Source organism: Ammospiza caudacuta, chromosome 5, assembly GCF_027887145.1.
Source record: "Ammospiza caudacuta isolate bAmmCau1 chromosome 5, bAmmCau1.pri, whole genome shotgun sequence".
Classification (NCBI taxonomy): Eukaryota; Metazoa; Chordata; class Aves; order Passeriformes; family Passerellidae; genus Ammospiza; species Ammospiza caudacuta.
Genome location: NC_080597.1, coordinates 34,366,387 through 34,438,475, shown reverse-complemented (window position 1 = coordinate 34,438,475; position 72,089 = coordinate 34,366,387). Strand labels below are relative to the sequence as shown.

At 39.0% G+C, this 72,089-nt stretch overlaps 2 protein-coding genes across 3 annotated transcripts in view; one reads left to right on the top strand and one right to left on the bottom strand.

The window, feature by feature from the left end:
- The first annotated feature begins 36,012 nt into the window (after positions 1-36,012).
- Positions 36,013-62,837, top strand: NUDT4 (nudix hydrolase 4). 2 transcript variants are annotated; one of them, XM_058804751.1, is made up of 5 exons: positions 36,013-36,366; positions 49,796-49,906; positions 55,765-55,809; positions 58,222-58,306; positions 59,345-62,837. In XM_058804751.1, exons 1-5 carry the CDS (start codon positions 36,268-36,270, stop codon positions 59,545-59,547), a joined length of 543 nt encoding a protein of 180 aa, XP_058660734.1. In that variant the 5' UTR covers positions 36,013-36,267; the 3' UTR covers positions 59,548-62,837. The 2 variants fall into 2 exon arrangements, with proteins under 2 accessions (XP_058660734.1, XP_058660733.1); XM_058804750.1 differs by having other exon boundaries at positions 58,219-58,306.
- A 5,259-nt stretch (positions 62,838-68,096) lies between these two features.
- The window catches only part of UBE2N (ubiquitin conjugating enzyme E2 N), a 19,212-nt gene continuing 15,219 nt past the window's right edge, over positions 68,097-72,089 (bottom strand). Inside the window, exons 2-4 of the mRNA XM_058804673.1 lie at positions 69,736-69,982; positions 69,412-69,552; positions 68,097-68,781 (exon numbers count right to left, since the gene is read on the bottom strand). Coding sequence (XP_058660656.1) covers positions 68,741-68,781; positions 69,412-69,552; positions 69,736-69,982 — 429 coding nt within the window. The 3' untranslated portion in view covers positions 68,097-68,740. The remainder of the gene's footprint in view (positions 68,782-69,411; positions 69,553-69,735; positions 69,983-72,089) is intronic.

Sequence of the window (72,089 nt, the reverse complement as noted above, 5' to 3'; positions counted from 1 at the left end):
TTAAGGCCCTTATCAAAATGCTCATTCTGAATATCCCACTGGTAACATACAGCCCATGCACATTAGATGCACCTTATAAAAAGGTATTTTTGGAAGCCCAACTAAATTTGACAAACCAGCTCTTAGTATTATTTTGACTGTCTGCTAACACTGAGGTTTGCGCAAAATTATGATCTTCAGTACCTTTGGTAAGGAACAGTGCAAACAACACATTTGCAGCCAAACCCTGTTTATTAGCATGGGAATTCAGTAGGTTGAGCTGGCAAACTGCTGCAAACTTGGCTAACACAGCTGGGGCACTGTATGAAATCTCTGTGCTGTTGAGTAGCATTGTATGAATCAGCAAACACAGACAAATGATCACATTGGTATGACATGTATAGGAGTCACTGTTGGTCATTTTATATCAAGCACTATATCTTTGCTCTCTTTTGTGGATTGAGTTAGAGTAATTCACGTGTCCAGATTAAAACAGATAACAAAACACTGTTCCTCTGGTTAGGTAGTTTTGACTACTTTCCTCTCATCAAGGGAAAAGCAGGACAGAATCAGAGATCAGATCTTCTTCATTTGATTCTACACAAGAAAGGAGACAAAAGAACAAGTGAAAAGAGGCTATAAACTCTCCTGTTGGGATTTTGCCAGGGATTTCTCCCACATGAACAATTATTGAAAGACCAATGCCCTGAAATTTCATAGCCTGGCTTCCACTTTTTCCACTCCTGCTTATAAAACCTTTCTATTACCACCACAGGTTGTCTGTGACTGACCCTATGCTTTTAGCATGGGAGAGGACTTCTTTTTCTCCAGCTTTCTTTTCCAGGCTGCTTCTGACAAATTCTGAGTACTTGGTCTCCTTGACACTGGTAATTATCCCACCAATCCCAGTTACAATATGTCAGCTGGAGGCTAGAATAAAAGCAATAACTAACTGTAGAAAAGCCCTATAAAAATGTTATATGCTACTGGTCTCAGATTATCTCAGCTTTTACATGTTCTAGAAGGTGGAAGTCTTCATCTCTGCCATGCCCTACTGCCCTTTTTTCACTCTTTAGGCTTTCTAAAGCCTAGACTCATGTTCACATTTTTAAAGATTTCATGCTTGTGAAGTTGCTTGTGAAAGCTGCCATATTATCACCTACTTCCCTGGCAAAGCTGCAAAAGCCAGCAAAGCTGTTATTATTATCACTCCTCGCATAGTTAAGATGCAATAGCAGTGCAAATAGCAAAGTAAGAGAATGTTTTAAAGAAAAATATTGCCCATTTAAATTTTATTACAGCAAGCCAGGCTTTATATTATTACAGAAAGAACTGCTGAGAACTGGAGTGCCTCCATGCTCACCAGTAAAGTTACATATCCATTGAGTGGGTGAGGAAGGAACAGGAAAGGATGATGAAGATAGGGGAGTGCAGGGAGATAGAGAAGCTGAATAGCACTCTAGTCCCCAGTTTGTGCAAACACTTTTTCTCCTTTGGAAATCCAAACAGAACATGAGCTATTCCTGCTTCCTGCTCTAGAACTTCTGCTCCTTAGCTGAGTGGCATAGCTCTTGCTTTTTGCACTGGCAAGAGGTCAGTCATCACATAAGCTCTGCCAAGTGTTATAATTACTGTGTCCACGTGGTCACTGTGTCTTATTGCCCAGTTATTTCATAACTGAGTGCTAAGTACTGCACCAGCTCCAAGCACACGCCTCTCACTGACTTCTAGGGCTCCCTTTACACATAGGCCTGCTGGAATCAACGTTTTTCATGACTTTATTTACTTGACCTGTCAATATTTTGGAGAACATAATGGTGCTTTGGAACGATTGCGTATTTGCCTTGTCTACGCATTGAAGCTGTACTTACACATGTATCTCTTGCAGAATTCATTCATGAGGAAAACCTTACAAGTTTACAAGTTAATAATCTCCCTGAATGTCAAAATCCAGGGCAGATCCGGATGTGCATTGTGTTGGCAGTGCTGCAAACTGGGCTGTTTTAGTATTAACAGTAAATTTCCTAGCCTCAGTAAAACTTTTGATAGGTTTTGCAGCAGATTGACAACTAGCCATGGATATTGTCATAAGTAATGCAAAGCACAGGAAAAAAAGGTGCAACTGTTAAGAAAACAGTAGCTTGAGTTTTCAATTAAATAGAAAGACTCCAGTGCTTTCTTTTAGATTTACACTTCTGAGTAAAACAGATATGCCACCTTTGTTAGAAAGAACAGCGATTTCCAGAACCTACTGACCAGCACATTTTAGATCCCAAATATTCCAAACCAACACCAAGTAAGATTTTGTTATGGCTCCTAGCTGTAGAATGTGACTGAGTAGACCACACTACATGGGTTCCAGCTTCAGCTACATAATCAATGAGACAATATTTAGGTGCATAGAGCAATGTGGCAAAGTATCTTCAGCTGCTCCATCTCACCATCTGGTACATAAATAAAACCAGCCTTGAACCAGACTGTCTACTGGGATGACTGACATCAGACACACATTCTGCCATCCTGGTTTTGGGGATAGCAAATTCTGGAAAGGAGAACATGAACACCTGAGAAAGAGTTTCTTCTCAGAACATGGACTATTTTCTTCATCCATTCTAGGAAGATAAAAAGCAGTGAGATCCTTATGGTGACTCTTGAGATAGCCACCCCACAGCAGTCACTGGTGATAGCCAAGAGGAAGGAACCACTCTTCTGGGGCTATGTTTCATCAGACACTAGAATTCTGTGATCATTCCCCTTCCCTCATTTTCTTCTAGTTATAAATTATGAGATATAAAGCATATGTAAGCTATCTAACATTCTGCCTCTCTTGTCTGTCCCTGTAACTGCCCCTTCTGCCATCCCCAAATTTTCTTCTTGTGGCTGTTTACAGAGTGCAAGTAGAAAGTAGGTCAGACAAATGGAGACTGTCAGATGACTAGTTTCAATTTATGGACATGTTGTTGTCTCTGCAGAACCATAGCGTTGTTGTTACAAATCCCTAAAAGTTTGTTTAGCCTGAAAGGCTATTAGACTTACTTCACCAGCAAAGGAGAAGGCTTTCTGCAGGAATTTCATCTGATTAAGTCAACAGAACTCTGCCTGCAGAGCACAGCATCCAAACATTTGGCTTCATTTTTGTGTCATTTATTCTTTACCTTTTCCGGCTCATAATGGAAACACTATGAAAAGCCTAAACAATTTAACAACTGGGGTTTATCTTCCTTCTTGCCCCTCACTTTGCCCATACACTCCAACACCAAAATCTCATCTAGTCATGATAGCTTAGAATCATAAGCAGCCTTGGAAACATGTGTTTCATGTATTGATATGCTTCATACAGCCACGTGACAGTGTTCCACTGTGCCATGAGGAGTGCACACCACAATGGCTGCTGCCAATGGCAGGGAAGGGGAGTACAATTTACAGCTCTTTTAACTCCTCCAGCAAAGACACCACCAGTCAGTTACTGTGGCAAATAAAATATTCTGACAGAAGTATGATTGAAGTTGACAATAGTCCCATAAATGTCAGCAGAGTTTCCAATAGTGTTGACAGTTTTAGTGAATTCATGGCAAAGCAAGCAGTAACTGCTCCATTAGTCCTATAGTCTGGTAAGGCCAGAATGACAGTTTTAATGCTTTATTGTCAAGTCACCTGTCAGAATAACTGACTGTTGCCTTTAGACTCCTGTTACCTGTGTGAAACATGGTATAGTAAATAACCATAAGCTGGTACTTCCTTAGACTGTTTTAAAACATATTACAGCAGCAACGTCAAGCAGTGCTTCAATTCTAGTCTCAACAAAACTCTAACCAGCTTTATTTGCTTAAACAAAAGAGTAACCACTTCCTCTTGTTCTCAAAAAAACCTGACAACACAGCAGAGCAGAAGTGCCGAGAAAAGAAAGTTCAGAGAGGCCAAGAACCATACCTGTGGTAAAATCTTAATACTACTAAAATCCATGGTAACTTTGCTATGAATTCAGAAAGACCAAAACTTAACTTTATATGTTTGCTTTTGTGTTGCTCAGAGAAACAAGTAGAAGATATGGTGGTCATTGTTTCTCCCATTCATATGGAAGCCCTTCAGTGGTGGGGCTACATGGGAGTAAATCATTCGATTGGGACCAGAAGTGGGTAGAAGTCAAGGTATAAATTTTTCTAATGAAATTCCCTTTGGAAAGGTCCCTCAGGAAATGTTTTAACTGACAGAATACAGAGCAGCCTTTAAACTGGGTGAAATCAGAGGGAATGGAAAACTGGACCACTCCCCATCTATATTGCCCACATAATGCCCTACTGCAAAGGCTTACATTTCCCACTATTTGTTTTCTGTAGATATATTCTTATATTTGAATGCATTGAAAAATCTTGCCCTAAGAAATAAGGTCTCTCCCTTTTTCAAGAGGATGCTGAAATGTTGACAGTGGCTACTACTTGGAATTTCTTTCCGTAAAAATGTACAACTTTAACTACCATGGGTAGGATCTCTCTGTCCTTGTGAATCTGTCTCACCAGGTGGAAGCTGGGTGTCCATTCTGACCAGCTGCGTAGGGACTCAGTAACAGGAGCAGAAGTTCTCTGATTTAAATGGGGTAATTCCTCCTATCATAAAATACACTTCTAAAAGAAATGAGATCACTTGAGGGAAAATCAGCCTTACTTTTAAAAAATATTTTTAAAGCAAATGTTGCTGTGATTAATTTCATTAACTCTTGGATTCAAGTAATTCATGGATCCAAACAAGAACATGAAAATGAGTACATTATTACCACATCTGGAAAAAAAAGTTCTAAAATTCTTAAGCTGCAACTACTTTCCTTTGCAACAGAAACTTAGAAGGGTTTCAGCTCATAAACCCATGGTACCTGATAGCTTTTGCATCTTATGTTTTACCATGACACTTGGATATTTCTAGTTTATTGTATCTATGTGTTCAGCATGAAAGAGCTGAAGGTCTCAAGAGACCTTCCAAATTCGCACGGCCCTCCTAGTCAGCTAGTTAGATTATTAGTCATGTGCCTTCTGAAGCTAATAAACTTTCAGTTGTCAAATTTTCAGTACTGTTCCTTTAGTGCTTCCTTCCTGAACACAAGTATTTTTACTATTCCAAGGCAACCAATCCAGATCTCTTTAGATAGTACATCGCTAATTGCAAGAAATTCAATGAGTGCCACAGACTTAAGAGTTAATAGCTTACTTATTTTGCAGCAGCCACCAGTTCCATATACATAATCTCAAAACTTCATTCCAACCTGTTTTTTCTAAACACTTCTTTTTTTCCAACAGGCTGTTTCTCATCACTAATGTTGGTGATATGACTTTGCTGATACATTATTTCAATTTTCATCTAGTTTTATCCCACTGGAACTTGGACATCCCTCCATACAATTTCAGGAAAAAAATAGCAAAACATGCCAGCTATATTAGGTCTCTCAAGGTTATGGTAAAAGACTGTGGCCACAAGAGAAGACCATTCTGCTTGGTGCTATCCAGACCAACAGGGCATGCTTACATCTCCAGCAAGGCATGACTGTATTGCATCAAGGTATACTTTACATAGGTGGACTGCAGGCAGTTCAGCAATGAAGCTACAGAACCTGGCACAGACTGCAAAGCCTGCCTGAAAAGCAAATTCAGAAAGTTAATCTGCACTGAATTCTTTGCTGCTGAATCTATACTGATACAGGTATTTGACTGATGTTAATTAATTTACAGCTAATTTAAGTATTTCTATGTAAGATGGAGTCATAATGTGATTGCTATATAATTATCTCTGTAGTAAGATACGGTGCTTTCTTGTGGTTGCCATAATTAAAGAAGGGTAATGTCATGAGAAAACAGGTGGCTTCCTTAATTTCCCGCTGAAAATGGTATCCATCTACAGACACAAACTGCCTGGCATGAACTACAGGGAATGGCTACAGAAACACATAATTTCCAAATTTAGTCTCTACGTATTTCAGAAGAAACATCTGTGGCTTAAGACAGCCAAACATACCTTGCTTTCCTTTATCAGCACAGTGTCAGCTTCCTGTCAACTTCACTTCCCAAATTTATCCTCCTATTTCCTCAGTCTGAAAATCAAAAATAACAGCAACTCAAAAGTTAGCAAGAGCAAAGGTGGCAACAGCACTAATGATGGATATTTATTGTCTTTTCAACTCACTTTAAGGGCTATGAAATCCACATAGAAGAGTTATTTCTGTAAAAGATCAACTTACTAATATTTTCTGTCCACTGCCAATTGCCGCTCTCCTAACATACCTGCACTGCTGACTGCATGAGTCACTTGGAACATGACATCAGACTTCAGCATCAGGCAGTGATGGCATTAAGCAGCCACTGACCAATAGGTTGAAATTTACACAGGAGGTCTGCTACGCTGACGCTGTTATACAGTCCTCTGAATTTCCTGTTTCCAAACAATCTTCTGATGCATTTAACATCAGCATACAATGGTCAGGTTTTTAGCTCAAGCTGGGAACTGAAAAAGAAAACAAAGATGACAAAGTTGTAAATACACAATAAATTTTAAAATGTAACTTCTGAGGCTCCTTTGCTTCTTGCTTTTTTGTTAAGTCTTTTAGCTGACTTAAAAAGTGATAACTAACTCTACAATTGGAATAGTAACACCTCAGCCTTGAAAAACAAACCATTGAAAAGCAAAACTGAAATCAGTTTTAAAGGACAGACTGAAAGGAACCTTTTCAGCAGAAAGCTCAGAAGCAGCTTGGAAGGAAAAGCAAATAAAAGAGGGCAGAAAAATGTCTGAAATTCATGTAATACAAAGTTCTGATTTAACAGTAAACTGGCTACTTGTGCTGGTGACTTGGTTCTCAAAGGTAGGACAAACTCTTGGATAAGTCCTATACAGTGAAAACATGGTAGTTAATGTCTAAACATACAGTTCTAATGTTTAAGTCTAGAAACTGGATGCTATCTGTTTATACACAAGAACTCAAACCTAGGAGCTTACACTCAGATGCACACAGCAAAGCTCTTCATGGACTGTTATGCAATCTGCTGTAGACTCCTCTGTACCACCACAGTAACTCAGTAAGGGGCCAGGGAAGAAAAGGCCCTATTAAGTGGCCATTAAGTTTTCAAACTGGCTCCTACTGCCACAGCCCTAAATCCCACTGACATTTGCTTGGAACTGAATTCAAAGACCCTAAAAATCAGCTGTAATAGGGCTCAGTCACAAATTAAGCAGAAGTGTTTAATTCCCTCTCTGAACTGCTGAAGTTATCCAACACCAGATGATCAAGTCACATAATTTCAAAATAAATAAAGGGTGCTTTTAAGTTATTTTATCATTTGAAGATCTCATTGGTAGTAGAAAATAATAGAAGCAGGACAGAAGGTAATGATACTCTAAGAATAACATTCCAAAACAATTCATTTACCCCAAAATCCCAAAACTGCTCTCAATCTATGCTCCACCCAGCCTATAATTGTGCTTAAGATTATGATGACCCAGGTGTAGGACCTTGTCCTTGCTGAAGTCTATAAGGTTCACATGGACCTACTTCTCAGGCCTGTCCAGATCCCTCTGGATGGTATCCCTTCCCTCAAGCATTTCAGCTGCACCACAAAGCTCAGTGTCACCAGCAAGCTTGCACTTGATCCCACTGTCCATGTCTCTGAGAAAGGTGTTAAACAGCACCAGCCCCAGTAATGATCCCTGAGGAACATCACTGGTCTCAACTTGGACACTGAGCAGTTGACCACAACTCTGAATGTGATCACTGAAAGGAAATAGAAAAACCACAAAAGATGTGTTCGAGAATTGAAATTCAGCGCTTCAGAAACTAACCAGGGCACAGTGTGGCTGTTCAAATCCTGGAAACAGAGACGATCAGCCAGTTGCATCTTCTCCAAAAATATCCACTGTGTATCTAAGAGTGTGAAGGCTACTTTCCAAATAAGCTCAAAAAACTTAACACAGGAAGAAAGGTTGAAACACTGAAAACTTCAGGCATGGATGAGTTTGACACTTTATTCCGGAACAATCACTGGACAACAAAGAACTCTTAACCAGGAAAAATAACAGCCAGCAGAAGCCTCTCTGCATTCCTGCTCTGCTTCCAATTCCCCTGAGAACATGGGAAAAAAACTGGAGAAGTTAAAACTGTTCCCATAAGCAACCTAAGTTCTCTTTTGGCCTGCTGTTATTACAATAAAAGCAAACCTATTGCAACCAACTTTAGTCAGCTATTGCACAGATTTTTAGAGCTGAAAGAGTCATCTCCAGCTCCCTTTAAAATCAATTAAGAAAACAGGTATTTAACAAGTCATTTATCTGTTTTATTTTAGGCAGTGGCATCGGGATGAGAAAAATTGTGCTGCAAAATGAAAACAAAAAGCCCTATAAATTTCCCTATTTTCCTCTACACACAATAAATGAAGTCCAGACAAGGAATTGTCTGTGTTTAGTAAAATGAATCCCACCCAGTAAGCCTGTGGCATACAGAAACTTCTCCCAGAGGCCTTTTGTTATAGCGGTTACAATTTCTATCATTTCCAGACTATCAGGCAACAACAGTGCTTTCATGATGATCTCTAGATGTGCAGTGGAATCACAGATATTCAAAGCTCTTCCAGGATTTCTAACCCATCAGATTCCACTCCCTGTACTGTATGGATCTGAGGTGTACACCTTACCATGTAAATACATGATAAACAGGAAAGAAAAAGATCAGGGAAACTCTCTTTTTTCTACATTGGCTACATAAACTCCCTCCCTCCCATTGCAGAGACTTAGGACAAAACCTGAAACATTGAAAACTGCAAGACATGCTAAAAAATTAAAAAAAAAAAAAAACTAAGCTGCATTCTTGTTCAGAAAAGAATAATAATAGCAACCCAGAATCTACAACACAGCATGAGAAATAATCTTTGGTTGAAGACCTACATCATCTTCCTAACTCAATTTTTATAGCAATATTGAACATTGATGGAAGAGATTTGCTATTAATCCTCCTACTCAGAAGCTGCTATAAATGCCAAGGTGAGCATTGCTCATATTGTAAGCTAAGCTTGATAACAGTCTAATATCTACAAATCCAGCTTTATTTATTATTTTATTTTTAAAAATCTGCACATGTGATAAAAGAATCAGTCACTCTTTGGATAGGGCGTGCCATCACAATACTCTTTTATACTCCCTCAAACAACTGGTAACCAGAGCAGGTGGAGCTGGCATATCTCTGACTCCAACAATTACTACAAACACCTTATTTTTCCACCTGAATAGGTCCCCCAAGGACATAATAGTTCCAGAAATTCGGTAGTGTACAAATGGCATTCACCATCACAACCATTTCACCTGTAGAAAACCAGACCTCTTATTAGATTTTGTTATAGAACAAAGTCTTGTCCATCCTACAACAGACAAAACCACTGTTATCAAGTATCAGTAACTTCACTATTTTATAGAAGGGTTTTGAGTACGATTTTCACTTTGCAGCTCCTCATCACAAGAAAGATATTGATGTGTTGGAGTGAATTCAGGGGAAGGCTACCAAGCTGACCGGGAGATGAAGCACATGATGTACATAGATGGAAGAATTGTGTTTGTCCAGTCTTTACAAGAGAGGAGTTAGGGGAGACCTAATTGGATAGGGACCTGAGCAACCTGATCCTTTTGAACCTGCTCTGTGCAAGCAGTTGCACTAGGTGACCTTTCAGAGGCCCTTTCCAAGCTATGTAATTATATGATTCTGTAAAATGAATGAGAAAGTGAGAAGAAGACTAAATACAGCCATGAGGAAGCAGTCTCTATGGCTTTAATGCACACTTCCATCAGTTCTTGAAGGGTGTTCATTCAATATTCAATACTCAGAAGCAGTCTCACCTTGTTGCTTGCCAAATAATGACATGTTATATAGCTGGGTCTACACACAGACACTCAGACTGCCCACAAATCTCATTCCCTTTACAGCAAGTGACGATATAGCTGTCCTAAAGACAAGGAACTGTCTTATCTGCAGACAACTGAATTAGCTGGGCACACAGCCTATTCACAAAGCAGTGAGGCTGCTCTTGAATGACCTTTAACATTTCAGCACTAACTAATGTTCTTCCTGCAAGAGAATCAGCTGTTTTCAGGTGCCCCCAGATCCAGGAACAAGGCCCTAACAAGTGCAGAATGAACAGTTAACACATTTGGTTTCAAGACGAACGCTGCACAGCACTACAGACACAGTTTCTGAGATCCTCTTACATGCTGTGTATATTTTGCCAATACAATCTGAAGCCATGAAGAAATATATTGCCAACAGAAGCAACCAAATGTAAATGCATTCTGCCAGAAGAAGTTGCTAGGTGCACTATGCCAACAGACTGTTTGCCAGCTAGGCCTCCTCATGCAGAAAAGACCATGGATTGCCACTGGCTTTCAGACTCTCTGTCAGATTCCAGTATTAAATAGGTGGATTAACATTTTGCAACCAACAAGGTGACACTAGTTATCTTCAGGACTGTTTTTAGTAACTAGTAAATACTAGTCGACACTAGTCAACATGTCAGTTTACACCATCATCTGTACTGAACCTTGCAAACACAAGGCTGCAAATATTTGCAACTGCCTCAGTAGATACACCACAGATGTGGAATCACTTAAGAACTCTGTGAGGTTTCATATGCTGCCCCATATAATACAGGCTTAATACTCCACCTTGTACACTCAGACACAGCAGACAAGATCCTGAAGTACCTTTGCATGCTGTGCACTAGTACAAATCAAAAGGACAGATGTCTCATACTAACAAAAATGGTAAGCTGTTGTTTATGGTTCACATTAGGATTTGAACTACGCAGTCCCAATAATAAAACTACCTTGCCAGATAACAAGGTGGTGATGCAGGGTATTTGAAAGTTCTCTGAAAAAAAAGTTTTTATTCCTGTTTACTAATCCAATATGAATAAGGAATTTTGTGGGGACATACTTAACCTGATTCAACTTCTTACAAGGATTTGAAAGCCTATCCAAAGAAAAAGAAATAGAATAATCTAAGCATAATCTGGTGATGAACCACGAAAAAGATTCAGACAAGGCATGTGATTTGCCATTTTCCCAAAACATTTAATGTTCAACATTTAACCTACGAGAAATATCTTGAGCTTCTTTTATCTTCAAGAGAAAACAAAACCAAATGAAAGTAGTTTAGATTTTTTTAAGTTGATTAAGAGGGACTTCATTAATAAGAAGGTCTGGGAGAGAAGATGTAAATGCTGTCAAACTAACAAGTTAGCAAAAGGAAGCTACAGTTAGCCTTGGAATCCTTCCTGTAGAAATTATAGTACATTGAAGAACAACATGTAATAATTTTGGCCACATCTTTTATACATTTTCATAGTGAGACATTTACTGAAAAACAAACTAACAAAGCAAACTTTCAGTCAAAGGCAACATTCTAACAGATCATCCCCACTCCCTCAGCAGAGCATGAGAGAGGTCCAGTATAGATGAAGGACTGATGAGTAAACAGATTACCCAAACCCATCAATGACAACACTCAAATACTGTGATGGTATATATAGACTAAAATGTGGGATCTGTTGAAATAACAGAACAGCCAATGCCTAATGTAGCAATGGAACTAGTACACAGGAAAAAAGAAGAAGCTACACAATTATAGAGCCCATTTCTCATGCCTGTACAAGAATGCAAGCAAAAACCTAAAAAAGTTATGTCCACTAGAGATATTGCAAAAATGTCATAGAAAATCTGACCTTGCAAATCCCATGAGCAAAATTAATCAGATGGTCTCTGTCATGAACACTATACAGCATTTACAATTAGCACCAATATAGATTAATAAGAGCTACTAGTATCCTGGAAAATTGATACCAGGCAGACATATTCAGTAGAAAAATTATTCTATCCAAATGAGTTACAGTTAATGACTCCCACTGCAATGAACTTCACTAAAATTTCTCTGGTCAGGATTCTAAACCCAGGAAGGCTCTCACCTTCCCAAATTTGCTCTGATTTAGATCCCAACAGTAACTAAATCAAACTGATCAAAAACCATTAAGGGGAAAAAAGATATGTGAAAACAACGGCTGACTTAAAAACTGCAGTCTGACACCTCTAAGGCAGCAAGATGTCTCAGGAATTGAATCATACTTATTATCTAAAGCCTTCCAGAAACTGTCTTTAACCATCTCATTTTACAAGTTAGAGAGAATTTTGCTTTTGACTCCCATAGCTATAGGATTGGCCAGTCCTGACATGAGTTGAGACATCCATCTATTAAAGATCTGTTAGAGAAGCACACACAGTAACACTTGCATCATCACTGAAATAATTTTCCTTTAAAAAGCAGTTACCATATAGTCATGAGGAGTAGATAAAAATACTACCAAAGCAATTAAAATGTAGACCAGCTCTGACTCTTCCAATCTTTGTACTTTGGTGTAGTTCTTGTTGAAAAAATGTCACTATTCAAGTTCTGTGTTGTTCAGATCACTAGAGATGGATATTCATCCCACCTACTTACTCTTCCCACTTTAACACTGTTGTGAGGAACTATTTCTGACATCCACCTACACCAGAAAGAATCTGGTCTGCAGCCTTTTTAAATCCCACTACTCTGAAAGACATATTCAGGTAGCTGTTATAGACAGATCATTTTGTAATACCTGCTCTTTATAGTTCTACCTATGCCCCCCCCCAACAGGTCAGTTCTGAAAATCTCCACTGTAGCCACTATTTCTAGAGCAAGTCCTCAGCTTTCAGAACAAGTGCTAAGATCATGCATCAGTCAGGTCTAGATAGAGGCTAGCTGGGTAACACATGGATTCAGCTAAAAATTCAGCTATTTTCATTTATAGAACTTATTTTTGTTTACTGAGCTTATTACTTTAAAACAGGTGGTAGAGTAACCCATAACTTTTATTTTGGTTACAGAAAGCAGTTTTCCCATCACAGCCTTAATAAAGTCCAAATAGGAAATATAGGCTGGGTGGGGGAAGCATATTTTGGAGAATTCTTGGGGTTAATGTTACTTCAAAGCTCCACTTCCTGTGAAATACTAGGGCCCAAATCAAGTAGGTGCAGGTTAAGATGAGATTAAATGGTATTCCTTGAGCACCTAATGTAATATTCCTTCATCACGTTTTCTGGCCTGAGGGTGAGAGCATGGCCATGGCTTGGGAAAATCTTGGTGGATGTTTCCTTGTTGAATAATACATTCAGAATCTCTAAGTCTCTGAGCATTGTCTTGAGTAGACAGCTCTTGTTCTATTGATGGTGATAATCACAACTAAGCTTATCTTTTGGGTAATTACCTCTTTTAATGCTTTTATTCTTTATTAGAGGCATTTCCAGGATAGCATTGGCATTATCACTTCTCACTTAGACTTCTGGTGACTGAGCTAGGCTAAGGGTTAACTCTGGCTTAATTAATGTTTGGTGTAATGTGTGAGTGTAGACTTCAAGCTTGCTTAGTCTCCACAGACTTACCCTCCTATTTTAAGTCTTTCAGGGAACAGAATGCCATAATACCTATCTGAACTGCTGTCAACTAAAGGCCTGTTAGGCCTCAAGACATCAAACTCAGGATGACATAATTTGAGCATCTGAACAGCCTGAACTGGATTTGTGAGAATTGCTTTTTTTCCAGGAGTGTCTGAAAAAAACCTGCCTTTTCTTCCAGCATTAAGTATTTCAGCTGGAAGAACCTGTTTCTACTAAAGCATAGTTTCTATGTCTGAGAACTATTATAAATTTTTTCTAGTGTTAAAATGAGTATCTACGTAAAGTTCACTGAAATTGCACATGGTAAATAAAAAAATCTATAAAGACATTTGAGAAGCTGATCTTCTCAAAATATAAGTAAGCTTGAAATATTATTCAAATCATACAGAAAGTCTTTTTAAAATTACATTCTCAATACAGCTGAGTAGCTTCAGTTTGCCATGGAAAGGGTGAACAGTATTGTTAACCCCTGTTCATGCCTCATAGCATGGCATTTGAAACTGGCAGCACTCAGCTCTCTAAAAAGCCAAGGTTTATTTTGCTTTTTGAATAAAACACTTTGGTAAAACTTAAAAAGTTTGGATCATCTACTAACTGTGACCCATATAAATTTCACAGTAAAGGATGAAAAATTCTCATTGTAGTATAATTACATTCTCTTCAATTAAGGTGTGACTTGGTGTTGTCTTAGATTACTATCACTATTGCTTTTTCATACAGGCATAAATATATGTCTAAACACTAAAACTTTGAAATCTGATTTTACTGCTATTGGTAGATCACAGTTAATGTACAGGAGGACAGGACACTCAGAACCTAAGGCTCTTTTAGAACTGCCTGCAGTAAAACTCTGCAATATCAGTCCAGTTCCTTTGACCTCACTATGATCATTCCATGGTTCCTCTTCCTGTAATTTAAATATCTAGGAATCCTATTTCCAAAAGTCAGCTTTATCCACTGGGCACACAGAGCATTCGTTTGTGGTGGCTGCATTGACAGCATACAAAAAATATCTGGGAAAAGGGCACTGATTTTTTATTTTTCACTACACTCAACTGTTGGAAACAGCCTAATACCAACCAGTAGCAGTAGTGTGCACTAAAAGTAATTTCTTGTAACTACAAAACATTATTTTATTCATTAATTCTATTAGGTACCTTTCTATCTCAAAAACTTAAAAGGCAACAGCTGTTGGTATACAAGCTGTTGTACAAAGTATACTAGATCATTTGTAGAATCAGTTCTTGCTCTGAGAAACATAAGCATCTTTACTTCAATCCTTAACAGAGTTTTATTCTGGTTGCCACATCTCTCCTACCCTCAATAATTTCCATATGTTATTCTACTTTGTCTCAGTGCTATTAACAGCCATTTACTGACAACTTCTTGAAACTCCTTGCAGTTTCAACTTTAAAGGCCCTTGACCCTGCCTCTGTTTAATATCCCCACAGAAGCTGACAATGTATGGGGTATATCAGTGGACAGTGAGGTGGATTGAAAACAAGAATGGCCAAACCGGGAGGGTGGCATGAAGTCCAGCGGGAGGCAAGACACTGGTGGTGCCACCCAGGGATCAGTACTGGGGCCAGTACTTTCTAATACTCTCATAAATGACATGTGAAGGGACAAGAGCACATCCACTGCAAGTTCACAATAACACAAAACTGGATAGAGTGGCTAATACACCACATGGGCACACTGCTTTCCAGAGAAACCTTCACAGGAAGGAAAAATGAGAAAAACCCCATCAGGTTCAACACAGGGAAGTGCAAATTCCTGCACTTGGGCTTTAATAATCCCAGGCTCCAGTACAGGCTAGATGCTGACTGGAAAGCAGCTCTGCAGAGGAGGATCTTGGCAGTTCAGCCCAGAGAAGAAAAGGCTCAGGTGGATCCTGTCCATGTGTATAAATACTGAATAGAAATAAACAAAAAAGAGGGAACCAGACTGGTAGTGCCCAGCATCAGGGTAAGAGGCAATGGCTGCACATTAAAACACATAAAATTCATGTGGACACATGAAAAACAAATGTAGACAAGAAACCATTCTTTTTACTCTGTGTGAGTGATCAGACCATGGGCCTTGTTCCCAAGAGGTGGTCTGAAGACTGAATCCTTTGACATATTCAAAGACAGCTGGATGCAGCACTAAGTAACCTGCCCTAGCTGACCCTGCTTGAGCAAGGATTGAGCTGGATAATCCCCGGAGCTTCCTTCCAACCTCAACTATTCTGTGAATTCTAAACCAGAGATATTGCTAACATTTTTGCTACCATATTTTTATATATCCCACATGGAAACTGAAAGGGACTGAAAAGGACCAATTAAACCTCCAGGTTGTCATCATCTCAATGTCAAAATGTTGTTTTCTTAAACCCACCAGCCCTAAGGGAAGACTTCCACACTCACACTCCATAATTGAAGGTTGGGTGACTATAAAAACCTTACCGTAAATTACTTTAGTCACATGTTCTTATCCCCACATTGTTTTTCAGTCTAACTGTATTTTCTCCTCCCACAGGTTTATAGAGGTGCAGGCTTATTTAACTTTTATGGACTCTTACAAGATGCTGTCCATTCAACCTCAGAGCCTTTCCTGGCATGTGCTCCAGTGTTAATTCATCTTTTATGAACACAGAACAGTAGAACAGCACACATTATTTCTCAAAAATTATACTAATGCCTTCCTCTCTGTTCTGTCATAAACAAATTCCTCACTCTTTGTGCATAACTGCACATAACATATCCTTCATTTAATCTCACCAAACTAAATTGGAGAAATTAATACAATAGAAGACTCAGGTGCTTACAGTCCATTCTAGTGGGACTACAGATGGAAGGCTCCTTTCTGCCTCCTCATCACAATCACAATGCTAGGTCATGTTCACTGCAGCCATTTCATTAAATCTTCCTTCCAGGCATTAATAAATTTCAGTCTGTTTATTACAGCTGTATTTCCACCCATGCACATTGTCTGAGGCAGCAGACTGCTTTTCTCAGAAAATCTTCAGCAGCCCCTGTAAGATGACCTGAGAAGCAAAATTATCTCAGCCCTGAGAGGATCTAATTCAAGTTAGGCCAGCACATACCAAACCACCAGAGAGGAGGTAAGTCTGGCTTCTTTTAAACAAAGAGGAAACCTGCATTCTAAATCATGCCTATGAAAAAATGTTTTAAACTTGTTCTCGCTGTCTCATCCTCTCTCTAAAAATAAAATAATAATAATAATAATTTTAAAAAGTGAAATGTGGGTTAAACTTTTCAAGAGTAGCAGAATTACAGGGTCATCTGTCACTTATGAAAATGGGACTTCAGGGCTTTGAAATTTACGTTCAAGTAAGTCTCTAAATTAGAGAAGACACTGAAGCAGAGCTTCAGCAGTAGAGCTGGCCAGTTGATAGCCCAAAAATAGCCATTAGCAAAGCAAATATAACTCCAAAGAGATGTAATCTATTTAGAAGTACTTTGGAAGGTAGAAGGTGATGGAAAGAGAGGAAAATCTAATGTAGAGACCACTTATAACTTATGATGTAAATGAAATATGATCCCATGGCATCCCAAAGCTTGGGTTATATTTGTCCATGAGATACCAGCTCCTGATCTTCTATATAGAGTTAGGACAGCATTGTAATACTACTTTATTTTGCCCACACTCCCTAAAATTTTGAAGGGAAGTGAGGTAAGAGTTATAACACCAAGTGTGAGAAATTACCCTTTTATACTGAGCAATCTGCTGTTTGGTGCTCTATAGTCCTCTTTGCAGTTATATTGTTTTCAAGAAGACTTTGTTTCTGTCCTGACATTTATCATGTCACTACAGTCATTAACATGTGAAAGGCTTTTTTCAAATCCCATTTCAACTACCATTTCTCCTATCTTCCTTTTCTTGGAGCAAATATATGATGTGAAGAGTGATGGAAGGTGATATTTTTTCTTTGAATATAATAAAGTCTACAGAACTAAAATAGGCTGAAAAAATAATTCCCATTTTCTAACTCTTGTAACCACAATTCTATCTTCTAGAGTAATTGTGCATGTTCGTAGAAAGGAAGCAAATGGCAATCCAATATTAGGTAAACTTACTGTAGTTAAAATTAGAGAATAAATATCAGTTCACTGAGAACTCACCTTCAATTCATTAGCAAACGTTATCCTCAGTATCCTGATATATATACACTGCTACATGTTCTTCTAATTCTCAGCAAAATGGACTTGCCTCCTTTCTCATTATGATTCTATGATTGTACTCCATCTGAATACAGTTACTCTAAAGAAAGAGATGCTTACCCTTTGGCTGAGGTTATATTTTTAGAGTGTCAGTTATAAAGATATACTAAAGCTGTAGCTCCCTTTTACTGGATAATAAACATAGCCCAACAGCTGAAAAGATATATTTACAATCTTCCCCCAGAATCCTCCCAACCCCTTACTGCTAAGAAAAACAAGTGGGCCACTGCAGCATGTCCCAGAACTATTTTGGTATTGGGGAAAGTGCAAGTTCCAAAGCAGTGTGGAAAAATGCCCTGCCAGCTGCTCCCCTCTCATTCCAATGCAGGCTTAACAGTCTTCCCTGGTCAACTGCTAGATAAAAGCACTTTCAGATAACTTGCTTCGACATCATTAGTGCCACATCCACAGAGATTTTTAGGTGTCTAAAGGCTTAAAGGTTCAAATGAATTGCTGGACTCTAATCAAGTATCATACCTCAGCTGACCTAGAGCAATTGGCTGTGGAAGTCAACAAAAAACCTGCAAAGCAATTCCCATGAGCCCAGCTCCCCACGAGGGAACATGCTCCCTCGGTTACTGTGTCTGCCACTGGCTGAGGAGAGCACGGGGGCCCGCTGAGGCCCAGAAACACGTCACCTCAGCTGGCTCTGCCCCGAGTAACACTGCATTTATATTTATAAATCTGCTTCCAAAGCTCTGGCACATGAAAGTCACTGATGCTTTAGCTCTCACCAGTGCTGTTAGCCACATGCCAGGCGTTCCAGCTCACTGCACGCCGAGGGCTTGGCTTAGCTGAGCCCTTCCTATCTCAGGCCTGCTGACCCCAAGCCACGGCCTGCGCTGCCAGAGCATGGCACACTGAGGGAGGAAGCAAGCGGCTACTCAGCCAAGGGGATCAAACACAGATTCTTACCTTGCTCTTGTTCTTTTAAAGGAGATTTATAATGCAGGTCATGCTTCTAAAGAAAAGTTTAAAAATGTGAACCTCACATGAGGTGAGTCAAAACCTTTGAGAAGTAAACAAATGTCATGTGCATGTGATTTTTTTCTAGATTGCCTGAGCTCCTGGATTCATATATATGGCATTAATGAGAGTAATAAGTGCCAGAATGACAATAATGTGACGTGGCAAAGCATGCTGAAACTGATTCAGTCAGGTGCAGTAAAAGGCAAAGTAGTTGAATGGTCTATATGAACTGCACATAAACAGAGTTTCTGAGTCGGGATGGGCCCAAAAGCCAGACAGACATGGTCTGGCTGCTAATGCTGCAACAGTAGTGCTTCCCTATCAAGAAGGCAGCTGTGAGTTCAAACAAGCGGTCATAATATGTAGCATCACCTCTTTAATTTTGGCTGTTCTGTTTCTTCAAATTAAAGCTTTTCATTAGTATTAGAACCTCTTCTTTCTTCAGATTGAGTTTCAGGCTGCTGGTACGTTGCAGTCAAAGGCAGAACTGAAGCTGACTAACACCGAAATTCAATAGCTATAACCAAAGAAGCACTGCAAAAGCTTCAACTACCACACAGTGCCAGCATACAGCCCAGATTTGTACAGCTGGAGCCAAATGCAACACTTTTGTATTTTCAGTGCTGTTGTCTAGGTTAGCTAGATCAATATGCAAGCATTGCTATCCCACCTGTAACTGCAATGTAGATACAGGGAGTTAACATTAGAGCTCTGGACTCATATAGACAACAAAATTGGCAATTTGATTTCAGAAATACTTGAGACACTAAATTTCTCTTAGTAGGCTAGGTCTTATTAGAAGCTATGGATCACAACTAGAAGGACATAGCAATGCAGTAAGGTGCCATAAAAAAGCTGAGAAGCACCCAAGGAATTACATCCATCTCAGTGCAAACTGTGCCAAACTTCCAAAACATCCTGTAGTCTGCTATTTCAAAATGAAGCTGGACATTCACTATTCCACATTTCAATTGCCTAACTTAACGCTCTTATGAACTCAGATTATACTAAAATTTAAGGGGAGGAAGTTAAGCCATGAGAAACTCCTACTAGTCTACCAAGACTGGTATTTTTATCCTCTACCAATGCTTTTATAAGCAATAATCAAGAGGCCATGTTGCAGACAGAGAGGGATGAAGTTATGAAACAGCACAGCCACCTGCCTATCAATTAACCCTGAGCACCATTGGGAATGTTACTGCTGTCATATCACCTTTCATATGTTCACATCTGGTATAATACGGATTTGTTTTAAATATGTTCCGATTCTTCTTGAGGGCTTTGGTTTTGGTCTGGCAATAAGTAAATTCCATCTTCAGTTCCCAGCTCAGGATTGAATGCTGGGAGCTTCTGCTACAACTTCCATCTGCAGAATTTCTTGTGTGGGCAGCTCCACAAGAAAGTCTTCAAGGCAGACTGCAGCTCAGAAGACATTGATGGCTGTGTTTGCATAATGTAGTGACAGTAGATACAAATACTGAGCATGTTTTGCATTTCATTTCAGAGCATATGAACTATAGGCATCCAGAAGACAGAACAGAAATTCCACAGAGGAAAATCCAGAGTCACTGCTGTTACCTCACCTTTACAACTATGGTAGCTACGAAACATGCCACCACAAAAATTCTGGATTTAAAAACCTTTTTTTTTAATAGGGTAGAGGAGGACATTTGGATTTAATTGCACACAAATATAAAATAAACCAAGAAATAAGCAGCTTTCTAAAATACGATTGCAAAATGCATGCTGCTAGTTGCAGAAAGGACTATCTTCTTCAGTTTAAAAGTGAGAAACAATATATATCATACACTAACACATCTGTGGCTGATACAGAATTTAAAAAAAAAAGATAGATGGCACACAGAAACTAAGGAGTCTTTGCTGTGGGTTACTGTCAATGGAAAGCTCAACTTGACTGTCACACTAAGAAGCTGTCAGCAAACTCATCACTGCTCATGGCCAGAGGGCTGACTAGCATTGTTCAAACAATGGGTGGGACCAACATGAGAAAGGAAATGGAACCCAAAACGTGCTGTTTGATTCCATCCCATCCATGGTTCCTCCCAGTAACATTGTTCTGCAGCCTAGCCAGAAGCCAAACCCACATAAGCAGTGCCTTTAAACACCCAATTCCTATTGATTTCAATAGGAATCACGCTCCTAAATGCCTTTGTCAGTCTCAGCTTTACTGGTGTTGCCCTCCAACAGCAGTGAGAAGCTTTTATACTACCCTGTTGCTGCTTCAATGCCTTTCCAGGAAAAAGGAAGAAAAATACAAGCATGTCTAAGGCATGATTCATGTCAGTTTTGCAAGGAGATAACCACCCAGCCAGCACAAAAAGAGACATCAGGAAGCATATCATGATGTTTGGCTTTCAACAGTAAGAGACAGCAGTGGCTGGCTACCACTATATCAGCCAGCATAGTCAAATCTTAAGGAAATTCCTAACCACCTCTTACTTTCACACATCTTTGAAAATTAGATTTAAGACTGGGCAATTGTGTTATATTTAATAGCTATTTTACATGTGAAATGTTGGGCATAGTTATCTTGAACTGAAACTGTCAAGCAGTTTCTTGCACCAGTTTATAATACCACAAGGAAATGTGTATTTAAGGAGTGACTCTCTTTAGAGTTATGTTCTGTTAGTGTTCTATCCCCCTTATGAGAGATGACTGAAGAAAAAAGAAAAATAACATATGGCAGCTATTGCCAAAGTAAACACATCTTGTTCTGAAAACCTGCATGCTCCTCAGTTACTTTAAGAGTAAAAAGAGCTTTAAAAAAATCAATTCCATTTATTGCCTCCTGGGTTTTGATTTTTTGTTTTTATTTTTTTTCTGGCAATGAGACGTTGTTGGCATTACAAAGATCTGACATTCATTAAAAAAAAAAAAGCAGCTGTGCTGGAAATCATGAATGTCAAAGAAAATTGAGAATGCTAGCACATGCTGAGTCTTATTCTCCAGCATATTAACAGAAATGCATTCCAAACCAGGTTTTATCCTAAGAAGCCAAGACCAGGGGTAGAAATCCTTCTTGCTATGGAAAAAGAGATAAATGCACAAAATGATAGTCATTATTTATGTTACTTTTAATGCTTAAAGTCTTAAATGGTTCATGGACACACCTCCACAGACATCACTTATTTTTGCATGCCATGTGTCATCATAGGCTGTCAGCAGTGACAGCTGACTGACAGTTTATCTCCTTTTGCATGAATGAGACATTGCTACTGGTCAGACTGTCCTGCTTCCAATGGGAAAAAAAAATCAGAAAAAAAATATTTCTTTCTAGAACAGGGACTTGAAAAAGTAGGACTTAAAATGTCATCTGGTCCACTGCTCTACTCCAAGGCAGGACTGCTAGGGTTTAAACAGTATTCTGACAATTTTTGACTCCATATCTAGAATAGCCTACATCTAATTACAAGAAGATACAAATGAAATCAAACCTCCCCATCCCAGAAGAGGCTTCTACAAAGTTATGGAAAAAAATATGGAGACTGATACTCTAGGAGTTGCACTTTAATTACATGTTCTGATTTCTGGCAGGCTGTTGTAAGCTGAGAGTTGTGCCTTGAAAGTGATGCTTTAAGTTTGAAAATTCCTGGACACAGGAATGCCTAGGTCAGCAGTCCTTGCCACTGGTTTACAATGATTTGCTACACTGTTAGCACATCAGAACAGTAACCAACAATTGTCTAAAAAAACAATACAGAGAATTACCACATTCATTTTCTTCATTTGTAAGAAATTTTGTACCAACATACTGATATGACTGGCTTGCAGGTGAGCAAGTAGTCCTTTCTCACCAGTGAATAATAAGAATTAGTGTATAAACTATCAGGTGATAGAAGTGTCATCTAAGTACCTGAATGTTTTGTGTTCCTCCTGAAGACAATGTGATTTTAAGCCTGTTTTCATAAGATGCCTTGAATAAACTTATTTCCTTCTGGAGATATTTATATTTCCTAACTGCAATCTTACCAATTACTTCTATGTAATAAAAGTCTCAGACTGTAAAAAAAGATAAAGCTAAGCACATTTTCAGAGTTGTTCTCCTGTTTAGTCATCACATTTTGGGAACAAAATGTTGGCTCTTAGTTAAAGAGGAAACATCAGAAATACCGTATGAAATGAGGTTCCCAAAATGGTAGCTGGTAGCTGCAGCAAAGTGCTTTCACTGATGCAAAAACAAAAATGTTAATCCATATGGGCAGATTAAGTACCATTTTTATTAATTGCAGCTAATATGCACCATAAAATCATATTTGTTATCTTTTTTTATTTTTGTCATTCATATCTGCCTTACCCTTTTTTCATACCTGCCTTTCCCTTTCATTTCCATTCTTTTTTTTGATGCTCATTCTTGTTGTTTTAGTTCTCAGAAATTCTTTCTATCATTCCACTTCAGTTTCAGTTCAGTCCAGAACTCACTGCTTGCATGTTCTCAAACAACCATTGTGTTCTTGAAAAGAGCTGAGGAGCAAAAGCAAGAAAACAAAACAAACAAAACAAAACCCCACAAGCTAATTTGCAACTACTTCAGTTTCACAAAGAGGGCAATTTGAAATATTTACACTGCAGGAAGAGGGAGACTTTTTAAAGGAAAGTTTAAAATTTTTGTATACAATTTCAAAACAAAGTAAGAATTACTAGCTTTACTTTACTCTTGCAAAATAGTTCTCTAGTATTTACAGAGGCCAGTCTGGCCTAGATTACCGTTTGAAAATATTCCTTCTTCATAAAATCAGTATCGCAGCTAATCTGAGTCTACTTACGTGACTCTTGATGAGTCATATAAGTTATTACTTAAGTCATTTTGATGCTCATTTCTGCACAAGATTGCCATTAAAGTCATAGAAATAATGCTGTTAGATAAGCCAGTTATCCAGTTGTTTCCAGAAGCACTTGTAAAAAAGAAAATCCTTCAAAGGATGTTATAAGAAACCCTAACGTGACAAATTCTAGAACTGTCTGCCCATGTGAGAATTTTTTTTTAATTACAGGAAATTAATTATTTTTACATCAAATGCTCAGACTTTATTTCAGTTATCCCAAGTTTCTACTTCCATATCCATATAGCAAAACATAGTATCAGAGACAGATATGAGAAAGTTGAGAATGTAAAATTTAATTTTGCTTGAACTTTTATAAGACATCCACATTTACCTTACTAAGTGAAAATTGTTCATAAATACAGATATAGAGATCATTTGAGTAGTATAAAACAGTGCAACATGTGGGAAAACTGCCATGGGCCAAATCCTGCAGGTTTTCAATTATGAAAATGAAAAATACAGAAAATACAGGACTGATTTATTTTTTAGTAGGAGGTGAGGAGGGGAAAAGAATATTGAAGGCTTTTATGCATGACAAGACACAAAATCCACAGTATTACTACCTACATCCATTTAATCTCTCTTAGGAGTCTTCTACTCCCTTAAAAATGCATACTGAAAATACTACTCTACATACTACCACAAATATAATTAGCACATACTATCAGATAAATATTATATCTAACACCAGTAAAGAGTAAGTACAGCATTGTCACCAAATTATAGACAGTCACCAAGAGATACAATAGGAGATGAGAGCAGAGAGTAGATCATACTTCCCATCTCTGGACTGCACACACAATCAATAATCAGCTTGGCTAAAATTCTTAGTGGGAATAATTAACACAACAGATTTATACTAAGGCATACAGCTCACCAAAATGAGGCACAGGAGAAAGAAAACAACCATTTGATCACTTCTGCCTTTTTCAGGCAGAATTCAGCCTCCCATGCTCTGCAATGCCTTTACAGCACCCACCAAATGTCTTGGAAGATCTCCTGAAGGGCAATGGACACCATTAGCTCTGATCATCCATCCCAGGAAAGGCGTTTCCACAGATTATCCTATCTCATCCTGTATGTTTTTCTACAGTGGAATAACTCAGACATAATATTATATTTCAAGAGAATATGTTTCAAGACTTAGAACCTGTGTGAAGGAAAAGCACTTGTACATATTTTACAAGCTCATTCAGCCTATTCAGTAAAGCTGTTTGAAACTGAAGAGCAATGGAAGCCTCAAAAAAGTGAAATGTAAACAAAATGCAAATGAAATACTAGACATCTAAATCAATTAGCATCTTCTTGGCTTTTGGTTTGGGTTTTTTGTTTTTGTGGTTTTGTTGTTATTGTTATTACTGCTTTCTGTTGGATTACAGTCAACTACAATAAAAGGTGAAGCAATCTTTGAGCAGACCAGCCCTTCCACATAGCAGAAGAGTCATAACTGCCCTTCTATTAGGAATGGTTATGCTCACACAACTTCCTTGCTGCCAAGATAACCTTATCACTGTAGAAATAGGCATAAAGGGAAGAAAGGAAGAGCAGAAAAGGAGCTGGGAAACAGAGCATTCTTTAAAAGCAAGCATTCAGCTGTGTATCTCTCTGCCCTTAATAAAAATGCATTGCCCCTTCAGCACACCCAGGAAGAGTTACCCATTCCCTGGACAACCCTGTATACCTCCTGTCAGGTTGGCTCCACACATTGCCTTACATGTTTCTGAGCACATTCTTTTCCCCACACTCACTCAATCACACCCTCTTCCTCCTCTAGTACTCTTCAGCTTTTACAGCACAAATATATTACTCACAAAGCTGAGTTTCAAGTTATGTCAGATATGGATGTTACCAAGTATGAACGAGGAAGGTCAGTGTGTTAAGAAGTTTCTTCTTGTGGTTGCAGAAAGAAAATGTGGAGTATGCACTAGTTAGCAGCCAATGAAGTAGAGCCATCCAATGGTTCAGAAGAAAAGTCAAACATGAAAGAACATCCAGTCTGAGTTTCTATTATACCACATTGAACAGGTGCTCCAGAGTTCTTATGATGAAACAGCATTGTGAAGTAGCTGGATTCATAAAGTATTACTCAAAAAGAAAATATATGAAAGTATAGTTTCTTTATATCATTTTACATTTAAAATTGGGTTTAGTATTTAAAGTTTATTCACTAAGAATGGCAATGAGGTAATACACTGTACATCCAGTTGAAGCTCATCATGTGGAAAATGCTCAATAGCTATAGACATGAAAGATGTCTTAAAATATCTGCCAAGGCAGAAAAATTATGGTCACATCTGTAGAAGTTTACAATCCTTAACATAAGAATGAATTTTACAGTACCTTTAGAAATTAATCTACTGAAGCAGTTTCTCTGAATGAATCAAAATCATTGTAACAGGAAAAACAGTGAAAGAACCAATCTTACCTTAAAATAAACTACCATTTCTGTATAATGCACACAACACAGTATTTAAAAACTGTTGAGAATGGGAAATATCAGCATCAATTTTAAATTTTTATAATAAAGTACTTGTACTACATGTTCATTCTTTGTTATTTGCACTTTATTATAGAAGAGGCCTGTACATTGAGTTCAACTGGGGACAAATTGAGTGGCAGACATTACTTCATAGTTAAAAGGGACTGCTCCAGTGTCATTGAACAACGAAACCATGCCACTGCAGTCAACACAAAACAATTCATATCTAATTATTACTTATTTTCCAAGGTCTAGAATGAAATGGTTTTAAGATCTCTAATACTAGGGCAACACTACACATCAAACTCACAACAGTCTTACCCAGCATAATACCAATTCCACAACTGGATCAATTCAGGTCCCTTCCACATACATGAAAGGCCCAAAAGACTTTACAGACCTCTGACAAAGTCCATATGGCAGCAGCTTCGATATAAATACTACATAAAACTGATACAAAGAGGATAACACTTCCCAAGGTAAAAGAAAAGATAGAAGGAAAAATCTTTGAGGTAATCAGAGAAAATCAGAAAAGGAAAGAAAGGTAAAATCTAAAAAGCACATGCTCACCATTTATATTACAGAATTTTAATTCATGTGGTCAGTTTTTATTTATTTTAGTGGACTTTGTTTGCCGCCACTTACAATGCATCTCTAGAAATTATCTGCACTTTTGGTCTTACTATCGGGGGAAAAACATTTGCAAAAACTCCAAGTATTCAATTGCAAAATCTGGTTTCAGCCACATTTCAAGGCAAGTATCTTGAGTCTAATAGATGATTTCAAAAGACATGTCACCACTTCAAATAGCAACAAATTTGCAGCTGCAAATACAACTGATCTTTTAGCATTTCCATAATCAGGATATGACTTGTGAAGTCTATGCCTTCAAACCAATCTAAACTAGGATTTGTCCTCAGTCAAATCCTAAATCCTATTTCCAACTTCATTTAAACCACAATATCTTCATTTCCTTTAAAACTCAAATTGACAAGATCTGTAGTAAAGCACTGTCCTTGGTGGATCATTCTTACAAGCCTCCTGCTAATACTAGCAATCCATGGGATCCTTGGTGTTTCTCTAGGATTAGTGTTCATCATTCAGGCAGAAGGAAAGAGTGACAAACACCAAACTACATAAATCAGGTTTATAACTGTTATTAGGAAAAAAAAAAAAAAAGAAAAGCTTGTTTGTGACGTCTTTTATGCTTCCAGTAATGCATTGCTATTGCCAGAATTTTCTTTGCTATACAAAGATACCTTATCTAAACTCTTAAAAATAGTAACAGTAAGTTTCAGGAAATAATAGAAAAAAATCATTAGAAAATTCACCTTTTTCCATCCTGTGAGAAATGTTAAAACTGGCTACTAAAATTAGAATAAAGATGTACCCTAAACCCTTATCCCAGAGTTTTCATTTATATACATGTAATTTACGGAGATACACTGTCTTTTAAGAAATTTTACTTTTTTTTTCACCTACCCTTTTTCCGCAGTGAAAATATTAAGTACTCATTCAGAAGAATAATTTTTAATTTAATCAGAAATTTTACTAATTTATTACTACTTTATCCAAGAAAAAGTAATATTAAAATTTACGTTAAATGGAAAATGAAGCTTTATAAAGTCAAATTTTAATTTAAATATGCATAACACTGCTAAAATGTTGTAAGCTCTACACTCCACTTGACCTGTTGAGAATGAGATGAACTCAGCAGCATCCCTGAAAACTCACATGCACAGTCACATAAGTAAGGGAGTATTGAGATAAAGCTGAAAACAATATTTTAGGAAATCTTGATAAAGATAGAGCTACAATGTCATAATGTAAGTCAACTAAGATTACATGAACAGTTCTATGCAATACAGAGAGTGAAGTAACCTTCCAAAGCTTGCACAAGCATGATGGAAGGATGGAATTTGTTGCATTAGTTATTTAATGTAATAGGACAACAAATGAAGTAATACAGCAACGGTAGAATATTTTTTAAAAAGCAGACTTCGGGCAACGCTATAATCTGAAGAGGCATTGTCTATCAATATGAACAACAGGCAGACCAGATAAATCCTAAAACAATAACAAACATTTTCTTCCTGAGAAACACTTATTACCAGAATAGAAAACATTTTTATTCTATGGAAGAATCCAAAACAGCTGGATTTCATCCCAAATCAAGAAAATAGGGAACTTTATTAAAACAATGGACAAATCAATTCCTATTGTAGTTCATCTTTACAAGTAGTAGCAATAGAACAGGTATTAATTTACAGCATACTTACAGTAAATACCACTGTCAGCAATATTTTAACAGTTGTTACCTAGACAATAGTAAAATCTGAGCCTCATTGCCCTGAAAGATGTGAAGCTGTTAACAGACAGCTCAATGACAAGTTGAATTACAGAATCAAACATCCCCAGTCTTTGATTTGAAATTGTCCCCATTTATTGTTTCTCAGAACAAAGTTCAGTAACCATTTACTCAGCTTCTACTGGAAACAAACAGCAATTATTATAAAGTAGTAACTAAAGCCTGATATGCTAACTTTGGAGAAACTCCAGGAGGAAAACTTGATTTTATTCTGTGCATAAGTGCATTTTTTTTTCTATCTTCCTAAAATTTGGGAAATTGAAATTGCTATTAAGAAAAATTCTATAATTGGTGAATGCTTCTCAAGACTACTGACACACAAGTAGTGGACACTTTCATACTACTTGTATGAGAGGAAAAATATTTACAAAAAGGAACAAGTTTCAATAGATAGTTATCAAAAGATGTAATTTAAATAATTTAAATTTAAATAAATATAAACATTTAAATAATTCATGTGGATTGTGCAATAAAGGAAAGCACTCAGTGCACGTGTCAGAGTAGCAACTAGAAATTCCCTATTTGGCTTTTCCTAATTTGGAGCTTACTGGGTCTTAGTGCTCCAACCATCTGACCAGTCGGATGATCTTTCTAAAGCATAGATTCTATCCCACGGGTACTGGAAAGTTTTCTGGATACAATCTGTCAAGATAAATACAATTCTTCAGTAAAACTGAAGTTGAAGCTGGCTAGCTCTAATAACATACTCATGTTTGAATCCATCCCCCATACCAATACCATTTTATTGGTGGCCCTACACAGAAAACATGTTCCACCTGCTCAGAAGTTGAGCAACAGAACCCAAAGCATATGGAAATCACTAGGCTAAAATCCAGAGCCACCAGAGTGACTTCCTACTGCTACCAACATGTACATTTATAAGCAAATCTTCCATTTGCCCACAGACTGTCCTTGCATGATTTTCTGTGCACAAAAACAAACCAGGCACACATCTGTGCCTTTGACCTCAGCAGAGCCCTCAGGCACAGCTTAAATGCTACCTTCTGCTGGCCTCCTAACACCAGGAGGTTCAATTCTTAAATTGCAAACAGCTCTGCTGCATATATTTAGCAACAGTAGCCAAACCACAGTCTGAAACAAAAGCACTGAAATATAAGTGATAATACCAGGCCCCAGTGCAATTTGGTTCCAAAGCCAGTAACACATTCAGTCATCAACATTCCCGTAGAAACAGAGCAATGAGCAGCTTACAGTCTGGATGTTTTCAAGAAGCCCATAATCAATCTTAAGAGTCTGGTAATGGGTCATAAAATGACTAACTATGATTAAAATTTGTGGGTTACCTATTATAAATCTGCTCCACCCATACTGTTGTACATATCTGTCAGCATTTTGGAGTATTTTTTAACCTAAATTATTCTATGATTTTATTATCTACTCTTTTTAAAGGGAGCTTCCAACAAGAAACGTTAAGCCTGACTAAATGTATAAGGGTCAACAACCCTTAGAATTAAGTCTAAACCCTTTTGGATTTAAATCATCAGATGAAAACATGGAGAGCAGCACTCAGGGTTTTTTACTGCCCTCTCTGCCACCACACCTTTGCAGTAATCACTTTTTCCACTTACCTTTGAAATTCTACCAGATATAAGAGCAAAATTTAATAAGTGTTTACTGCTCATGTGGAATTACCTTTAGTAATTATCTCAAGTATTTCTTCAACTCACAGGTACACAAAATAACTTCCACTGCTATTTAGCACATTTCCTCATAAAACACACCTTGGTTAAGCCCCCAGTGTTTCTGCCACAAATTACATTTTTCTACAGTCAAAAAAGATGTGCATTGTCATTCAAACTCTTCTGCTAGATTTATGTAAAGTCGTATCAGAAATAGACAGGGTCAAATAGTCAGTAACCTGGCTACACAAACATAACAAAATAAACATAACAAACAAATAACCTGTTCTATGAGACTTGAGTGCCAAGTCTAGCCAAGAAGACTTTTGTTAGACTAGGAAAGAAGATTGTGTAAATGACATTCTATTCTTCCACTTTGGATGCACTGATAATAATACAGCAAGCCTTTTAATATTAACCTGGCTTCTAGTAAGTAGGTTCTGCCAGAAAGAGCTGCATGGTTTTGATGTAAGGCCACTATAAACTCTTTCCCTCAGCCCATGGCTGGAAAACACACTGCACAGATTTAGCCAAACAGAACATGTGTCCATCTCTTGGCAACTCAGTTCATGGTCCAATTTCCTCTGTACATTAAACCAGGACACTGGAGCAGCTGGTATTTATTACAGGCTTGCTGCTGCTCTGGGATTGATAACATCTTAACCACAGGTAGACCTCCAAACTATCTGGGTATTTTCATAGCTTTGAATAAGTGAAGTCCTATCTTTCCAATAAGCCAAACTCCTCAAAACCTAGACAAATTTTACCCTTTGCTATCCAGGAAACTGAATGAGGATCAACAAAGAACCCCATACTATCACAATCTTCATGGAGCCACACTTCTCATTTTCTTTCCACTTAAATCAAGATTTCATTGCTGTCACTTAGAAGGCATAACTTTATCACTGAACAAGCCTGTAAGTAAGTCATACAGTCTCTCCAAACACCCACTTGCACTATAAGTAGTCTACTACCAGAATTAAATCAAAACTTGAATTTAACAAGTGTTATGGCAATGAGTTCATAACTAAAGAGGAGAAAATACTAAGGACCCTATTGTGAAATGCATTTTTTACGGGAGGAACATTTATGACTTTAAAACTAAACAACAGGAGATACAATTAACAAAGCTTTATGGCCTTAGGAGCTTAACCCCAAATCTAAAATTACATAATCTCACAGAAAATCTGAAATACCTAACAGTGATCTTAACTTCTATTTACTTATTTCATGGAATTTGCACAAATCCTTTAGATTTTGTATTGTCTCTATGAGGAAAATAAAATAATTTTGTATTACTTCAAAAAAATCTTCAGGTACTTTGAATGAAGTTGAGTATTGTCAAAACAACCTTATTACAGAAGCCCAATAATATATGCTAAACAGTTACATAAAGTAGTAATTTTTCTATTTTACTAAAAGCTCAATTTTAAGCAAATCCAAATCAATCAAAATTCACTGAACACAAGAAAAAAAAAAGCACAAAAATAGGCAGTTCTCTAAATATATAAAAAATAAACATGCTCAGATGTCTACATTCGAATGAACATAATAGCATTTAATTGATTCCCCCTTTCAATTAAATGGTGACTATTATTCATCCCCATTCATAAGCATTTGATATTAATCCCTATCTTTACTGGCAGGGTCACTTTTACCAGACATCAAAGCAGTGCAAACTATACTTTTTGATAAAAGTCAAGATTACAAAGCTGGACTCGCAGACAATAACAGTGTAATTGCATACAGTTCATACCTGTTGTTCAGCAGCAATAAACCAAAGAAAAAAAAATTGTTGGCACCTGTAGCAGTGGTCCAGATTCACCTGAAAATTAGGGAGCCCTGTGGATGGAGAATGCAACTCCTGTTTTAATGGGCATATATGTGTACTCTCCTCAAAGTGCAGCTGAAACAGCCAGGTGACAATCTGGCTCTGAGGGAAAAGATAATGTGGGACTTACTACACAAAAGCTTCTTTATGCAGCAGAATGATTTAGAAATATGTAAGTGCTCCATTTTTCAAAGTTCTTCCTGTTCAGTGTTTACCAGAAGAGAGTGCATGTATGAATTGGCAAGACTTTTGCATATTTTTTGGCACTTAAAATTATTTTAAGACTAATGCTGGCATTTTCATAACTGCTAAATCATTAAAAAGATAATATTTTAAGTCTGCAGGGAAGCTAGCTTGGCACAGTTCTCACTTGCTCGCTTACCTAAAGTAATTTTTTTCCTGCCAAATATATAAAATCCCAGAAGAATCACTACTCCCTCCTATTGTATCTGGGTGGAGTAAATCAACTTAAATAAGAACTAACCCAATCAATCCTTACATTTTCCATAAACCAGATGTTCTTGTATTGAAACATGTTCAAGACTTTTTCTCTAGTTTGGGGAAAGCTGCTCACCAGTGTGGCAGTCAGGCTAACCTTTCCAGCCTCAGCACTGCAGTTATTGCAGCTTCTGCTGAAATGATGACAAGGCTGCAGCTCCAGGCAGCCTTTCACCCGGCCTCAGAGCAGCTGGATGAGGACCCACCATTCCAAATGCCCAGGCTATGCAGCACTAGGGGGATGCATTCTTAAGACACTGTTTGCTCCTGAACTTTGGGGGTTCTGTGCTGGTTTAGCTGTTGAATAACAAAAAAATGTTATAAATGTGGCAGAGCAAATGATCACCTAGAATAATAACTAAAGACACTGGCTTCCCTAACATAAAGTCATTATTTGGATGTGCTATTTGAAGAGGTGACAAAAAATCTGAGGTATCTGTTCCTCTCCAGAGCAAATATTAAGCAGAGCACTAAAAGTACCTCCAAAGCAAATATTTCTTTTTTATTAACCATAATAAACTAAGAGTGGCAAAGAAAGTCACATAAAACTCGCCAGAACATAGTTATTGAACATTGCAGTTTCTAATCTCAGCAATAAATGTAGGTCAAGGGAACTGGAAAATCTAATTACTCTGTAAATTTTTAAACCTGTTTCTTTCCTCTCAAGGAAAAGAAAATTGTTCCTTTGCATTTAAGCAGACTTCACTCCAAAGTGTAACTACAGCTAGGTGATAAATAATTTTTGCCTGAATGTAGAGGTTTTTGAACCTCCTTCTTTGCACCTTGGGTTGTATACTCAGGTCTGGTTCACACTTGTCCTCAAGGAATCACCACTTACTTCACAATTACTAGAGGTAAACCACAAAATCCAGAGACACTCATCAGAAAAAAAGCAGACAAAAAACCCCCATCTTTGATTAAAATACATCTTTGGTACCACACTGCAGCAGTTCCTTTCAGCAATATATCCCATTTAATACCCACTATTCATGCACTGCCTTAAGAAAATACAAAGCAATGCATTGTTACAAAACTATTATGAATATAAGTATTTGGTAGCATTGTAATTATCAATTATTCACTGATTATATGACTTTTTCACCCAGTTGATGCTGATTTCAGTGTATACACAGACCATATTACTTAGATTTACAAGAAAAAAGAAAGAATTGAAAAAAACACAAAAACTTTGAGGATTCAAGCCTCCTGATGACTAAAAACCAAGGATTGTTTAAGGATCACATTTCCAAACAAAAAAAAAGGTCATTTCAGGCACTTAAGATGAATTCACAGCACAATGAATTTCAGCTTTTCTCTCTCAAAACAAAAAAAAACCAAATAAAACAAACAAACAGAAAGATTAGAAGCTGTAACTACAGCCAGCCACTGATGGGCCCGTCTCACAGAACTCTGCCTTCCAGCCCTTACCTTTGCAATACATGACAAGGAAACCAGGAGTTTCACAAGAGACAGATTTGTGTGATGTGTTCTGATTTGGCAGCCAAATGTTTTGTTTGTTTTTGGGGGCTGGGAGGGGTGAGCTGTACAGACGTGGAAAACCTGGCCTAAGGTCATCTGATCTTTGGACAGTGCTCTCATTAAGTATAAATCCTATTTTTGAACCTCCTCCAAATCCATGAGAGGTGAAGTCTCCCAAACAAACAAAACAAAAAACAACAACAAAAAAAGTTAATTCGGAAAGATCCATGTGGAAGACTAAAAATGGGTTTGTATTGAAAGGTAAACCCTGAAACACTAGCCCAAGGAACCACCCAAACCAAAATGAGTTCTACCCTGGTCTGTTTCAAAAAGCAAAAGAATGACAAGATTTTTTTTTTTGCTTTACGCACTTGATGAATGACATCTACCTGGTTTATAGAGATGTAAGATGAGTCTTTTAAACTACACAAGAATTCAACAGACTACACCACATTCCCTGCCCTGTATCATGGACAAATTTATGAATACAAGCATCAAAAGCATTCCTCAGTATTCTGAAAGCCTTCCAATATTAACTTGGTAACCTTTGAACTAAAAATGTCAGACACTAATTAGGTATTGGTCCTTCCCTCATTATTAAAAAAAAAAAAAAAAAAAAAACAAAAAACTTACAAAGAATTTATCCTGACTGGAGATCCATTAAATTGCTAAAATCATATGTAGCCTGAGGCCTGACTGGTAACAAGCAGCAATAAATGAGACCTGGATCTGCACTAAATGAGCAGAAAAGGAAGAAATCTTATCTGCCACTCCATTTGCTAAGCGGCAAAAGTGGCAAATTGGCAGAGGCCTTCCTAAACATATATGTTTATACAAGTAACTAATGTGGAAAAGCAAATTAAATATGGAGTTTCTTAATCTCTCGGTATTTGACTTTACAGCTTATTATAACTTTGGCAGAATAATATAACTCATTACAATTGTGCTTTCTTTCCTTCAGCTTTCATGGTTCTGAAGCTTGACGTCGCACTGATTCATTGCACTTCATATTCTGAAGAAGAGAAGGTCCAAATTTCACTAAGGACCAGAGCAACCAGTGATGACAATCCAATCTCCCTTCAATACATGCCATAAACAGCATACAAAAAGTCTGACTTGTTACAGATCAACAAAACTGTTTAAAAAATAATACTAGGATGAAAAAAATAGGTGTTCTGTAACACCAAGAACCAAGCAGAACAGAAGTTTAAAGCACATTGCTCCACCCTAGAAGCCTAAGAGAGCCTGCTGAACAGCAAAAAGGTTCAGTTGAAGGAAAAAGTTTATGGAACAGTTGAGATGGGAAATTTTTACAATCACACCACTAAAATAAGGACACACAACCTTCTGTCTGCCAACACAGCTGAGTAATCTTTCATGCGCGACCACTGAAGGCATTGATGACTTCTTGCAGTTGACAGCAATCCGAGACATTGAAAGGAGTAGCGTTTTCTTGTTTTGATTTTGGATGGGTTTTGTGAGTTGGTTGGGGGATTTTTATGACAACAGTCTGACGATAATAAAAGTATGGAGCTAGTAGACTTCGTCCTAGCCTACTAGCACCATTGGGGAGGCCTTTTGTCCATCCTGAGCTCGCAAATAATATAATATAAACGAAACCAAACCAGCCTGAGCTGCCCGCACCCTGCGTAGAGCATGTTTTCCAAAAACAAGTTATTTCCAAAAGGGGTTAACTTACAGTGCCAAAGCTACACTCTTGTTACGGCACCCGAGCCATGTGCATACCCCATGTACGCTCAGGGAACGCCGCTCCGTCTCGCACACCTACGGCGGGCTCGGCGCCACGGCGGCTGCCGGCACAGACCGCAGCCCTCCCGCGCCCCGCAGCCGTAGCGGGCACCGGGCACCGGCCCAGCGGCCCTGGAGCGGCGCCTGCCCAGACGCCGCGGGGCCCGCCCGCTGCCCCGGCCCGCACAGCGCCCACCCCGCGGTGCCCGCCCGCTGCCCCGGCCCGCACAGCGCCCACCCCGCGGTGCCCGCCCGCTGCCCCGGCCCGCACAGCGCTCGCCCCACACAGCCCGCCCGCTGCCCCGGCGCGCACAGCGCCCGCCCCAGGGCGCCAATCGCGCCCGCCGTGACCGGCGCTTCGCCTCCCGCCCCCCGCGGCCCCGCCCCGCCCGGCGCCTGCGCGGAGCGGCGCGGCGGGCGCAGGAATGCGCGTTACGGTTAAATAGTGGGGGCGCAGGGGCGGCCGCCGCGGGCGGGCGGCGGCGGCTCGGGGCGCCGGGAGAGCCTCCATGGCGCGGCGCAGCTCCCGGGACGGCGGCACCAGCGGCAGAGGCGGCGCGGCGCTGTTGTGACAGCGGCTGGGACTGGCCTTCCTCCAGCCCCGCTCCCGAGCGGGGGCCCCGCGCCGGTGTCCCAGGGGCGCGGCGGCGGCGCTCACAGAGAGGAGCCGTGGCGGCGGCAGCGGCGGCCGGGGGCAGCCCGCGTGTCACCGCCTCTATGATGAAATTCAAGCCGAACCAGACGCGGACGTACGACCGGGAGGGCTACAAGAAGCGGGCGGCGTGCCTGTGCTTCCGCAGCGAGCGGGAGGACGAGGTGAGCCCGCCGAGCACGTGGGGCGGGGGGCGCCGGGCCCGGCCCGGCCGAGGATCCCGTCCCGCCGGCCCCGCCGCCGCCGCATCCCTTTGTCTGGCCGCGGGGCGCGGGCGCCTCTCGGGGGACGCCCCCAGCGCGCACGGTCGTGCCGGGGCTGCCGGCACCCCGAGAGCCGGCAGGGGCGGCGGCCGGCCGGGGCCGGTGGGGGGGCGGCCCCCGGGCCATGCCGGTCCGAGCGGGGCCGGGGGCGGGGCGGGCGCGCCTCTCGCCCACCATCTTGGGGCGGCGGGGTGCGCGCCCACGTGCGCGGCGCCGCCTTTGTGCGCGGCCCCGGCCCCCGCGGCGGGGAGAGGAGAGCAGGGAGGGAAGGAAGGGAGGGGGACACCGAGCTCTCCGGGCGGGGCGGGATGGGCCAGGACACCGGCTGGAACTCCAGGGTTATCGTCTGTGCGCCCGTGACACGCGGAAAACCGGTTAATGTATAATGGCGCGTGGAGGGCAGGGCTGGTGTGTCATCCTAAGGCGAACCTCCTGCCCCTCCTGCTTGGGTGCGATAAAAAAACCCTGCGCTTGGAACACCTGGTTTTCTCACGGAGAGAGTAAAATGGGGCTTAGAAATATTTTTGTGAACGGGCTCGGGAGAGTTGTTGCTGCGGCTGTGTTTGTAGCGGGTAGCGCTCCCCCGGAATTTTGTGTTGCAGCAGAGTCGGGAGGTGGCAACAAAGTTGTCCCGTGTTCCGAGCCAAGGTCAATGGCACTGCCCGTTATCTGGGAGCTCGCTGATGCTTTCATTGCACAATGCTTTGTAGATGGTCTCGGGCTGGACGCGTACCCTTTTGCGACTTCTCTTTCCATTTTCTTGTTTGGTAGCCATGAAATAACTATAAAGGTTAGTGTTTAGAGGCTTTTCCTGCCTTTATCTAGATGCTGGAAGATGCTGGTGCCCTTCCCAAGCTGTCAGTACAGCGAATGTCTTCCTTACAAATCTGCTAAGTAAATATAATGCAGTGGGAAGAGGCCTGATCAAAAAATACAGGCACTTGGGTTTAAGCAAAGAAAAATTATTTCCTTTGTGTTATAAATATAACCTTGGGACCGTGCTGATGAGTTTTTACTAGTGTGAGGGAGAAAGGCACCCAGCAGGAGTCTTGCAAGGTCTTGTTATGGGTTACAGCTTTTCTTTGGTCTCTGACATTCCAACATACTTCACCATTTATGTGACTTTAATATGAATTTTTGGATGCAACTCCAGACTTATTTGGAGTTTGTACACTTGAGCCACTGTTACAACTTTTTGCACCAATTGTAGTTGGAAATTCATGGTTAAGGTCACCCTTTGTCAGTGATTTGTGTTCATTCTTCATTTCCTGATACAACTTCTTGTCGTTCTCTTTCAGTCTTGCGTCCAATGAGATCACTGGCTGCTTCAGAATACTGCTTGTGTATAATAACATCCTTTGAGGCTAAGCATGGTAGTAGCAGCTTGGCTGGGCTGTGTGAGAAGAGTGGGTGCTGACCATTATTGCACTGCAGTTCCTTGTGTATTCTGGATGGAGTACTGGTATTGCTGGCATGAAGCCTTGGCATCATGCAGGTAGACATACTTGAGGATGAAGTGGATGGGAGAGCATCAGATCAGATTTAGGACATAGGTTATGTCTGTGAAAACAGTTAAAATTGCTTTCTGACAAGTTATTTCCAGGAAAGCAGTGCCAACAGCTTGAACTCGCTTAGGAGCTGTTTCCCAAGTGCCAGCTTCCTCTGTGTCAGTACAGAATCTATTCCTTACAAGTTTGATGCCTGACTGCTGTTTGTGGTTAGCTTCAGTCATGAGCCATGTTCCCCAAACTGGGTGCTTGTGACTTGCTTCTGTTTTCTTGAACACTTGTCCAGGTGATTTCTCTGTTGGTCTACTCCATGTAAATGTCTTCAGTGTTTCTTTTCTAAGTCTTTAGAGGTTGCACCATCAGTTTTCAGCCAAGCTACACCTCCAGGGTGTTTAAGGGTAGGGTAACTTCTGCGGGAAAGGAACACAAGCATGGTGTCTCAGCGGCTGGAGAAGAAGGGAACAGGAGACTCCTGCAGAAGTTATTGGGAGGTGGAGGGGAACTACAGAATAGAATAGTTTTCATAGTTATTTTGATTTACAGGATAAGCAAAGAGTTGCTTGACACTGGAGTTGAGAAAATAGAACCAGCAACTGAAAACAATTTTTAGCAATACATTTCTTTTTAGGACTCTTAAAAGCAAGAAATCCAAATCTCAACTTTTTTTTTTTCTAGAGATACTGTCTGCAAGACTAAATTTGGTCTATTTTTCATCTGATTAGGTTCTCTCTGGAGGAATGAGTATCTATAGCAATCTTGTGGTACAGATCTTAGAATTAACCTTTCTTTCTACTTCCATTCTGACTGTCCAAAAGGCTTGTCCCTAGCCAGTTATAGCTGAGCTTAAGTTTTTTTTTCCTCCTTTCTTGCACTTAGTTTTCTGACATATCTGTAGAGAGCAGTCATTCCTTTCTTAGCATTTTTTATGAACTTTAAGACTTAAATCATCTTTTCTTAGAAACAATTTTCTCTTTTGGTCATCATGGTAGCTCTTACATCTCCTTCCATTTGGAAAATGTATTTTTTAATGTGGGTGACACTTGTGGTTGCTTTAGATGGGATCATGCTGTGCAAAAGGTTGCTAACACTTCTCTAGCTATACCAGAAAAAATGTTGCAATAGGACCCATCTCTACATGACTGTAAAGCTGTTGTGTAGTCATCTTGTGTTTTCTGGTGATATCCAAGTCTCTTACTTGTTGCCACGTCACTTGTTGCCAATCTAAACTTGTACCAGAAATCCACAGCAGTGTTCTCACCTGAGGTGATCCTTCTTCTGCAACTTCATGTGATGTTCCCTGTTGATATCATGACTTCTGGATGCTGCCTCTTGACTAAAGACTCAGGCATGTTCAGTAACAGCTTTTTGTGCCCATTGACAAAAACTGGGCAAGTCACTAATACAGTTAATATCTCTACTGTTCATCTAGCAAAATCTGCTTGTTATGGCTTCCTGGTCCATTTCTTATCCATACTGCTTTCCTTTTGCTGCCTGTGCAGCCTCCTCGATGTTGATGTTACAGCTGAGTTTTATGCACGGTGAAGTAACATGTCAATGGAAAAAGACTGGCCAAACCCATCCCTTACACTTCATTATACCTCTGTTTATTTTATTACTATTATTACACAACTGTTTACATTGAGTTTCAGTTTGCTCTTTATTTCTCAATTTGGAACATAGGTGTGCTGTAGAATACTGCTGAGGCAGAACTCAGCCTGGTGGTTCCTCCAAGCTCCTATTTCCCAGCTCCAGCCCCCTGTCCAGTTTGGCTTACTGCTGGACTTGCCACTCCTTGCTGCCAGGCTTAAAATTGTTGAGTCCGTTCTCCTGAGTGTTACAGGCTGCAAACCGGGCTTCCCTGCAGTCCTGCCACCTGTCAAAAGCTGCTGCTTGGAGAGCTGATGTTGAAGCTGAAAACCTGGACCCGAGATGACTGATGGTTGTTCAGCTGCACCACTGTGAAAATCATGTTTCTTCATCTGGAAGTGCCTCCACACAGAATGATTTAGTGCTATACGGCCCATTTTGGTTTAGATTTAGTTTCCTTCATGCTGTCATAGTGTATGATTTAAAAAGAAAAATCCTTTAAGAAGGAGAAAACCCAAATAGCCAAGTAAAGTGCCCAGTAGCTTTGGGGTTTTTGGGTATTAAAGGATGTCTCCTGGACTACTGCCATTAAAGTGTTGCCTGTTTTGGTCTTAGCACTGTCATTTGGGCTGAAGAGAGAGCAAAATGGCTGGATAGGAGCTGAAGTGCTGGTTCCTTTTGTTCTGTAAGGAAATAAATGAGTAATTGCAGGGACTGTCTGCCCTTAGGAAGAAAAAACATCCTGGAAATGAAGCAGGAGAAATCCCAGAAAAAAAGAAACCAGGCTGTGTGGGCATGCAGTGTGTGGGGGGTGCAGCCTTTCTGCATTGAACAAACAAGAAGCTGGTAGGTGTGTGCAAAAAGCTGATGGCATTCAGCAGGCAGGGATGGGCTGGCAGATTGGGCTGGGAGGAAATGCAAGTTTCTCTTAAGCAACTGGGAGGGGATGGCAGCTCTAGAATAAGCCTGCAGGAGAGCCCTCTTGAAGGGCTTCCACAGGCTGGAATTGTTTAGACATTCAGTGTGCTGCAAACAGTGGTTTTACATAAAAACCCTCCTGTCTTAGGGTCTGCACAGAAGGTATGCAAGGGGATTCTTACTTTTCAATGCAGAGAACAAGGCATGCCTTTAAAGCAGCAGGAGCAAATAGTAATAAACATAATTTTTGTAGCAATTTGAGTAACTGAAATAATTTTAAAACCTAATTTTTTTTCCATCAACTACAAATAAATGAGTAGTTATTTTTAAGTATCTTGAATATAAACTTTGAGTGCATTCTAATTACTTTGGCATCTGTAAGAGTGCTTTATGTAATCAAATATGGTACTGAAAGCCCTAGTTTAGTGTTCAGTCAGCAGTTACTAGTGGCAGACCTAAAATAGTTTAATGTGCAAAAAAAGTCTTCAAGCTTTTCAATTTTTAATTTTGCATTTGTTGTTCAGCCTTGTACATGAGATGAAAACAGATGGGAAGGTGTTTTTTTTTTTATATTGAGACAGTGAGGAAAAATGTATTGTTACATACTTACAGGAAATGTAGAAATTTTTTTCCCCTCTGTAGCAGGGCATACACTTGCATCTCAACTATTTATCTTGTGTCCTTGAGTTAAAAATTATAAGCTCCTAGTGTTATAGCTCCTTTTTGGTCTGATTTAATAACTTTATTTGCTTGTAGAATATCAAGATTGATTAAGCAAGCGTTTCTTATATCTTGTTATGATGGTCACAGTTTAATCATTTTAAAAGATAGTGTTCTTTAGTTTGTACAGATGTTACTTTATATTAGCAATGGTTTTATTAAAGAAAAAAGCAAAATGTTATTTTTATGTGCATTGGGTTAAATGGTCTGAAAGCCAGAAGGACCTTTTGTTATGCAACCTGATCCATAAAACCAGAGCCCAGAAGTATCACCTGGCTACCCTGGCAAAATGGAGTGTTCGAGGAATTATTGTAATTAAACTTGCAGAGTCATGAAAGATATTCCATTCTTGACATGGAATTTTTCATTTGGTTTCTTTATCCTTCAGTGTAGAGCTCTCAGGTGACAACATGCAAATAATGTGTGCTTTCAAATAACTTGGGATATGACCATGGCACCTCATTTAAGGCTGGCATGGTCTCCATAGTGGTATGGGTTACCTACCTTGCGTTATGATGGTCTGATAGAATATAGACATATTTTAAATGACAGACAATACACATTTCACTGTGGACTTCAAGCACACTGTGGCTTTTATTTTCTCTGTTTCATGTCCCTGCCCTGCTAATGGACAGGAAGAGTAATTAACACAGGGTGATTGCTGCCTTAGCTTTTCCTCAGCATTTTCTTGACACTTGGACATTATTCAACTGGATGAACAACCAGTTCTAGTGGCAGGTGTTCCTGTCTGTGTCAGGGGGGCTGGAGCTACCGCGTGATCTTTAAAGGTCCCTTTCAGTCCAAACCATTCTATGAATCTATGATCTGCGTGCTGTAGAAAAGGGTATAGCTTGTAAAAACAAGACCTATAAACAGCTTCCAAAATGGCTCTTTATGATGTGTCTACAGAGGCAGTATTTGCTTATAGTGTATCCCTGCAAGCTCATAGGGGGTTAAAGCTTGTGTTAATGTTAAGAAAAATTGAATGTTGTCAGGTAGCCAACTCTGGATACAAGACACTGGTGTTTGTTATGTTCACAGCAAAGCAGCTCTCTGCAGGTGTGGCATACACACTATGTTTTCATGCTGGAGTATTTTTCCACAAATTCCAACTACTTGCCAGCAGTGGAAGCCTGCAGGTTTAGTGAGGCTGTGGGAATTCAACTGTCCACCATGGCAAAAATCTTCAGTCTTCACTCATAAGTCTTCAGATACTGACATCAGTCAACGATGATGGTTTTTTTTTTATTTTGAAATCTCAAAATTTTTTTTCTATACCTGTGGTATTACTTTTCTATGCCATATGGATATGTTTAATGGGGTTGATAGTTGCTTGAAGAGGGCTGGGCTGAGGGGAGAAGGAAATATGGCTGTACTTGTATAACATCAGTCTAAGATGTCCTGTAACAAAGCACTTTTTACCCTGTTTTGAAGATGATGTCTTTTTGAGCCAGTTATATTTATGTTAAGATACTAGAAAAAATATCCTTTTAGCTTACTTGCACCATCCTAAGTCTACTTAGGATTTAAACTGGTGGCAGAGTTTCTATTTGAGTTGCTTCAGTTAACTCAGTGGGGCTCAAAACTTCCAAGTTACTGTGAAATAGCACTGGCAGACTTCTTCAGAAATGCATTAATATCATAGCTAGATATATATATGCCTATTTACATACACATATATGCATTCTTATCTCTAGCTAGAGTTTGTACACATGTTTTTTTAAACATCTTTTGTAGATATGTGAGTTCACAGACCATAGGTTGATGTGTATTTTTTTCCCAGTCTTGTTTGTAGAACTCTTGAAAACTTACTTTAATTTGTTGGCTTTTTGACTTAGTGCTTAAGCACTTCGGTGAAACCAGTTCTACAAATGTAAATACTTTAAAACAAATTTTAGTCTTCAAAGATGTATCTCAAAGATAGAAAAGGCTAAAAGGTAACTGGTACTTGTCAAGAAATAACCTTGTCAAATCTTTACCTGCAGCTGAGCAGCTCTCAAAGGCTTGGAGCTCCTGTTTCTGACAAGTGCTTGGAAGCTGATCCCTCAGTCAAACAGATTATGTTGCTGAGTAACCAGCAAAGCCCAGTTCCCCAGCTTGAGATTAGGATGTGGTTTCAAGTTAAAAAGAAATGGGCTGCAATATTAATTTAGCTCTTCCCCTGGTACCTGGAATTGTGGTTTCTCCCTTGGTCTGCATTAGCAAGCATGAGGGAGGAAGGTTGTTGGGTACAGAGGATTTGGGAACTGGCCCAGTGTGAGAAGTAAAACTCTTGCTCAGTAAAAAGTAAAACTTTTATATAGGTACATGTGGGAAGTTTCTTATTTGTTTGCAGGGTTTTTTTTCATTATTTCCTTTTGTCATATGTCTGGGTGCAAGATCTGCACCCTTCATCACACTGTGAGACCTGTCACATCTGTTTTTCCAAAGCATGCTAAAGCTTAGGGGGAGATGGAATGCTACAGGTGACTTGAGTCACTTTATGTGAGGAAATCTGTTCTGACTGGCATGCCATAGTAGTACAGTGCTGTTCTATTCCTGATATGAACACTTCAGCCAAAGAACAAAATGAAGTATATTAAATAGCCAGAGGAAGACACTAAAATTCTCTGTCACTGTAACATGTTAACCAAATATTTGTGTTTAATATGAAATAAATTTTTATGAAATATTACAGCTGTAATTGCAAGTCAAAGCAAAACTTCTTCTGAAAAAAAGCTGACACGTCTCTCCTTATTGCTATATAGCCCTAAAGTTAAAAAGTCTCAAAGGAAAAATAGTTTGCAGATCTAATTATTTATATATAGTATTATATAATTATACCCATATTTCTTTACCATTCATCTTCAGAATGGGGGAAAAGTAGCACTGACTGATATCCAGGTGCTGTGTTGCTGCTTTGAAAAGGGATATACAAGTAAAGTTGGGAGGATATTTCAGACTTTAATATATTGTGTAGACAGAACCCAGATTTCCGAGATGCATTCAAGATTTGTGCTCAAATTAATGAGCATTAGGATTAATGTACTGCTAGTTAGCCATTCCTCTGCTGTTGTGCTAGCTCCTGTTCAGTGAGGCTGAATCATCTTTTATAACCTCTGTCACAGCTGGGGACTGCTTTTCAGTCTGTGGCCTTTAATAGAGGCTCTTGAAAATTAGTACAGGCCCATTTGGAATTGGGAGGCTGCAGTGGTGCCTTCCTGCCCCAGTTTGTGCAGCACTGCCCCTTGAACAGCTGTGTCCTGATGGGTGTTGTGTGGGCAGGCTGGACAAAGCTTTCATGGGGAATCTACTTTTCATCCAGATCAGCTTCCTATAAACTCATTATCCCAGTGTTAGGGGGAAAGTAAAGGTGTTGCAGTCTTGACTTTAATTAACTCTTAAAATGCTGTCCAGTCTGATCCTGTGGTTTTGTTATTACTTTACAATAACTTTGCACATGTTATTTCTCCGTGTTTAAAAAATAAAGTAATTTTGAAAATTCTGGCAGTAACAAATGAGGACTAAAAGCAGTCACTCTCCTGAGAATCTTTTCAGGAAGGCAAATGTTCCTTACTAAATGCTGCCTGTGTAGCATTGCTATGGCAAGGTTTAAAGCTGCATTTTCCAACCTCATTGCCAAAAGGTAATGGCATTCTAGGACAAGGATACCACATCAACCTATAGGGGAACTGCAAAACTGTTTCATAACTACTAAAATGAGGCTGTGATTCTTGAAATAGAGGAAAAAACTGTTAGATAAAGGAAATCTCTTTAATTACAGTAGCAGATTGACATATGCTCTCTGAAATGTGTGCTTCTGCCTAAAAATTTTTACAGTTAAATCTGCAAATATGATCCAGTGTTTGTAAAAGATGCTTCTCAATAGTGTTCCTGAGTTGGAGCATTCAAAGTTGTCCCCTAGTGCTTTTAAGGAAGCTCCTGAGGTGAAAACAATTGGAAGTTGAAAATTTTAGGGAATAATAAAGCACTTACTGTTTGTATTCTTCCCTGAGCATAAGGCTGGTTTTAAACAAATCTTAGGGCTTGACTGACCCTTTTGGCTGTATTAGGATTAAACCATCTTTCTGACTCTTTCAGTTGCCTGTGACTTAAGCAGACCTACCATGTAGGCTGAGTTTCCATATTGAGTGTGTTAAATTATATTATATTAACTCCATCAGAGTAGGTCCTGTCTTTTTTCTCCAAGTAGGCTTGGTTGTTTTATCCTCTTAATGTTTCTGATGCCTATGAAAATATGCAATACATCTTAACAGCATTTGGCACTGTTTTGTACCTGAGAGGTACCTTTTAATGCCTTACTGATCTTTTCTATACTCTGACCTGTTTAAATCTTCTGAAATGATTTGTGTGTGCTCACCTTTGTCGAGTTTGGGAGCTGAATCCTTTGTCTTCCTCACACCTGTCTTCTGAGCAGTACACCTGGGCAGTGTGATGTTCTTTGCAGCTGAGTCACAAATGCTCAGCTGTCTTTTGGGAGTGAGGGGTTGATTCCTTTTCTCTTGGACATGGCTCCTTCTAACTGCCAGCTTTGCTATAAAGAAGGGCAGACTTGACTCCATCAGGTAATTCAGACATTAAGCTGGACAGCTTACTGGAGTAGTGGGAGCCATGAAAATGAGGTGTGCAGTGGGAAAGACAAGAATAGATGGGATTAGGCTGGGAATAGAGAATTTTGACATCTGATGACAAATAATTATTGTAAAATTGGATGGTATATTTTCAACTTCAAGTTGGGGATCACTTTGTTTTGAAGTCTAAAGAATCCAGCTCTGAGGGGGTCTGCTCTAGCTAATTCTAGCAACTTTATTCTTGCTTTTTTAATGTAAATTGGTTTTTAATACAATTATTTTGGTAAAGTATAATGTCCTTCAGTTAAGAAAGGTAGAAAGCAATGATATAAACTTAAACCAGTTTTTATCTCTCTAAAGCTTAATATGAAAAAATATCAAGATTAATATCTTGTGGTTATAATTTATATTACTCTGAGCTGTTACCATTTTGGTCTTCTGGAATACAGGGCTACTAACTGTTTCATGAGTGCTTTTGACTTGAGAACACTAAAAAGGCCAAAACTTCAGCATCTTTAGAAATTTTCAGTTGTTTGTCTGCAAGCGTAGCATTTATAGTGACCAAGTCCCATGATGCCACCTGCCCTGTAATAACCTTTTTGGTTAACCATATTATGGTTATGTGTATTGATAGGTGCTTATTACAAGCAGACTGGCTAGCAGTTTCTCCTCCTCACTACACTCAAAGGTCATTTCTATTCCTGGACTTGGAAGTGAGGTGAAACTTGGCTGGTAACACTTAATGGAAGAATTTTTCCTTTTGTTTCCTCTTAGCTGAACTTTGCAGCTTTACTTCTTCACTTGGCAGCATTACAGCATCTTTACCTTAGTCTTTGGAGTAAGATAAGCTCAGCTGTATACCTAGACAAGCAGATTGCACTGCAGTACTCTGTACCCTTTTTGAACAAAAGTTATGGACAGTAAGTCTTAGAGACATGGGAAAGGCAGTGACCTCTAGTAATGCAACTCAAATCTTAGCCCTTTTTCTGCATCTGGGGATACAGGACACAGACTTCTTTGCATAGGAAGTACTTTTGCTTTTTTTTTCTTCTGAGCCTAATGGGGTTTTGGTGTAAAATTTGGTGTGCATAAACCAGGAAAAAATACAGGTGTGTGAGGTTCTGCAGTCTTTTCTTTTCCAGTAGACTATTGTAATCTGCTTGACCATGAGCCTCCTCAGACAAGACTGGATTGTCCAGGCAACCTAGATCATATTTCTCCTAGTTTGATTATCTTCTGTTAAGGGAAGCTGAATTGCTGCATTTTTGCTGCTGATTTTTGCACTTCTCTTGGCATGTGAGTGCAGTGTCAACCAACCACAGCTTTTTGGTGTCTTCATAGTTAAATCACATTTCTATTTACACTCTCATCATTAAATACTGGGAGATGTATCTTCTGGCCACTTACAGATGGAAATACCTCAAAACTATATGGAATGAAAAACAGCATAGAAAAAAACCCAAAAACATGGAAGACTGCTTGATGCTATACTGGAAAAGTCTGTGGAATGCTTTTCAGCCTTACCACACAATCCTGCAGCTGCTAGCTATCAGGTCTTGTTGTTTGTGGAATCTGATTAGCACGAAGTATGTTTTTGATAGCATTGCCCCAGCATGGATGCCTCATGCCCTAGTGGCTTTGTGTGTTAATGGTAAAAAAAATTGTGCATCTGAGGATCTCAGGGATATATCTTAGTGTGATCTCTTGGATTCAGACTGTAAAAGCAGTGGGATCACAGGACAATAAAGCATAGAGGGAAAGATGTTTGAGAAAATGCTTCAGTTCCAGGCTTAGAGGTTTGGATGGTTGCTAAAATTAATTCCCAGGCTGTAACACTTGCGAGTTTATTGTATATGTAGCTGTAAACCCTATCTACAAGAGTTGATGTATTTTAATGTTGATTACTTGATAGATGTATTTGTTTCTGCTTTTTAATAGGGTAATTTAAAGCTAACATATGTACAAGCCCATCTTAATAGTCTATTGATCTGATTAGCAGTAGTCAACTACTAAATATAAAGGCGTAAAAACTCCTGGCTTTACACTACACTGCCAGAATGAGCAACCTGATTTATCCCATGGTAATAATTATGAGTTTTTTGTTTAGCCTTATCTAAGCAATGAATGCTGATTTTAAATTTTCTGCCAAGCTGGGAATGATTTTATGATAATCATCCTTTTGTTTATTATTGTTGCTAGCTTTTACGTGACTGGATTGAGTGTTAGTTTCATCAGCAGAAAATTCTTTACTGCTTAAATCTGGAACTCAGAAGTGAATTCATAACTTGATTTTTACAACTGCTTTTTAAGCACTGTTTAAAGTGGTTCTTTGTAGTGATATAGGTGCTCCACTAAGTGTTCAAAAACATTTTCTAAAATTACTTTCAGTAGAGCTGTGTACGCTCTGTGAATCTTTTGTTAATGTCAAAGGATCCTAGGAAACCAAAACCTTTGGCTGTAAAAATCAAGTTGAGATGCATTTGAGTCTAACCTTATTGCTTTTGTGAATATTCTTAGGTTTTTAGGTAGCTGAGTAAAGTACTTGAGTTGACTGAAAACATGAACTTTTAGATCAGATGCTAAGAATGCTTCTGTACTAAATGATGTCTCTGCTGTATTCCTTAGCATAGGAAAAAGCTTTGGGGAAATTAGTCCTACCCTAAAGGATTCTCCACTGTACTAATCTTGACTGCACACAAGATAAACATTGCAGGACAGTATCTGTCAGAGAAGGCTCTTCCAGGTGCACCTCAGTATGCACACATATCATTGCATGCACAAAGTGTGCAGCCATCTGAATTACACTCCCAGTTCCTGTAGGTGAACCTACAGCCTATTTCCCTGAGTGCCAAAGGGACGTGGTGTAAGTGGTAATCATCTCCCTGTTACTGTCAGCAGAGTCATTTTCCTATTTAAGCCAACAGGGGTAAGTTTGAAGTCCATAAAGGTGAGGGCTGGGACGGTCACTTAAGTTGTCTGGCACCAGTTAAAACTCTAACCTTTAGACTTGAGGTTCTTGTTCTAGTCTTATAATTGCTTTTCAAGATTTGAGCACTGACCCTGCCCTTTTACTCCCCACAGTTGTCCTTTGACTTCAGGGTAGGGTTCATGTAAGCAATGCTTAGAATAGGAAGTCTTTTACTACACAGATGACTGAGTATGTCTTGGTACCTGGGATGTGTCTCAAATATAAGTTAAACTGCTTATCTCCAAGGGGTCCTGAATCAAGGTCTTATCTTCATAAACTAGTTTGTTGGACAGGTAGCTAACATCTTTCTGCTCTGAATATTATGAAGTGCAGGTCCTACAGAGAGGGAGTTTTAAATTGGTGTGTATCAATGACAGAACCAGGTTAGAGTCAAATTAAGTGAAATTAAAGCATCTTGGGGGAAAAAATGTTAAATTTAGAAATCAAATTCAATGTGTTGTGCTTTTTCCTCTTACATAAATGTTTAAAAGAAATCAAATTGGACAAGGGCCAATGAAATACTCTTGCTGTATCTTAGTTATGCAATAGTGTAAGCATGTCATGCTAACATAACACTTCAGTAACTAAAAAGAAGCTTGTATCTGTCTAAAAATGAGAAATATTTTCAAAGGTCTATTTTTAGCCAGAAGATGCCATTCCAGAAGAATTAATTTAACGTCTCTGTGATGAAAATGTCTTAATTTTCACACTTTGCCATCTCTAGGATTTGAAGCTTAGTTCTGGAAAATATTGTTAAAATTTTGTTGTATGCCTTCACTCCTGTGCACATTATTCTGTATTTTCCACATCGTGTTAAGCATCCAATGAAAGCATTTGCACAAAGAGATCACAATGACATTGTCTTGACTTAGTTTCATAAAACACATTGGATGTTAACTGTGTTCCTCTTTTTCCAACTCCTGCTTGCCTGTTAGGTTTTCTTTCTGAAGCCTGTAATCCATCTGGCTAGGTGAATAAGTGCCTTGCTGGACAAGCAGGTAGCAGTGAGATTCCTGACTTGTGAGCTGTATTTAACAGTCCCTTGCAATTCTTTCCAGGTGCTGTTGGTAAGCAGTAGCCGATACCCAGACCAGTGGATTGTACCAGGTGGAGGAATGGAACCAGAGGAAGAGCCGGGGGGAGCAGCCGTGAGAGAGGTCTATGAAGAGGTAACAAAAACCAAAAAAGAAAAAAATCCAGCTGATCTGTGCTGCTGTTGTCTTCAGATGGGAACCAAGAAGGAAGAGGGAATTACCTCCTTTATCCAGTACTTGACAGACCTTTGTGGCTATGAAATTCAAAGAACTGCAGTTCTGTGTGTTAGAATTGGGGTATAGTGTGGTGAGGTGAGCTAATCAATTTAGCTTCTTTTTTCATTTCATAACTAAATTTTTCTCTGCCTTTACAAACAAGTACTGGAAGTAAAACTGTGACTTTATGCCAAATGGCATGTTATAGTGTTGTAACATTTCTGTGTTTGTGAAGAAAATGTTTGACTTGCAGCTCTTTTAGAACAGAGTGAAGGTAAACTAACCATTAACATGTAGCTGTATAAGAACAAGAAATCAGCAAACATTTGAGGACATTTCAAATTAAACAGATTAGAAACTGATCTGTCTGAGCAGCTGAGAATTCATATGTTTATGGCTGCTTATCTATAAAGAAAGCACTATGGTTATAGTCTGCCTTTCTATCTCTACCCCTATGACCAGGTAAAACAGAGCTTAAATCATGATGAATTCATGCAGTTTCCCTATACTACAACACTTTAGTTTCAAATTCAGAATTCTGGGGTTTCATTTGCTGTTTATTTTTCCTAGGAAAATTGTGAAAAATATTAAGTGTTTCTTTAATATCTTAACAGCCATGTCTAAACCAAATAAAACTGCAAGAAAAATCAAAATATCAGACTTTGAAATAGAAGGTACATGATTTTTTTATAAATTGGATACATTCTGGTAAGTGAGTGAACTGTAGGATTTCAACTAGACTTAACCAGTTTTCTCATCCCATTTTGCTATGGCTAATATTGTTGGTGATTAGTATTTGTAATGATTTTTTTCTATTAGCTAAACTATTTGATGGTTCATCTTGCTTACCCTTAAAACTGGTTCTGTTGTGATGTTGAGGCTTAGGAACTTGATGTAGATGTGACTTGCACCAAGCACTGCCTGCTATTCAGTGCCAAAATGAGATCTGTGAGCTGCGACTCAGTGACCCTTCTCCCATTTTCCTGGGGGAACAGACTGGTTCATTACTGGCTGCTCTCAGCAGCCTTCCTGCAGCAAGGTTCAAGCATGAATAAACCTCACTGAACCAAAGGTGTTTCTTCCAGGCTGGAGGAGCTCATCTTGACCCACACAAGACATACTCAGCCACAGGATACAGTCCATTTGAAAGGAGCAAAAAGTTTGGGTTCTAGCAATGACTCAGCAAAGATTTAGGTTTCCAAGCAGTAGTAACACCTCTAGGGAGAGTCTTGTCTTCCCACTGTCACAAGTTCCATGGGTAGGATTAAAAAGCCCAGTCCTCTGCTCAGTGTTCTTAGGAATGGTGGTAATTATAATTGCTGATCTGACTTATAGTCCAAGGTGAAGGATAGTAAAGTCTCATCTCCATGTTAAATTAAAGCTGATTAAACTGTAGTCATATGTTTGGGGTTTTTTCTTTGATGGTAAAGAATGGATGATGTTGAAGGGACTGTGCTTTTTATGGTGTTTTGGAGTACAATACAAAATTCCAGCCATGTTCAGCTTTGAGCTGTGCTTGCAAATGCATGAAGAGTTTTCACAGACTAGGGGCTTTAATAAGCAAAAACAATTTGGTTACACTTGTTCTACTCCCTTAGAATTCCTGGGGTATGATAGCTTGTATAGCTGATCAGACTTAGAACCTCATACCATAAAGTAAAATATTCTTCAGCTACTGGGTAAGTCTTGTATGCTTCCATGAGATTGCCAAGTGCCATTTTTAAAGAAAAAATAATGGTATTTAGGGGTTTGAGCCATGGAAATTCATACTGACCTTTCTAAAAGTGGATGTCCTTTCTATTTTTGTACTAAGGTCAATGTCACCTGGCAGGCTGGTTACAGTACAGTGAACTGTTAAGAGATTTGTGAATGAATAAACTTCAAAGAAAGCACAGTGGTGCTGGTTTGAAATGTGTTTCTTCAGTATTGGGTCATGCACAAACTAAGCATGATTCAGTATTTCTATTAATTTATTAAAATGGATAAATTCATAATGGGAGTTATAATAGCATTTTTTAATGGTAGAAGTGTTGATAGCCCACTGGCTTAAATACCCTCACTTCAACATCAACAGTAGTGTATTGAGAATGTTTTACAACTCAGAGATCTCTGTAATGTACATGCATGGCAGTTGTTTCATTGTCTGCCTGTGTACATGACTCCAGGGGTTTTTTACTCTTCAATTCTGTTTGTGTTAGTGATAATGATTAGTTAGTGTTAGTGTTTCATTAGTTAGATAGTTAGTGTTTCATTTTAGGTTGTCTGACATTTCACAGGTTACTGGAAATTGACAGTTACCTTAATTATTTAGATGAAATAAACTTTTGCAAACCTGCAAGTAGAATACCGAAATGAAGTTATAGAATAAAGCAATCCCAGAAGGGTATTGAACTTGAACCTCATCAAAATGAGGAGCTACTCCATTAATGAATTTGGAACTTTGCCTTTAATTGCATAGCATGAAAGATTAAAATAAGTTGTCTGCAAAATGCACTGTTCAAAGAAAAATGACACAAATGAGTGGCAAGCCAATGATGCCCAGCCTTGTAAATGGAGATGTTCTGTGAACTGTGAACCACTCCCTTTTCTGGCTCCATCTCACAAAAAAGAGACTCTTGCTTTGTTTGCTTTAGTAGTGTATTGAAAGGCCTATGAGAAAAAATGCAGTTTCCCTCAGCCCTGTGTGGATATAGTTTCTGAGAAGAAGAGGATGATCCTGAAGATCATTTGCTGCAACTGTGAAAATGACAGTAATATCATCTAAGACTTCTCACAGGAAATAAAGGAATTAGCTCCAATGAGCATATAATATCTGAAAAATGACCGGGTGCTACAGACTAGAACTAGTTAGACACTGCAGAAATAAATAAAGCACACTCTCAGCTGAAAGATTAGGGCAGATGTAGTCAAGCATTTTGTTTTGTAAAAGTATGCAAAAATGGGGCAGGAGTAGTCTTGCCACCATCTCTTCAGGAGTGTAGCCAATAAAATGGCAACAATACTATCCTACAAATGCTGGAGTTAAAAATAACCCAAATCTTTCAGATCTTCAGCAACTTTCTGCCCTGGTAGCTGTTGGCTTAGCCGTGGAACTGCAGCGTGACTCTGGCTCCATCTGCAGGGCACAGGCGAGTGTGGCGCTCCTGAGGCTGCAGTGCCTCCGCAGCTCAGCAGGAGTGACCTCGGGCACACCGATCATGGCATGCAGCGCTGAATTCTCTCTCTTGTGGCTGAGTTAGACTAATGCTAAAATATATGCATAATGTTCAGATCTGAGGTCCTGTTTGCAGAGCACTCAGACTTCCTTAGAGAATTGTTCTGGGCAAGTATAGCACTTAATTCAACAGCTTGTCTGTCAGAAGAAAACTGGGGTTTTTCAGGCTTTTTTCCCAAACTTTAGATGGCCTTACACACTTACAGAAGCCAATAGGATTCTGTTTACATGAAGAACCATATTTTAAGAGCCATGGGTACATAAAAGCCAAAGGAAGAAGTATGTTTTTATGAGAGGCAAAATGGTTCAAAGTCTAGAATTTAACCACTGTATTGGATTAGAAGCTTACCATTGGGAAAGGGGAAACTGCTTTTGATGTTCTGGGGATAAAGCTGAACTATTTCTTGGTCCTCTAGCACTTAAATTTGACACATTTTGAAGCACATTATGAAAAAAACTTGAAGGAAATATTCTTGTTAGTAAAAGCACTTAAAAGATGACTGTCAAATTCAAGGTGCTTCTTCAACTGTGAAGATTATTCACTTGAATAATGGTTTTGGGAAAAAATCACAAGACTTTGAATTACTACCTTCTTGCACTTCTGAGTGTAGAGATTTTCTAAATATACTGCTGTCTGCAGGGATGATGCTACATTTGGGAAACATGTCTATTTGAGAGTAACTAGGCATCGGTTATAGTAATCACATTTACATAGCAACATCTGGTTGCACCAAAGCTTCACTTCAAGCTTTGGGAAGTTGTTACACATGATCTAATGGAGTGCTTCTAATAGTTTCATTCAGAATTACTCAGCTAAGTGCATTTGTTTAAACCATTTATTTGCTTGGAGGGAGAAAAGAGAAAGTGTTAAGCAAATTCCACTTAGAGTTACATTGATAAATTCACATTGTGACTATGGGATACCAGTAAGTTGACAAAAGCCCTCTATGAAAGCTATTCAGTATCAGTAAACCTAGCTGGTCATGGTGGTGTTGCCATGTGTTAAATATTAGTTGTCAGACTCTCACTTGAAGTGATACTGTAATGCTGAGGAAATTAGGACTGATCAGTAAAAATCATTTCTTCAGCATGTTGCTTTTCACAAATAAGTGCTTTTTCATTACCCAGTATAAAACACAAGCAATCTAGTGCCTCTTGTGGCATACCTTACTCTTTCAGCCCAAAACAAGGGCTTGTCACTTTCCTAATTAATGTGCTGCTTAATCACTTATCTATCAGGTCCCGTTGTGTATTTTGGCTTTATGAGCTCTAACAGGTATCTTGGCCATCACAGCAGACAAACAGAATATTGCATTTAGTTTTGCATTAACTTTTGCTCTAGGTCTTGCTCTAGATAAGCAAAATGCCTTGATAATTTTGCAGAGGCTGTGATTGGGCTTTCTTCATCCAAATGGCTTAATAAATAACACCAGCCGTCTGCTTTCTTTAAAAAGACAGTCACAAAAAACATTCACTTGTAAGACTTTGATTAGACTTATTGCTAAAGCCTGTCAGAGTTACTCATTAAAATGTAATAAAGATCCATATGGTCCTTTATATAAAGACATAAGACATCAATAACTGTCTTTAGCTAAGGCTGGAAGCAAAGACTGAAAACTAGAAAATGTCATCTTAGCACTAAGAAGCCCTATTTTAAATATTGGTTGTATAACAAGACAAAAACAATCTAAATATTGTCTGTCAGTAGGCAACATATGCCTTTATGTGTCAGGCATATGGACTGAGTTTTGTTTAGAATTAGTGGAGGATCATAAGCATGTCCCTTGGAAGAGGCATGATATATTACTTTTGGAAAAGCAAACCTCAGAGTCTTAGTAGAAAGTAATGACCACCTTATCTGAATTGATAAAAATCACAAAGCATAGGCTGATACAGGGATTATTTTAAAATATTGGAATAAAAGTCTGAATTGAAAGTGTTTTGTAATTGTACTAGCTAGAAAGAGTTCAAAACTGCAGAGAATTGGGGATGTAAATTTGGGGCTTATATTACATGACAAAAGCTACTTGGGATATGAAAACTAGCACACGTGAAGTCATTATGCTGCAAAATCCATGCAACAACCTACAGTTTATTTATTATTGTATTTTTAAAACTTGTACTTAAATTTCTGTGTAAAATAGCACTGGAGTTTTGATGATTGCTTCTTTCAGATTAATTCTAATACTATTTGAAATTCTCTTGTCCTTTCTCCTTTCCTAGATTATTTCAGTATTGGGTATGATTTATCTATTTTATTAAATACAGTACATTAAAAATGTGGGAAGTAATACGGTATTTTGGTCTGGATGGGAACCTTGAAGGATTTATGGATTCTTTGATTTACTCATTAGGGCATGCTTTTGTACTCTAATACTCATAAAGAGTCTAAAACTAGAATCTCCAAAATTAGTGCAGCAGTATTTAATTAAAACTTAAGTTAAAACTCTTACTTAAATAACCCTAATAAGGAGAAGTATGCTAATGTAGGATGATGGTACAGATGCTTTATATTTTTTAAATTAATACCAAATACTAACACTTTTTCTTGTTTGTTTTGTAGGCTGGAGTAAAGGGAAAGCTAGGCAGACTACTTGGGATATTTGAGGTGAGCTGTTTCCTTTGAGTTCTAAAAGCAATGGCTGCTTTGTGAAAACTGGTAAGCTGCAACATCACACTTAAGTTCATAAGTATTACCTACCTATAATTTTGCAGTGTTGCTGGACCTGCTGCATTAGACAGGACTTTAGGTGTTACATGATCTGTGAAGATTTGTATAGGACGAGTTCAAGGTACTTATCCTAGTTTCACAGAATATTCTCTGTTGGAAGGGAACCCCAAAGATCACAGTGTCCAGCTTTTAAGTGCATGTCTTGTACAGGGATCAAACTCATCAATGTGGTGTTATCCAGCACCAAGCTCTCACCAGCTGAGCTAATCTCAGTCATTTTGGACCTCTACTGGAAAGATTAAATTAGTACTTATGGAGAAAAAAAATTCCCTAAAAACCAAACCAGTCATAAAGTTAGGATTTCTGAACCATTACACCAGCCTCTTCTGAGGCACTCTTTTGACTTTTCCTCCCTGGTTAGATTTTGCTGAAGTAATTTGTCAATTTTCACACATGTAAATTGATGAGTCGGGATATGAATTCTCTTTATGGCTTTAATTTGCTAAAAAAAGGCCGAGGCTTTGGACAACAGATATATCAAACCTTTAGCAAACTGTGTGGTTCAAAACATCTATTTGAAGGTATTAACATCAGACTCTGAACTACCAACAGTGCAAGGACACATGTTAGCTAGAATTCTATTTTAGTCCTGCTTGAGTTCTAGACCAGAACAGACTGTAGTTTAAATAGTCTTCAGCTCCTAATACATCCAGTTGTTACTATGTTGTGCTGTATATTAAGTCCCTTAGTCTCAGTGAGGTACAAATCTTCACCCAGCTTTTATAGGCAGTGTATTCCTGACAGGGATTTCCTGTGTGAGGTATTACTTAGTCATGTGTCCCAGTGTGTGAAGTATGGAAGCCATGACACAATTAGAGGAGCTCCTGAAGCTTTGTAGTTTTTCTGATATGTTTTGGATTTGAGTTGAACTGGATGGTCCCACACATTAAAAACTTGGCTGTTTTAACTCTGCTGGTCAGTCTACAAAAGTTTTCTCCATTTCTCAGCTCAGACCAAAAAGCCCAGGATAAGCTGTCACTTTGTTGGCTGCAAAGCATGCTGATTCCTTCGTAGTTCAGGTATATGTTCTTCTGAAGCCATTTAAAATTGGTTGTAACTTTTCTAGGTTACTTCTGACTTAAATCAAGGCCCTACTTTCTCAACAGGCTCCCACAAACTGTTGTTAGTACCATTGAGGGGGCCACACCTTGTGACTTGGAGATGAAACTAAGATGGAAATAAATGCTGCTGCTGAGTCCTCTTATTCTAGAACTACAGCCAGAAAGGATATATGTTATAAATAAATGTATTTCATTTAATGGTGGTACTGACAAAGAACTCCTGGAGAATTTTTATTTCCTAGTAAAGCACATCACTTCAAAACTATTTTAAGCTTGTAGTGAAATAAAGTTAAGTGGGAAAGGTTATTTGCACAAGAATGCAGTCATATGTTAGGGCAGCTAGGCCATAACATCTCTTGGTTCTTAGTACAGTTGTAATTGCAGATGTTCCTGGTTTTATTAGGAGCTCAGTTATTCTCCAAGGGGAAGGACGGTCTAATGGGCTGGCTAACACCTCAAACACTGCCACTGGCCTGCTTTGGAGTAGCAGGGAGCAATGTCTCTGCCAACCTCCCATGGGCTGGCTGCAGCATAGGGGCCTTGCCCTGAGCAGACAGCTCTGTCAGACTGTGTTTAACCTGCCCCGTGCAAAACACCTGCCTTTGAAACACGTGGTGAGTGCTGCCATGGTGGCAAACCTGCTGAATGAGCAGATGGCAATGATTTTTGCATTTGGCATGACTGCAAGCATAGGCTATTTAATTTGCCGCACTCACAGAGTGAAACTTTACAGCCAGCGTTGTGTAGATGACATGGCCACATGATGCAGTGGTTCCATCTTGAAAAAAGTGCTTGGGTTTTTTTAAATGAACTTTCATCCACGAAATGTGTTGTGGAAACAGTTTTAGCAAATGTGGAGTATGGTGGTAATTTACAACATGTGTAAAAGATAAGTACTAGTAATTATCCAGGGCAGTACTAGTGGATAATGCTAATATTTAGCTGGATGACACTTTGGTCAGAACTTCACAATCTTCAAAATTGTTAGTATTGTCTTTGGTTTGGCTCAGTTTTTTCAGTCTAGTAAAAGAAAATAGCTGTTTCAAATAAAACTTTTGTTTTCCCATTATTTTGGGTCTCATCAGTACAGATGTTTGTTTAGTGAAAATAAAAGTCAGGCTTGCTGGCAACTATCCTTTAGAGGTAAGTAATTTCTATCTTGTAGTTGTGGTAAGTCTGTAAGTTACTTAGATGAGAATTTAAACTTGTCCTTCTCATATTCAAGCAGAACCAGGATCGGAAGCATAGGACGTATGTTTATGTTCTTACTGTGACAGAAATACTGGAAGACTGGGAGGATTCAGTTAATATAGGTAAACTAATTATCTGTCCTTATGTGCTACACTTGAAAATGTTGTGAGCAAACTCTTCATTTTTCTTAAGCAGTTTGTTTAATTCAGGGGTAATACTAATTCTGTTCTTGAAAAATTCAAGGCATGCGGTTCTTGTATACTTTAATACATAAGTAGGGTTGCTTCCAACATAGTGCTACTCTTATTCTTAGAATACTCTAATTGTTATAACATTATGACAAAATAAATATTGTAATTTTTTAGAGGCCAAATACTAAACTGCCAAATTGTTTTTTCCATAAAAAGTAGAATGTTTTACTGTCTGATACTCTAGGGTGTTTTTGAAAGTGTCCTTGATCTTAAATGAGTGGTTTATGTATATTCCAGCAGAGTACATATAATGCTGTAAAACCAAAAAAAAAAAAAAATAGAATTCCTTCCATTTTAACAAGACCATCATTGACCTGGCTATATGTATTTTCAGAGACTTTGAATTTTAAAGGACCAGCTTGTAAAAGTTAAGATGGTCTTAAGTGATCTTAGTAAAGTCTTGAAACTTACATAAACATGTCTGATACAAGGTATATTATTTTTTAAAACTCATACCTAACCTGAGCAAGTCCATGTATGGATGCATATGAAGACTTTGAGTATGGAACATGGCTTTTGAAATCAGACCAAGCCATTCTCATGCATGCATGTTCAGTCTCAAGACTGGTTTTCTGCTGGGCACAACAATGTAGGATGGCAGTATCTAGTAATTTAAATAACATCACACTTTCCTCTAATGATCAGCTGGGGCTTTCAGAGCATATAAAGAGTCATATGAGTTTCTGTCCACTATCTGCTTCAAGAGAGTTACCTGAAATTCCTTCTTATGAATTGCATTTCAGTAAGCCTGAGTGAATCTCTTGGGTTAATCAGTTCTTTCAAGGTCTTTTTGTTCACTCTTTTGCCTGACAACTTCAACTTCCAAGGAACTGAGAAAAAGTGAATAACTAGATAGCAACTAATAGTGCTGTTAACATTTTATACCTCTGTTCTTTCTTGTGGATTCAGGAAGGAAAAGAGAATGGTTTAAAGTAGAAGATGCAATCAAGGTCCTTCAGTGTCACAAGCCTGTTCATGCAGAATACTTGGAAAAACTGAAACTGAGCTGTTCACCCACTAATGGAAACTCTGTGGTTCCCCCTCTTCCAGATAATAACTCCTTATATGTCACTTCTGCACAGACTTCCGGGTTGCCCTCTACTGTGAGATAAACATTTGGATTACCTTTTTATTCGTGTCATCACAACAGGAGACATCTGTGATCACATGTAGGCATCTGTATAACTGTCAGTTCTAAGTGAAATATGTGAATGTGTCATAATGTCAAATTTATTTGAACATGTTTTTCTTTTAACAGTGTAAAGTAGTATTTCAGCAAACCAAAGCCATATAGGGATTTTTTAAGATGCCTTACTAGGCCATTAAAAAAAAACTTGACTATATAAATTTATAAATTTGCGTATCTGCTAAAATAAAATATGCATCTCAGTGGTGTTCAGCTTATTTAAAACTTGTGAGTTTTAGTCAGTAGTTAAAGCTTGAGCAGATAGTCTAATACTAAACTCTTATTTGGTATGCACAGATGAAGTGCTAAGACTTTGAGCTGGCAGTATTTGGGTAAATGAATGTGTTGAAGGCAGAGGTGCACAAGGGTGACTACAATAAAGCACTAAACCACGTTCAGCCTGTCAAGAGCAAAGGATACCAACACTAAGCACTGCTTGCCTCAATTATCCAAAAGGTTGCCTTGTCCTATGCAATCTTCATGTAACATAAAACTAGGGCAAGAACAAGAACTTTGTCTTGCAGCTACCAAAACTATCCACTAGACTGTAGTTTCATCACTTGGTCAGCTGGTGAACTGTCAGAAGATTTGTGTGAAAAGCATTGTAGATCTTTCTTCCCCCTTTCTTTTCCTTCTAACCTTGATCCATGTTTTGTTCATGGTGTGGTTACACTGCAGGTTCCAAAAACTTCTTTCTTCAATTAGAAACATCTCATATAGTGTTCCTGCAGTCTGTTGCAATTTAAAAATGTTTGGAGGAAAGTAAGACTTAACCAGGGGCACCCTGAGGTTGCAGAGGTGTCTCTTAGCAAGCATGTGTTGAGGTGCCTTGCCCTGCAGGAGCCAGGAGTGCTGCCTGCAGTGCTTGGGACAGGAGTGTTGACAGCTACTACACCAGGAGAGAAAAAATACTCCTTTGTCCTATTAGGAGTGCTGAAACCCCCGGTTTTAAGTTAATTCTTAAATCCTTCAGTTCTACTGTTTGAACATCAATTTCTTTAGATTCTTCAAATAAAAGCTGGCCTCTTGGTAAAAATATAGTTGAAATAAATGAGGTACAGCTGACAACCTCCCTGTTCTAATTATTTCTCCTGCTTTTCATCCAAGAAGATGAAAACTAAATCCACTGTTGGTCTTAATGTTTTTACCATAGGATTACTCTCTCTGTATGTGTGTGTGCATGGTTTCTTCTACAAGAACACAGTCTAATTCACATGAACATCCTACTTCTGAATTTTTTCTAGGATTTAAACCCAACTGTACCTCCTTTATATCCAGCCATAACAGGTCGAGGTAGACCACTACCTCGTGAAGTTTATTCTGGGTAAAGCTCATTCTCTTATACAACATTTGAACCTTTGTAAATAGTCCAACTAGTAAATAGTGAGTGTAAAATGGAAAATAAATGTAATTTAAATCTTTTGTTACTCAATACACAAATGGTTAACTTCTACTTTTTTAACACAAATTGTGTAAAATGCTGCTATGAATTTTTTTGTGCTGTTACACTTTTTTAGGAAAAAAAATGTTGTTGCCACAAGTTACTCCTAGAAAAACAATCTTGTGCCATATGTAAATGCAGTGAAACTAGGGAGATAGATGATCTGATCTCTTAATGCTGCTCTCTTTGAAGAGGCATAAATACTACTGACAAGAGGCATGAGCCACAAAGCTGAAGACTTCTGAAACAATGGGTAGGACACTGCTTTCCATGTCTCTTAGCTCCTAGTCCACGTCACTTCCAGAACTGGAAAGAACACACAAGTGTTCAGGTGCACCTACAGGTGGAAGCATTGCCAACAGCTTGTCCATCCTTTCATGAGGTGGGAGGCCAGGGAAGGAGCGTTGCTGTTTCAGTAGTGCACACAGGGGAATCCCTATTTTACACTGAACCTCTTCCAGACTGGCACACCATTTGCTCAGCTCACTACTTTAAACTGTTCTGCCAGGTGAAACAGGAGAAGGAGGGGTTGAGCATAATGAATGTCTAATCTTTATTAAAATCATACTCATGGTGTGGAAGGGTACCTCTGACTCCAAAGCTGCCTTTAAAAGAATGAATCATTTAGCTCCCTTTTTTGATCACTTTAATGCTCACCTTTTTTGTTCAGTAGTTATTTTAACACTTTAAATTGAGCAAACTTGTATAGGTTTTCTTGTAACAAGATTATATCAAATCCATGAAAGCTAAAACAGAATCCAGAGTTTGAGGTTTTTATTCATTTAAGAAAATGCTCTGTCTCCATTTCAGATTCCTGGAATGAAATCAATCCAAGCTTGTATGAGATTTAGTGGTAATGCATGATCTTATTTTGTAACTCTTGAATTATGTATTTGATAATAATGTAAAATGTACAGTATTGCTGTTGCTAACAAACTCAGAGTTGATTGCCTATAAATATTTTTGGTCACACACATTTGAGCTGTTCAGTAGTGCCAGACAGATTTTTTTTAAACAGCATTTGTTGTACAAATCTCTTCAGTCTCTATGCAACCTTCAGAATGAAGTTCTATTGCTTTGACTTCTACTCCCTTTCAAAGAGAAATGTTTTGTGAATTGCAGACATAAACTGAAGACATTTCAGTTTTGCTACAGGGAACAACTGCAGTAAAGGGATAGCAGTATGGCTTCAGCACTAATGAAATCTGACACTTAACTACAACAAGAAAGAAAGAGCTGTAAAAATGGGAATAGGAAGGCTATAATTTTTCTACTACCAGTCAATTTAAATGTTAGAAGCATTTTGTTTTTACATGAATCACTAGTTTGATGGGCCAAACCTGTTTCAAACAAAGCAAATTTGAGATTTCTCTCATACCAAAAAATTCTGTACAATGTATCCAATTTGGTTCTCCAGAAGAAAAAGGGAAGAGACAGGTTGTCATCTGCAATTGCTGGAGTCTCCTTTGTACTGCTGCTTTTCCTGGCTGATGGTTTTGAGATTCTCATCAGTTACATTATGGTGGTATCAAAGAAAAAGAGCCTTAAAGTTTAAAATCTCATGGAGACAGAATTAAGCAAAATGGACATGCTTTTAAACACAAGAAATCCTGAGGTATTGCAGAGAGGCTGTTCAAGTGAAAAATCTTATTTTGGTGCTTACTGCACCCCTGGCTTAGCCTAGCATTGTTCTGTTAACAATGTGCTGTGAAAAGAAACATGAGGGGCAGACATTTGGTTTACTTACCAGCATGGTTTGTGAAGTGAAAACTGAAAGGAAGGGAGGGGGGGTGGGAAGGGAATTAAGTTGTACACATTTTGACCTGCTTGCATGGATTTTCTTTAAAGATTGATGTAAGAATTTTGACTTTTTATATTTGAGAAATACCAGAATAAAATCTAAATTAGTCCTGTGGATGATGTAGTCATTCCATTGCAAATACTTCACCAGAAGTGATTGTATGAAAGGCTTCAGCCCCATCTAAACTACATTTAAGTTTCATCTAATGTTTCCTACTTCTTGCCTTGTCCCTGCACTCAAGCTTTACCAAGCTCCTTGTTCCAAATAATCACTTCTTCTCCTTAACTTGACATGACACTCCCCTCTCCCCTTAGCACTCATATCCAGTGCCTGTCCCAACTTGAAAACTGAAAACTGGTGGCAGTGCTCAGCCTGCTGGAGCCCTACCTCCCCTTACCTTGTTCTTTGAACCTGCAATCCTCCACACTGGTAGGCTGGACAGCAGCTCCTGTGTTTGCCCCTGTCAATATGACTTGTGACAAGCAGTTACCACAGCTCTCTCTTCCGCTTAAGGAGTTGTGCCATAGTCCTGTCTGGCTCCTATCACTGGATCTCCAAGGCATCCAGTGACATGTAAGACTCAAGGCAGAAGTGTGACAAAGCACACACATGGCAAGTAAGGCAAGAGTGATTGACTTTCCCAAGACTTGGGAGAGATTGTAAGAATCTTCAATCTTGAACTGAAAAAGTTAAGGGTTTTTTTAAACTTAGCCTCTTTCAATACTCTTAGGGTCTCAGTACTGCTGTGGCATTAGGCAAGGCACTGCCTCCTTGGCTCAAGTGATGAACAGCACCACATCCCCATTAGGACAATGCTCCACATAAGGAATGGTGCCACCTCTTAACCTGCAGACTCAGCAATCACAGGCATTTGCTGCTTGTGATAGTCTGATTGCTACGTGCTATGCACCACCACCCCAAACAACGCTCTCAGACAATTTCCTTCCCTTAAATAAGCATGAAATACTGTTCAAATAGCCATTTTAGGAAGGCAAGAGGCCACTGAATGTGGCTGCTGTGTGATCAGCTGCTGCTTGCCTCACAGCCTGCACTGCTTTCAGCAGCTCAGTGGTAGTAGCACTGGTTCCCAGCAGCTTTCCCTCATTTTACCACCAGTTCTGATGGATGGGCAGTATGAAGAAGCATTACAGCCATGTATGATGCTGGCCAAAGACCATCAGCTTGTGCACTTACCCTGCTGTTGGCTTACCTGTGGCCTAGTGCCCATAACATCCAGACAAATTTTGTAACAAGGTTCTTGTCCTAAGGGCCTTTTTGCTGTCATTCAACTGCTTCACTCTCCTAAATATTTCCTTTCCTGCTTTCTGGCTGGGACACTAATGCAACCTGTCTTTGAATAAGTTGGACGAACATCCACAGCAACTGAAGGAAGAAAAAACACCATTAGAATCACCTTATTGTGTCTTGTGGGATTAGTCTGCCCTTGATAATTGAGCATGGGACCACAGACATTCTTCCATAAATTTACCAGGACCCAGCCTAAGCCTTCAGATTTACCTGGAAGAACATTGTATGACTCATGAGTAGCTGATGGGAAAATGACAGCAGGTATTCAGGCTGAGACAAGCACACCCACTACAGCAAGCAACAACTGAACATCACACATAGAATGTTTCTGATTTATAAATGACCTTTCAAGCCTTAGTAGGCAGCTTAGGTAGGAAGGTTCAGATTAGGCCTGAACCAAAAATACTCCTTCACTCTAGCTCTAAAGGCAAGAACCCAGCTTACACGAGTATCTAGAGCAACCTTGCACAAGTACTTCAGTCAGAGATGATTTTATGTGAAATAATTTGTATTTACCTTCCTAAAACATGAACTAATAAAAATGCTTCTGTTACATGTCACACTTGCATCCATCTCTTACCATGCAGTGTGGAAGTACCTGTGGTTTCTACCTGCCAGTGCTCAAGAATTCTCCTCCAGGTAGAGCACTCGGTCTCAGTGATGAGCTGACCAAGAGTGACAGCTCTGCAGCAACTAACTGAGCTATCCAGGTGTGTCCTCTTGGGGGACAATTCCCTTCCCTAACCCAGGTCAGCCAGTGGGTAGTTCCCCTGAGCACTTCACTGGAGCAGCCTTTCCCCAGGTGTACTCTACTTGCTCACCTAACCCTTATCTAAGAGTTGAGGGGAGTTCATGAAAGCAAACACCACAGATAAAGCAGTCATGCTGCTTGATGCCTCTTTTCTAATGCACTTCAGTGCAACATAATTAAATATTTGCTTTAAAAGCATCCTGCACACTTCCACGGAAAAGGCTGCAATAAACTGTACAAACTCCACTCCAGCAGGCATGTGATAATTAACCTTGTTAATAATGCAACACAGCCATGCTCATAATGCAACACAGTTCAGCAAAGCTCAATACACTTATCAATTTGATTGCACTAGAAACTGTCCAAACTTGCAAGTAAGTAGGAAAGCCTTGTACTAAACCAGACAGATTTGAACAAGCAGTCAAAACCCCAAAAAACAACAAAAGACCCCACACACTCCTAAACAAAACAAAATCAAACAAACAAAAAAGGTGGGGAAGCAGTGGAGGGACTCAACACATCCTCTGGGCTGTGTACCAGCGCAGTCTCCTCAGATTTTCTAGGACAGAAGTGCTGCTCTTCTCTCTACAATGTGAGGGGAAGCCACAAGCAATTGAAAAGTTGTAAGAGTAGTTAAAGGTTATCTTTCTTATTTTACCAGATGTTAAGAACTCTCAGGAAACTTGTTAAACACTGATGGCAGCCCACTGCAGTTAAATGAAGCTCAGTGCCTAAGTAATGAATAATCACTCTTCCTTTTATTTCAGTGTCATATCACATTACAGTCAAGACATGTTATTGACAAAACCTACCAGACATTTTACTTTAACCTTCAAAAAAAACCCCCAAAAAACAAAAAACCCAACCCAAGAAGAAATGTATATAAATAGAGATGTCACTAGTCCATTAAGATGGTCCACAATAGTCTCAATGTGTTAGAAATACAATTACTTGAAAGCTATCAAAGCAATGTTTCACTTGGTTTAGACTAAAGTCAGCTAAGATACAAAACACCTGTTCCATCAGTTCCCAATAATCATATACTTCATACCCATGACAGAACATGGCTACATGTGAAGAGACCACCACTGAATATTTATGCAAAACCAAAAGTCTTCCTCTTGATCTACAGGAAACTACTGCAAAAGTATTTTGCATGTATGGTTATAGAGCCCACACGATAACCCAGGCTCAACAGCTGCACAGTTACTACCCAAACACTTGACACATAAAATGCAATGTCATCACTCTTGCTCAGGATTTTAGGACATTTGACACATAGCACCAGTAATGGTAGAGGAAACCCATTTATTTTGAAGTTGCTGTAAATTGATTCAATAGACACATACTAAAAATGGAGATAAAACTAACATTCCCTAAAAGACAGCTGCATTTGCTTATCAGCTGCAATGGTAGGTGGAAGAGAGATAACTGAGTTTCACATAGTTAAGCAGGTGTATATTCCCAGTTGCTGAGGAAAAGCTTTTATCTTACTGGCTTCAAAGAACTTAGCCTGTCACACATTCCTTGACACAAGCTGGATCATTCCCAGCTTGACTCTATACAGGGCTCTTAGAGGTTTAAAAGTAAAGTATCATTTAATATACATTATCTGGGTCTGGATTCATTCTGCCTATGAAAATGAAACCGTTTTAAGTGCCAGCTCAGGTCTTGTTTCTCTGCTGAAGGGAGGGAAAGCCACTCTCAAAGAGGATGCTTAGGTGGGTCTGACTGTCCTCTGGGGGTGCCACCAGCCCTTAGACTAGAGACAGAGCTGAGGAAAGCTGCATATGTAGTATAAGATAAAGCATTAAGAGGTAGGTGAAGTGAATCCAGAGTCTACAGCACAGCTGACTTATTCTCAGCTGCCTGCCACAGAAGTTATCTATGCTAGCAGCAGATCCAGGACATAGCCCAGCCAGCCCCAAACAGACATTTGTAAGAAGAGAGGGTTAATGGTGCTTACCCACTCTGAAGAACATGCTACAAGCCCTGGACCAGCTTTGGCTTACATTCAACACAGAAAGTACTTTTAAAACAGTTTTTTTTGTGACTCAGTTTGGTGAAAAAGTTGAATTCTGAACCATTCTTCAACCATGTTGGAGAGAACTTCCAGGGACATTAGCAGTTACTAACCACTGAAAGCACTGTCTGCTGGAAAACATAGTTTTAATAGATATGCTTCATCTTACATAAGAGCACAATAAATACACCACATTCTATAGAAATTTCAGATGATACTAGAGGAAGAAGAGGTGAAAGAGGGAGAATACCAACAGACTACATAATCATGCCCCTGCATGACAAAATACTCCCTTTACTGCAACCACTACAAGCTGTCATTTATGAATTTCAGGTTGGCCTTGCCAAAAGCTTTCAAGCTTTTTTGTTGCTTGGTTGGTTGGTTGGTTTTGTGAGGGAGAGGGCTTGGGGAAAAGAAGAGAACAAAGATACAAGAAATGAAGGGAAGCAATTAGTTGGGTTCCCAGAAGAGATACTGCACTTCTAGACAGGATGCATACACAAAAAACAAGGACAAGAAGGAATTTTTTCATCACTTTCCTTCCCTCCAATAAAGAAGCTTTGTTGCTATCTAAGCTGACCAGTTGCTCAAGCAAGTAGCTTAATAAGGCTTGTAGAGAAAAACCAGTGGTATGAGTTGCTAGCTGTAAGGGGCTAAGCAGACATCAGTCAATGCATAAGCTGGCTCTAACAGTGGTTCTACCCACTGGAATTTCAAGTTAATAGAGAGCAGGAATTAAAGAAGTTAGAAAACCGTGCTGCTATGCAGATTCCCATAATTAGTGCTGCTGTTTGCTCTCCACCTCCTACTTCATTCTGGTTATGTCCATGAAAACACACATCGACGCATTGCTAAAATTAAGGTTACAACTGCTCCATCCAAGACTTGTTTCTAAAAGTCACTCCAAATGCAATTTCATATTAAATTGGCCATGTAAGGTCACCCACATAACACAAACTAATAAAAAAGTCAGGAAACAGATGAAGAAAAACAAATAAAAACCCACAAAAAATCCCTTGTGAATTCCCCTTCTTTACTGTTAAATATGTCAGATTGGCGAAGAAAAATTGTCAATTCTGGACTCAATTTTTTTAAATATGATTGTCACAGAGAAATGAAAACACAGCAAAATAAACTATACAAAGGCAAAGTAGAATAACAAAAAATATTTTACTAAAACATAAGATTTACAGGAGATTTTCCAGACAAGCCATACAAAATGGTCACAAGCTTTTTCTTGGAGGGATTTTTCTACACTTGACAGCAGAATCACTATAGTATTAGTGAAGGTGATGGATGTTTAATGTTCCCGTTTTTTGTTCAAACAATGAAGCTTGTCCATCTACAGCGTCTAAGTTAGACTGGGCTAGAGGGTATATTCTAAAATATAACTGGTTAGCTGCTTTTACCAATGCAATTAGCATCACCATAAAAAGGGAGGAGGAGCCCACAGAATTAAAACAAAAAGCCCCGCAGCTAACCCTGCCTACCTTCATTCACAGTGCTTATACTTAAACCATGACAGGAAAAATGATTAAAAGCAGAGATGTGCTGCTGCTTTCAAACAATTTCACAACAATCCAGATGATACTTCTAGCCTCTGCTCATGCGGTACAATAGTGAATTAGGACAAGACACAGATTTGCTAATGTGCATTTAATCACCAAAGGACTGAAGATGTCTGGGCTTTTATTCTGTAATGTTTCTAAGACTGTGTCCATTAAATGCAAACAAAAAAAGGAAGAGGTCTTGGCAGAACAGGAGAAGTGATGCACACTTGATGTTCAAAGCGCATTTAAATATTATTCATGGCATATAGCCTAGTCCATGCTCTGGCTGGAAAGAAAAAGAAACACATTTAAGAAAAGATGCAGTTTCCAGGCTTGATTAAAGTAATTTTAAATTCATATTCTTAAAGATCTCTTTTACAACACTGCTGCAAGCACACAAAATGTATCAGTTCTGAGATTTTTAAGTGCAATTTTGAATTCCAGCAGCTGTCAACTTTTATGTATTATAGAAGCAGTCTGACAGTAGTGGATTCAAAAGTGAAGAGGCATAACATAGCAACTCTTGCATTCCACTATAGCCTGCAAGAGATGCAATATCAGAGATGTACTTTCCATTCCTTAAGCCATAGAGGACAAGCAGTAGAATGCTCCTTCATTTTACCAGAACTCCAAATTAGACAGACTACCATATTAGGACCATCAAAATCCAAGATCAAACAGTTCAATACAGTTTCTTCTTCTATCAGGCCCCGCAGAACTTAAAAATAGACCACTGCAGGCACATTCAGGGCACCTGGACTATGACTGTATGTAGTAATGTTTTGTTTCTTCAAGTTGCAGACATAAAACTAGAGGTCAGGCTTTACACACCATTCCTAAACCTAGAGAAAAAAAAATCTAGAGAGTAAGCCATTCCTAAACCTAGAGAAAAAAAAAAAGTTAGAAGATACATCACCTGTTTCTATGGCTTGGGCTTCATTGGTCTTCCATTGCTCAGCTACATCATTTGCTAGTGGATCATCTGGATTGGGAGCACTTAACAAAGCCTGGATTGATAGCAGAACTGTACGAATCTGCAAAGCTGGGGACCATTTATCTGAAGAAACATTTATAGCACTATGAAACACCATATTCACCACAGTCTACAGAAATAGCAAGTTTTTCCAGATTAAAGAAGAAGGCAAGATATTCTTTAAACACAAGAAAACTCTTTTTAGGGTCAACTTACAAACATCTGTATTTAATATGGTAAGAAGAAAGAAAACATAGTACCACTTACCTTTCAAAATATCTAAACATATTCTTCCCAGCTTGTCTACATTAGGATGGTAAATTTTGGTCATGAAACGTACTTTAGGAGCTGCCATTGGATATTCTTCTGGAAGGAATAGTTCAAGTTTAAATGTCCCACCCTCAAAGGGGGAATCCTGTGGACCTGCAATGACCACATGAAAATAGCGTGCGTTGCTTTCATCTGGCTCTGCTTTTATCCCAGGTACTGGCTCTGCCAGCAAGCGCTGGGTTTCCTACAAGAAAAGGAGAAAATGAAACAAATAAAACCAATTTAAAATAAACATAGAAACCATAAGACCCATACAAACCATTTTAAAAGCAACAAGCATTCATTTAGCCTACATTCACAGAAACTGTGTTACATTCCTCAAAGTCAAAGAACATCTGCAGAAAGGAGATGAGGCAGGGGTAAACTGATACCCATCTCCTCTCAAATCCTCACCTGCTGTGTTTCTGTAACACACAGTAATAGATAACTCAGCTGCCTCAATTTTCTTAACTTTTGATTGAACTATTGCCAAGCTGCTGTGTTTTTCTCAATATACTTAAAAGCACTTTAAAGAATACCACAATTATAACACCAAAAGCATTTCCCATTCTACCTTAAATAAAAACTCCCATAAGTGAAAAGCCAAAGGGATTAATCACCCACAGAAAGAGTTCAAGGCTTACTCTTAACAAGAGTGGACTGGTTTATTAAGCTGAACATTTGTACTGGAATCAGATCCAACTTTGAAGAATTTAAAGTGCTACTCTTCTGCAACACTAAAGGTATATTTTAAGGATGTTTTATATATTTAGACATATAGATGCATAAATAGCTTTGGTGTGAGCACATTCAGCCTACATATACCCATGTTTAAAGTCACCATAACAGACAGTGGAAGACAGTAAAGATGTTCTGTAAACAGCAAAATAAGGGAAGGCCAGTCTCCTACAGGGACCTGGTTTCTTTGTTGCTCCATTCTTCTGCCAATCCCACCTCAGGCAACAAGCTGTGAGCACAGCTAAGAGCTGCCCACCCTGCCAATGCACTGAGCACACACACCAAGGCAGGTACATCCTCCTTTCCTCTGCTGCCTGCCTTCACAAGTCTTATGGGCACCATTCCAGCTCTTATAAAAAAAGACCCCAAGGTCAAAATGGGCAAAAGGACACTAGGCAGGGACAAAAAACTCCTGCTAACGCCTCATTTCCTCACACAATTTTAGTCCCGTTTCCTCTTTCCTTCTAAGAGTGCTTTTACTGTGTACACTTAATTTTTTCACCACCTTTCTGTGTTGGCTTTCACAAAGAAAAATCATCCTGTTTCTACTGACAGAAGATGTCAACTTGTAGGTGTAACTTTATTTCATTATTTCAATTTTATAGCATATTTATTCACATGTCTACAACAGCACTTCCAAGGATGGGGCATGCACAATTTCTCTGCACAACCTGTTCCACTACCTCACCACCCCCACAGTAAAGAATTTCTTCTTAACATCATATCTAAACCCACTCTCAGTTTGGAGCCATTTCTCTTGTCCTGTCAGTATGCACACCCTCATAGTCAGCCTCTCTCCAATACAGTAAGTCTCTATACAAGCACAAAGCACACAGATTACCTCTACTTAGCTAAATAAATTCTTCAAACCTTGCTGCACTGCTGCATTACTCTTGCAGAAATAAGTGTACACAGCATTAAGTGATATGGCTGTCCTGATGCAGTTAAATAACAACTTATTTTACAAAAACTGATCAATACTTAAAGAAGTAAAGTCATGGGAATTAATTCCAAAATCTAATTACTCATCTCTGAATTCTCAAGGTCCTACAAATTGTAATATAAAATTTATTACTATGTATATTTGCAAACGTAAACTAAATATAACTGGTGTGCTTCCTTGTTTCAGCTACATATTGTCTACTTATCTGCATAGACATTAGATGCCACTTACACACCTCCCTGGAAGGCCATCCAAGCCTCTTAGAACTGTCTACATTTACTTCTGTGAGTATATTCATATTATAAGCATAACTTTATAACTTACTCATTTGTATTCTGCTGGCTATTTACTTGTACGCTAATTGTGCAGAAAAGCAGTCATAACAAATTCTGATAGTTTACATCCAATGGTATGAAAAGTCAGTAAGAAACTACAGATAACCCCTGAAATGCATAAACCATTTTCAGTTTGTTTCAGCAGGCTGTCAGTATGAGTGCTGCCTCAGGTAAATGGGACAGTTTGGGTTTCTGCCTGTGAAAGACCATATACTGTTGGACAGCTCTGGCAGAGGAAAGTGTCTTATGCTTAAAATAAACTAATGTGAGCCAACTGAAAACCTAAAAATGAGTAA

Bases quoted from the DNA above. Each gene is read 5' to 3' on its own strand.
- NUDT4 (XM_058804750.1), top strand. From the start codon at position 36,268: ATGATGAAATTCAAGCCGAACCAGACGCGGACGTACGACCGGGAGGGC. The intron at 49,907-55,764 runs GTAACAAAAACC...TTTGTTTTGTAG, and splicing joins TGAGAGAGGTCTATGAAGAG to GCTGGAGTAAAGGGAAAGCT. The intron at 58,307-59,344 runs GTAAACTAATTA...TTGTGGATTCAG, and splicing joins GGAGGATTCAGTTAATATAG to GAAGGAAAAGAGAATGGTTT.